The 63213-nt window shown below is 52.7% G+C and overlaps 1 protein-coding gene and 1 long non-coding RNA gene across 3 annotated transcripts; one reads left to right on the top strand and one right to left on the bottom strand.

Moving 5' to 3' along the window:
* Window positions 1-6947: 6947 nt before the first annotated feature.
* SLC2A1 (solute carrier family 2 member 1) lies at window positions 6948-35681 on the bottom strand. Its single transcript, NM_001159326.1, has 10 exons — window positions 35664-35681; window positions 23241-23336; window positions 11905-12065; window positions 11526-11766; window positions 10715-10877; window positions 10437-10624; window positions 10135-10239; window positions 9594-9695; window positions 8424-8627; window positions 6948-8036 (listed from the first exon to the last, which is right to left on the bottom strand). The coding sequence occupies exons 1-10, from the start codon at window positions 35679-35681 to the stop codon at window positions 7836-7838; spliced, it is 1479 nt and encodes a 492-aa protein (NP_001152798.1). The 3' UTR covers window positions 6948-7835.
* Window positions 23801-28986, top strand: LOC119868456. 2 transcript variants are annotated; one of them, XR_005370050.1, is made up of 4 exons: window positions 23801-24231; window positions 24587-24696; window positions 26506-26953; window positions 27624-28986. It is a non-coding gene; the product is annotated as an uncharacterized LOC119868456 (long non-coding RNA). The 2 variants fall into 2 exon arrangements; XR_005370051.1 differs by lacking the exon at window positions 26506-26953.
* Window positions 35682-63213: the final 27532 nt, after the last annotated feature.

The raw sequence follows: 63213 nt of genomic DNA, 5'->3' as shown, positions 1-63213 counted from the left end.
AAGTGTTCAAAGAAAAAAAAAACTGCCAACCAGGATCTACATGTGACAAAAATGTCTTTCAAAGGGGAAGGAGAAATTAAGATATTCTCTGATAAACAAAAGCTGAAGGAATTTGTGACCACTAGATCTGATCTGCAAGAAATGCTCAAGGGAGTCCTGCGAGGTGGAATTGACACCAAACAGTAACTGAAGCCATATGCAGAAATAGAAAACTCAATAAAGGAGCATCTGGGTGGTTCAGTGGTTAAGTGTCTACCTTGGGCTCAGGTCCTGATTCTGGGGTCCTGGGATCAAGTCCCGCATTGGGCTGCCCACAGGGAGCCTGCTTCTCCCTCTGCCTATTATCTCTGTGTCTCTCATGAATAACAAATAAAAGGTTTAAAAAAGAAAACTCAATAAAAGTAAATACATGGTAATTACAAAAGCTAGCGTTATTGTAACAGTGGTTTGTGACTGCATTAAGGAGGGCACTCGATGTAATGAGCACTGGGTGTTATACACAATTGATAAATCGCTAAATTCTACCCCTGGAACTAATAATACGGTATATGTTAACTGAATTTAAATTAAAAAAATTTTTTAAGAACGTGCATGTGCCTAGAAGTGTATTCATAAGGCTAAATAAATAATAATAAATTTTGTAAAGGATTTTATTTATTTATTCGTGAGAGACACACAGAGAGAGAGAGAGGCAGAGACACAGGCAGAGGGAGAAGCAGGCTCCATGCAGGGAGCCTGACATGGGACTTGATCCCGGGTCTCCAGGATCAGGCCCTGGGCTGAAGGTGGTGCTAAACCACTGAGCCACCCGGGCTGCCCAATAATAATAAATTTAAAGAAAAAAACTAATCATTGGTTTAAAAGCTGGTGTTATTATAACTTTGGTTTATTACTCCAAATTTTGTTTTTAACATAATTTAAGATGCTGAAGAATCTTGAAAAATTATTAGTTTATAGTTTATGTTTTGGGGCACACAATGTATAAAGATGTAATTTTCTGCCATCAACAACCAAAAGCGGTGGGGAGAGAATTACAAAGGAACAGAGTTTCTGTATCTTATTAAAGTTAGACTGTTATAAATTCAAATTAGAATTTAACATCCTAAACTTTAGGATGTTAAATGCAATCCCCATGGTAACCACAAAGAAAATAGCTACAGAATATAAACAAAAGGAAAAGAGAAAGGAATTTAAACATTTTACTACAAATGAAATCAACTAAACACAAAAGAAGACAGTAAAGCAGGAAACAAGAGCCAAAAAAAAAAAAAAAAGCTATGGGGCATATAGAAAACAAATAGCAGGGATCCCTGGGTGGTGCAGCGGTTTGGCGCCTGCCTTTGGCCCAGGGCACGATCCTGGAGACCCGGGATCAAATCCCACGTCGGGCTCCCGGTGCATGGAGCCTGCTTCTCCCTCTGCCTGGGTCTCTGTCTCTCTCTCTCTCTCTGTGACTGTCATAAATAAATAAAAATTAAAAAAATAAAATATTTTAAAAAAAGAAAACAAATAGCAAAACAATAGAAGTAAGTCCCTCCTTCTTGATAATTACTTTACATGTCAATGGGTTAAATTCTCCAATTAAAAGACAGACTGGCAGAATGAATAAAAACATTTGATCCAACTAGATGCTTCTACCAAAGACTCACTTTAGATCCAAAGACACAAATAGATTGAAAGTGAAAGACAGAAAAAGATATTCCACACAAATAGTAACCAAAGGTGAGTAAATATTACTCTCCTAGTATCAGACAAAATAGACTTTAAAGCAAAAAAATTTACAGATTACTAGGGGATATTAGCAAGAGGGAAGGGTGTAAGAAAAAGCAAGCCAGCAAGTACAAAACCTTAAATGGCAGGTTAAGTATTCCTTCTGCAATGTGTAGTCTCCAAGGCTATCCAGCAGGGAGGACTGGTAATCTCAGATCTGAGTGACAAGAACTGAAATGGGAAGACTCTGGAGGAAGTGGACTTGGTTGAAGAGGTATTTCAGTTTACTCAGAGAACAATAAATCTTTTCCCATAAATGACTTGACTTGAAATATACCCTATAGAGGTGCCTCTGAAGATATATCTCAAAGAGTTAGATGTGATTTTTGAAAGTATAAAATGAAAGGCTAAAGCTTGCCTAAGCTCCAGCACCTATTGCCCAACGAATAAAAGAACAACCTTATAGATTTTTGACCTGGTTGCTTTTTTTTTTTTTTAATTTTTATTTATTTATGATAGTCACACACAGAGAGAGAGAGAGAGACAGAGACACAGGCAGAGGGAGAAGCAGGCTCCACGCAGGGAGCCCGACGTGGGATTCGATCCTGAGTCTCCAGGATCGTGCCCTGGGCCAAAGGCAGGCGCCAAACCACTGCGCCACCCAGGGATCCCGACCTGGTTGCTTTTGATCTAAGTGGTTTTTAAGAAAGCCAGCATAAGTTGGCTATATAATCATCATCATCATCATCATCATCATCATCATCATCATGTAACCATTTAGTGAGCACTTGCTGTGAGCCAGGCACCATTAGTCTCTTCTCATCCAACATTCACAACACTGTGATGGTACATGTTCAGTTATTATCCTATTTTCATAGATTAAAAAAAGAAAAACCGAGTCACAGAGTCATATGCAGCATTACTTCAATTAAAGTTCTATGCTTCCTATTTCCAAGGCCTGTTCTCAGCCCCACATTTCACATACACAAGCAGTTGCACTTGGTGGAGAGCATAGAGCACCGCCCTCCCCACTCCAATGATGGGCTGACAAGAAAAGAACTGCTTGACCCCTTTATGTCTCAATTTGTTCAGCAATAAATAGAAATAAAAACTGCCTCTTTGTTGAGCAGAGGGATGGGAGATAAGACCAGTTTTTCCTCTTGATTAGATTTCAAAGGAGGCAGCTCAACCATGACAGAATGGGAGGCTGGTTAAGAGAGTGTAGAGAGCATAGTTCTGTTAGCAGCCCAAGGACAGTTGCCTCATCTTGACAAGGGGCATAATAATAATAGTATCTACCCCCTCGGGTGTTTCTAAAGATCCAACGTATTAATCGATGTCATAGATTTAGAACAGTGGTTGACAAATAGTACTCATTATCTAAACACCAGCTGCTATTGGTATTAAAGATAGAAAGTAGGCCACCAGGGATCATTGTGGCCATAAATATATGTAACCTCCAAGCAGAGAGAGGAGAGAAGCCCACGCTCACTTTGGCTTCCTCTCAGCTGGCATTCAGTTTGGAGGATTAGTTAACCAACAGAAAGCAGAACTCAAAGAGATGACCCGGGTGGAGAAAAAAAGGGTTGGGAAATAAAAGTTCTTATTTTTTATTATGTATCTGGTCAAGCAGTACATGAAGAGTATACCACTTGGCCTTGCCTAATCCTCGAAGATCTCTGGGGTAAATATTCTTACCTGTGTCCCTTGTCTTAGCTCTCACTCCCACCTCTGTAAAAAGATAATAAAAAGTGATGGGACTTTGTGTCTGGGCAATATGCCCCCAGAGCCTGTACTTCTAACCCCTATCCTCGGTGCGTGGGGGGGACTGAAACATACTAAGTTATATCACAATCTGCACTAAGGTGTATGGAAATAAATGATAAGCCCCAAATACTTTGATATGCCTTGTTTAAAATTTGATTTTAAATCTAATCTTGGGACGCCTGAGTGGCTCAGTGCTTGAGTGTCTGTCTTTGGCCCAGGACGTGATCCTGGAGACCCGGGATCTAGTCCCGCATTGGGCTCCCTGCATGGAGCCTACTTCTCCCTCTGTCTGTGTCTCTGCCTCTCTCTCTGTGTCTCTCATGAATAAATTAAATCTTAAAAAAATAATAAATCTACTCTTGATGATACTTCTAATAACTTGAAGTATCTCAAGTATCAGTGACACTTCATGAGAAACTTTGAGTGCAGCCTGTTGGCACAAGCTCTTTTGAAATATAAAACACTAAAACAATCTATCCTCTGCTTAGAAAGGAAAGTGGTGAGAGAATATTTACCTGCCAGTTTTTATACAGTTTAGGTTAAATCTATCCTTATTCTTTATACTTATTTCTATCATAGAGAGCAATTGAATTCTGAAGACCCCTGACTAGGAAAGGCAATGAAATTCTTGGAACAGTCAGAGGTTTTTTTCATAATTATCTTTCATGGGTTGTTGTAACCTTACAACTGTATTTTATTATAGAAAACTATCTGTGTTGAAATGTGGAAGGTCATTCTGGGATGCCAGGGACAGGGTCACCAAATGGAGTGTTGGAATGGCCCCAGTGAAGAGTTCTCTCCGAAGCAATCTATTCTCTCTGAACCCCTGAGAGGCTGAGGTTATCAGCACAACAGCCACTAGTTGGCAGCAGCGTCCCAAGGAGCAGCTTCCCCCAGGGCAACGATGGCATAGATCACCTGGTGGAAAACAAGAGTATAGATGGCAGGGGGTGATCTGAGCGGACGAGACCCAAAGGCCCACAGGGGAAGGAGTATGCGGAGGTCAGAGGACAGCGTGATCAGTGCCTAGAGGATGGTTGGGGTGAGGTGGGGGCAGTGGTGATGAGCAGCGACGAGGCTGCTTCTGGGCGCGAGACACTGATCCTGAACGGCCTTGAATTTCTGGCCTAAGGAAGCTAGACCTTATCCCAGGGGAAATGCGGACCCAGGCAAGGTGTTAAGTAGGAGAGAGACATGACCAGAGGTGCATTTTGGAGAGATGTGCAGGGGTGCGTGGCTGACTCGGTGATCGTGGGGTTGTGGGTTCAAGCCCCACACTGGTTATAGAGATTCCTTAAAAATAAACCTTAAAAAAAAAAAAAAAGATTTGCAGTGTGGAGAGTAAGGGGAGACAGAGAGGAGAGGGAACAGCGAGGACGTGCTGCCGTGATGCCGGGAGAGGATGAGGGCCAGCAAGCGCCGTGGGGGGAACGGGTCAGATCGTTAAAAATGCTGTTTTAACAGAAGGGAATGCATGTTCGTTCCCTCTTATTACGTGCACATGCCGAATTGTTGGATTTTCCGCCCAGAACTGCACGGGAGGAACTCGAGATCGTGGACTTCCACGGGGTCCCTCCGCAGCCCCCGCCCAGAGTCTGCGGGGGGACCGGGCCCGCGGGGAGGGCGGGCTGCGCCTGCGCAGTTGGCGGAGCACAGGGAGGCCGCGGCGGGCGCCCCACCCGGGCCCAGGGGCAGCAGATGGAGCATCTCTCAGAGCGCCGGCGAGCTTAGCGAAGCCCGGGAGAGGACGGCGGCCGGGGGCAGCCTCGTTGCCTCCTTGCCCCTTTCCGTCGGGAGCCGTACGCTCACCCCCAGGGCGACCGCGACCCCCGCGCCGACCCAGCGCCCGCGCGCCTCCCGCGTGCGGCCCCGGCGGCCAGGCTCTGATTGGTGGAGGCCCGGGCCCCGCCCCCTCGCCAGCCAGCAGCGCGGCTGATTGGCGGAGCCGCCGCGGAGTCCCGCCCCCTTCCTGCAAGGCGGGCGGGTCCGGGAGCCGGTCCGGGAGCCCCGCCGCTGGGGCCTGCGGGGCCGCTGGGGCCTGCGGGGCGGCGGGGCGGCGCGGCGGAGCGGGACTCGGAAGCTGCGCCTCCCGGAGCATTGTGGGCCGCGGCCGGGGCGGACCCGGGCTCCCGGCGGCCGCGCGCGCCGCGCACCGGGCGAGGAGGGGCGAGGCCGGGGCGGGAGGGACCCGGGGCCGCGCGGGGCGGGGGCTCGTGGGCGCGGGCGCCGCCGCATCCTGGAGCTCCGGCCTCCGTGCGCCCCGCGGGAACGGCTCCGGGCTCTCCTCTCTGCATTGCCCCTCCAGGGCCCCTCGAAGCTGACAAAAAGGATGCGTCCGGGGGAAGCTTCCTCCGCCTCCCCGAACCCGGCCCGCCTCCGGCCCTCAGGCAAAGCCGAAGAACCCCTTTCTGAGCCACGCCCCCGCGTTCGTGAGACGGGGATGGAGGACTGAGACCTTTGTACTGATGGCAAGAGGCAGAGGCACTTCGTTTACCAGGTGCCCGTTGCGCCGTCTCCCTCCCACGACCACGCTTCGTGCCAAGGAAATTTTACAGCTTTGCCTGAGGGCAGGTATGAGGGCTTCTCCAGGCAAACCCCCGGCCCGGATTCTCTCAGCTGAACCTCTAGGGACAAATCGCCCTGGTCCCATCATTCCATCAACTGTTTGCCGAGTGCCTGCTGTGTGCCAATCCCGCCTTTCATGCCAGAGACGCAGATGAACCCAATGGACTTCTTTCCATGAAGTTGGTTAGAGGGAGAACCGAGGAGTTGTCGGTACAGGGTGGAAGGGCACAGTGCCCGAGGAAAGGAACAGGTGAACCCCTTGAGGTTCTCGGGTGGGAAAGGGGGTCAGAAGTCTTAGAAGAGGCCACAGGGGCCTATCAGCTGGAGGGGGCATGCCAAGTGAAATGGATGGGGGAAGGCCGCTTGACCCTGTTCACTGGGCCCACTGGGGGGAGGGGGTGCTGGTAGGAGGGGTCAGGTATGGGGTACGGGTTGTGTAGTGTTGTTAAAATAGGGGTTCTAGCATGGCTTGCTGGGAGATTTCAGGCCTCTCCGCGCCTGTCAAATGCAGATAGAGCACAGACCACACATTCAAGATAATGCATATCAAGGCCTGAGCACGAAGGTTGGCACTTAACTTCATTTTTGAATACCAGTTATCATGTGAAATAGAAATGCCTCGAGTGCCAGGATATTTTGATTTTCTCTGAATAAGGGGGACCATACAGATTTTTAAGCAATAAGGGTCTCCCATCCAAGTACTAAGCAGGCCGGACCCTGCTTAGCTTTTGGAGATCAGATGAGGTCAGGTGCATTCAGGGTGGTGTGGCCCTGGACTAAGCAGCAGAGGGTGCTGATCAGAAGTGCTTGGAAGCTCAAGTCACAAAACCCAGAGTCACTGTAGCAGGTGCTCCTCTCCCATCCAAATCTCCCTACCCTTAAAGCACAAGCATTTCAAAACCGTGTTTCTAAAAACCAGCCATTTATATCTGTTTAGGTAAGTTACAGAAGGAGTAAGGTGGTGTATTTACAAGTTGGTTTGTCCAGATATACTATAACTTAGTGTCTGTATTTAATATTGACAACCAAAAATATATATAAATATCTTCCATCTATACACAGCAGGGCAGGAGTGTCCATGTCTTCTTGAGCAGTGAATTCTCAGCCTCCCATGGCCCTCCTCTCATGGTGATCGTCTGGCCCTCAGTGCAAAGGAGACTAGAAGCTGGTAGCCCAGTCTGGCCCTTCCCCTTTCCTCCCTGCACTCCAGTGCTCTCAACTGGTCTCAGGCAAGGCAAAATTACTTTGAGTGGTTGGGCAGGAAGAGATGGATAAGGGCGAACCCTAATGGAGCCTGACCCTCAGGGTAGGAAGATCCAGGCCTCAGAAGAGAGTGGCCACAGCTACCTCTTGGGGTAGAAGCAGCATAGTTCATAGTTCGATTAGTGTGTCCTTGGTCATAGGTCCAGCCCTACAGATTAGCGTGGTGAAGAAGGCAAGTGTCTAGGCAGGACTTGGTCCCCACCTTCAGGTACTGAGCCATTCGGGGTGAAGTCTGGGGTGTAGATACAGGGGACTCTGGCTGATAAAAAAATAATAACAAAATCAGTAATAAAAAAATTATAAAACTTGTTGCTTGTCTGCATAGATCTGAGCAACAGTCTTGTTTTTGTTAAAATCCTGGAGCCATAGAAGTCCTGAATACTCTTCTGGACATCATTGTTGGCTGAACAAAGGAGCCCCAGGCCCAGCTCTGCTGAAATCTGTCAGTTTGGAAATCGCATCCAGCTGCCTGTGCTCCGAGAGATCCTTGGAGCTGCTGGGAGCAGGCCAGGCTGGTGGTGTGGGGCGCCTCACACTTGGGAATCGGCCCCCAGGGGGTGGAAGAGCTCCTCGGGTGTCTTGTCACTTTGACTGGCTCCCCCCTGCCGGAAACCGGAAGCAATCTCATCAAAGGTCCGGCCTTTGGTCTCAGGAACTTTGAAGTAGGTGAAGATGAAGAACAGAACCAGGAGCACGGTGAAGATGATGAAGACGTACGGACCACACAGTTGCTGAAAGACACACATACACTTGGTTGGAGTACTGACCCTACAGCCTGGCTGTAGAACGTTGGCCTGTAGGACTTGGGGCCTTTGATCTGAAAAAGGGAACAGCTACCCACAACCCAGGAATGCTAGAATGACTCAATGAGCCTGCCTGCACCTGGCCTGTAATGGGCTCCTGGGAGCAGGGTCCCCCTGCAGAACAGAAGGGAGACCATTCAAAGCTAAGGAAAGAACCCTGGAATTGTGGTCAGCATTTTTAGCTGTGGTCTGGGCTCCTGAACCTCAGTTTCCTCCTCCACAGGACTCTAATGAGAAGAGCTAGGAGAGCACTTTGCACAACAGTGCGGGGTCCTGCGTGGAAGAACCGTAAGCATGGAGACTGGGGGTTCTCACCTCTACATACTGGAAGCACATGCCCACAATGAAATTTGAGGTCCAGTTGGAGAAGCCAGCAACAGCAATGGCAGCTGGGCGAGGACCCTGGCTGAAGAGTTCAGCCACAATGAACCATGGGATGGGGCCAGGGCCCACTTCAAAGAAGGCCACAAAGCCAAAGATGGCCACGATGCTGAGATACGACATCCAGGGCAGTTGTTCCTGTTGAGGACAAGAGAGGGGTGGAAAGTTAGATTAGGCTGTGATAGATGCACCAAGGAACAGGGCTGAGAGCTCTGGGCTGGGAGCAGGAGGCCTGGGGCTGATCCTGATCGGCCACGTGACTCAGGTACCCTCCACTGGGTCCTGCTTTCCTCACCTGAACGAAGCTCTAAGTCCTGTAGGACTAAGTGTGAGCTCGAGCATTCCCTCTGGGAATGGTAACCTGCTGTGCATGTGGAAGGTGCTAAGGTCCCTGCGGTCCCCGGCTCTGGATGCAGAGCTGTCTGCCTGAAGCCGAATCATGTGGAAGAGCTTTGCTGGGGGCAGGTGTTAAAAATGACCATACTGTTGGCTTCCTTGACCAGAGGATGGACAAATGAGCGTTCGTGCCTGGAAAGTGGGTGGCACACGGTTCCCACAGAGGTTAGAGCCACAGGCTTGAGGTCGGCTCCTGGCTCTGTCCTCTATCTGCTGCGTTCCTAACCTCACTGGGCCTACGTTTCCTCACTTGCATAATGGGATACTAACTGGACTACACGGGGCAGTGGTGGGTGCCGAGAGATGGCATGCTTCCATGACTTGGGGAAGTGGGTCCTACTTTCTAGGGCTGTTCGGAAGATGAACGAAGGCCCAGGAGGAAGACCCTGAAAGGCTTTCCCGGCAGAGCAATTCCTGGGGAGAGGGACTTGGGTCCTGGGCCAGAGGTGCTGTGGTGAGAAAGCACCCACCGGGGAGGAGCCCGTGGGAGACCAGAGGGGAGTGGGTGGAAGGGGATGGCCTCGGGGGCTGGAAGGTGAGCCCTGAGCCCGGAGAGGGGAGGAGGAGAGGGCAGCCCCCCCCCCCTCCCCACCCCGGGCTCTGGATGCCACCAGCCGCGCTGGGGCAGACACAGTCAGTGTGGGACCGGGAACTCTCGTGGGCGCCCCCCAGCCCCGCTGCCCGCCCCCGTCCGGCGCCGTAACCCACCAGCAGCGCCAGCGCGATGGTCATGAGCACGGCACAGCCCGCCATGCCAGCCAGGCCTATGAGGTGCAGGGTCCGCCGGCCGGCGCGTTCCACCACGAACAGCTGTGGGCAGAGACCGTGTTGGTGACCCCGCCGCACCCAGAGGCTCGCCCCAGGTGTTGGCAAAGCCACACGGCGCTGCAGACACCCAGGAAGACGGTACTGCCTCCCCCCGGGGCTCGGCCGAGGGACCACGTGGGACCCGAGGGGCAAAGAGCTGGCTCCAAGCAGCAGGACGGGGTGACGGCGGGGCCCACCCAGAGCCGGACAGGGCGCATCCCGGCTGCCACTCCGGGTGAGCCGCTGCGCTTCCGTGAGCGTCAGCGCCCCACGCGGTTTCACTGAGTAAGGAGCGTGACCCGAGGATGAGAGGAGCCGGCACTTAGGAGAAACCCGACACCCGCCTGGCTCACAGCACACGCTGCCACTGGGTCCACTGGGTCGCGAGGCCCTGGGCTCCCTGCGCCGCAGCGGACCGGAGGTGGGGCCCGGGCAGACTCACCGACACCACGGTGAAGGCCGTGTTCACGATGCCGGAGCCGATGGTGGCATACACGGGCTGCTGCACCCCCGCCTTCTCGAAGATGCTTGTGGAGTAATAGAAGACCTAGGGCACGGAGAGGCTGTTGGGGCTCGGCCAGGGCCGCGGCCCTTGTCCTGCCTCTGTCCCCACAGGACACGGGGTGGGTCACAGACACAGGGCCCGCCGCACCGGGCCAGGGATGGCTGTCCTCGGGCAGGGCTGGTCTGTCTCGGCCAGGACCTGGGCCGCGGGGCCGGAAGGGGCGGCTGAGGGGCACTCACAGCATTGATGCCCGACAGCTGCTGGGACAGCTGCAGCACCACGGCGATGAGGATGGGCTGGCGGTAGGCGGGCGAGCGGAACAGCTCCAGGATGGTGACCTTCTTCTCCCGCATCATCTGCCGACTCTCCTCCTTCATCTCCTGCAGGTCGCGGGTCACGTCCGCCGTCCCGCGCAGCTTCTTCAGCACTGGGGGGACCGGAGGAAAGGTGGGGGTGGCTCAGAGCCAGAAGGAGGCCGGGGCCGGGGATGGGGAGGAGGGCAGGGCCCTGCCCGTACCACTCTTGGCCCGGTTCTCCTCATTGCGGTTGATGAGCAGGAAGCGGGGGCTCTCGGGGCACAAGGGCAGCAGGACGCACTGCAGCAGGGCTGGGATGAAGATGACGCTCAGCAGCAAGGGCCACAGGTCCTCGTTGCCCATGATGGAGTCCAGGCCGAACACCTGGGGGAAGCAGGGGTGTGGGAGGTGGCCCGAGCACCCCTGCCCTGGCCCCCGCCGCTGGCTCCCCCTCTGGCCTCCGCCTGCTGTGCCGTGGGCTGCTGCTTTAGAGCAAGCACCCAACTGTTGGGGCGCTGCCGGGAAGCTTCGCTTCTCTGTGCCTTGGGTCCCTCATCTGCCACCCGGGGAAAGCACCAGCGGGAGGACAAGTGGCACGGCTACAGATGTGGCAGCAGTCACAGGGCATGGGAGCTCTGGGGATGGGGGGGGACAGCCTCCTGGAGAGAACGCAGTGTCCAGGTCAAGGCATCGAGGCTGGAGGCAGGAGAGCCTGGCATGTGAGGCACCTGTGGGCTCCCCTGGGGCTGGATCCCAGGGAAAGGACAAGACACAGGGATGAGGCGGTGGGACGAGAGGGGTCAAGTCATCTGGACTTGGCTCTTCCACCAGGGAGGCCCCAGGGGCACTGAGCGGCACAGTGCTCTCCGGGACCCGGGCCTCCTAGCGTGTGTGCCATGAGGCTGCCCCTCGCTGGGCTGTGGAGGGCTGGGTGAGAATTCTAGTCAGGGCATCATCTGGACACAGACACGAGAGCCACTGAAGCGGTGGGGTGCGGGCAGTGCCGAGCAAAGAGACCCCACCCCAGCTCACCTGGGCAATGAGGATGCCAACAACGATGCCCAGCTGGTGCAGGGTGCCCAGGGCCCCGCGAAGGGCCGTAGGGGACACCTCCCCCACGTACATGGGCACGAAGCCTGTGGTCAAGCCACAGTACACACCAATGATGAAGCGGCCCAGGATCAGCATCTCAAAGGACTTGGCCAGTTTCGAGAAGCCCATGAGCACAGAGGACACGAAGGCCAGCAGGTTCATCATCAGCATGGAGTTCCGCCTGGGGGTGGGGGTCACAGGTCAGGTGGGTGCCTGGATCTCCCCAGATTCCCAGGGGCTAGGTCACAGGCAACACCCCGAACGGGCAGGGAAGTCTCTCCCCCCCTCCCTGGCCAGGGCCAGGACCCCTTCTGCTCACCGGCCAAAGCGGTTCACAAAAAGGCCCACAGAGAAGGAGCCGATCATGCCTCCTACAGAGAAGATGGCTACAGAGAGGGACCACAGCGTGGTGAGCGTGGTGGGGGAGATGCTCTCCTGATAGCGGTGGATCCATGTCTGGTTGTAGAACTCCTCAATCACCTACAGGGGGAGAAGCAGCCCGCTGAGCGAGGTGTCGGGCCCCCCACTCACTGCATGTCCTTGAGCCAAGCCCCTGCCTGTTGTGGGCCTCAGTTTCCCCAGGTGAGAAACCAGGGGCTGGGCTCCATCTCGAGGAGTGGTGCGGGCTGTCATGCTTCCCCAGGTGTGGCTCCCGGGGCCCTGTGGTGTCACATGTCCCACAGAACTTGCTGGGGAGGCCAGCAAATGGCCAACGGTGGACGGTCAGGCCCAGGGCAGGAAGATGTTCAGGAGAAAGTGCTTCCCCCCACTTGGCCCCTTTCTCTTCAAGATGCCTGAGGCCCTAGGCTCCTGCCACCTGGGCACTCTCCCCAACCCCCCCTGCTGGGGAGGAAATACAGCTGGCCAGCTGGCTCCAGATGCTTGGGGACAAAGGGAAAGGCAGGCTCGCTGACTTCACCCTCACCCTCGGCCCGGTGTGACCACCTTGCGCTCCAGCCGGGCTCCCCAGCCTCTCCTAACTGCTCCCTGAGCGCCAGGCCCAGCTGCTCGTGGGGGTTCACCCTGAAGGACCCATGGCCTCCTCCCCCCTGCCAGGTGCCCAGCTGGGAGGGATGGGGAAGGCTAAGGACAAGGAAGCAGTTCCAGGAACTGGAAGCACCTGCCCCAGGCGCCTGCCCACCAGCCCTGCCCCACACAAGGGGGGCTGGGCCTGATCCACCGGTTCTGCCCGAGAACACTCACCCTACTCTCAGGCGACACCGACACACACCCAGGGCCACAGGACTGGACTGACCCACCCAGCTGCCCGCAGCGCTGGGCATGGGCCCAACATGCCCAGAAACAGCTTCCTGTGTACACGCACCGTCATACACATACTCGTGCTCAGTCTGAATGCTCTGGCTCCCGCCGGTCACAAACCTGACTGGCCCTCTTCCCTTCAACCACTGACAGCTCCACCTCGGCTCCTTGTGCCCCCAGCCCACCGCCAGCACCCCTTACATGACCTCCTCCACTGCTTCTGGAACCCCCAATCGTCCCAAGCTCCAGGGGTCTGACGGAAGGCGGTGGGTAGCCACAATTGCCAAGGGGGAAACCGAGGCCCTCAGTCCCAGAAATGCTCACGGTTGTGATGGGTCCTTGGCCTCTGTTTCCTGCCCTGCTGCCACGGTCTATCCCAGGTCTGCAGACACCCGACAGGAGGCCAGGCTCCAGGGGTTAGGATGGGTTGACATGGGTGTGGGGAGGGGAGGGAGGTGGCCCTAATTATCTACTTATGGGTCCCGAGAAGCCAGACAGCGCAGGGGTGAGGAACCTAGACAACTCTGCCACTGCGACTGAGGGCAAATCATGTCATCTGGGACGGCGACAGTAGCAGGATGCATGTCATAGTGCTGTAAGGGATTAATGAGACAGAGAGTGCTTGCACAGTGCCCAGCATCGTCACCGAGTCAAGGGACGGTTCTGGAACCAACCCAAGGGCAGTGCAGACCACTGACCAAGCCCTACCAACCCTGCAGCCCCTAATTAAAAATCAAGGCTTGGGCCAGAGATCAGCCCCCATGTCCCCACCTGCCCCCATCTCTACCCCAGCTCTAGGGCTCGTTTCCACACTATCCATGGTTACTTGGCCCAGAGCGCCCAACCGGCCACCTTACCATGCTGAAACCTTTTGAGATCCAGCTCAAAGGGTCCCAGAAGTCTGAGGGCAGGGAGCCTACTGGATTCACACGGGGGCCTATCCTGATGAGTGGATGGAAGGGTCAATGAGGAGAGGGCCTTACTTAGGCTCTCCTCCTGGGAGCCCCTGCTTCCGCTGGGGGCAGAAAGGCAGATTTTAACAAAACAAAACAAAGTGCTTCTGTTCTTCAAGGGATAGAACCAACCTCAGAGAAGGACTGGTTGGGAGAAGTAATGCTCCATTTATCAGGATCTGCAGAGAACAAGCTGTCCTGGACAAGGGGACGGTCCAGATAAATGACACTCGCCCCACTGAGGACCCATCATCGGGGTGGAAATCTCTCTCCCTTCTGCCGATCTCACTCTGCTGCCCTTGGGGCTCTCTACAGGGGCAGGGAGAGGTATTTGTCCCAGATAGTCTTTAATTTTTGCCTCCTGTAGTTCTCAGGGTCTCCCTGTGCGCCCCCGTGGTTCAGATGCTATCTCAAGAGAACTCTCCACGTATCATTCTGATTTTTGCCAAGTCGTCTGCTAATGGAATTGCCTGAACTGCGTGCAAAGAGTCAACAAGTGCTGAGTAAGGCCTTACTACCTAAGTGAGCTACAACATGTGAGGCTGAGCTTTCAGGTCTTTAACCCTCTTCTTGAGGCTGGCTGGAGATGTTGAGGCAGCCAACAAGAGGACCACATTCCCGGGGGCTCTCCAGCCCCGGTTAAGGGTGCGCTGGTGGTAACAAGTCAGAAGGACCAAGCCTTGTCCAGAGCTAGCTCAGGGGCTCATGAGCAACCCTGCTACTCAGACCACTTTATGGGGGTGGGTGAGGGTAGGGAGCCAGCCCCTTTTGCCTTCCCTGTGGCCTCAGGCTCGTCCTTTCCACCCCGCAGCAGCCCTTCCTGGCCAGGCTGAGGCTGTGCTGGGGCTTCCTGCCTTTTGATCTGACACCTGACATTTCTGGGAAGAAGCTAGGCTTGGTTTTCCATTTCTGCTGCTGGTGTGGGAACATTGTGTCCTCTCGCTGCCGGGGGTCTATGCCCCACATGGGGCTGAGCTGGCCCTTGGCCCGGGAAAGGCGGCAAGTCCCTGAACAATCAGAAGAATCCTCCATGGGGAGGAGTTCTGGGGTCACCTTCCACCACTGGCTGACCTCCCCATCCATCCCAGCCGCAGCTGAGTGCCCTTACCTGAAAAAGAGCCTATTCCCTCAAAAGGAGCCCACAGACCCAGTCCCACCACAGGGTCACCGGCAGCCTCCATGAGCCTGGCTTGTGCTCCCGAAAGCTCGCTCCTCACCTGCTCCTCACAAGCCTGGGAGACACGCTCGCTCCTGCCGCCACCCCCACGCAGTCAATCACCAGGTCCCGCCAATTCTCCCTCTGGATCTGTCCTAGTCTCTACCCACGCAACACCTGCCCTAGGCCTCACCTGGATTCTGCCCCTGACGCCTCCCATCTGCTTCCCAGGACTCAATTACTCCCCATCAGGGCACCAAAGGCCTGCACGCACAGGCGCCAGGCTTGGCCATCCACCTGCCATCTCTGCTCCCTACCCCCCATCTCCCCAGCAATGATGGCAATTTTTAATTCACTAATATCTGGACCAACCAAAAAACACAGGGGCTCAAGGACTTTTTTGGGAACAAATATTAGTTTAAAAATGCACTAGGCCACATCAAAGATTTCTACTGGGGACACATAAGGAGAGGCCATCCCAACCCTGCCTATGACAGTCTCAGAAAAATTAGGGGGTAGATCCTTCTATGGCCTTAAAACCAGACAGGTCTGCCCAAGCATCCTACCCCTGCCAGCTCACAAAGGCAATCCTCAAACAGCAGCCAGGGTGCAAGCTGCCCAGTCTCCCCTCGTTAACCCCAGATGCCCACTTGGAGACCCCGTGGGGGGTGGCATGGCGAAGTGAGCTGCTCTGGGCAGCTGAGGCCCTTGCACAGGCGCTCCCAGTGAACAGCTCCTCCTCAGCCTGGGGCTCTCCTGGGGGTGGCAAGCTTGCATCACATCTGACTCCCTGGGAATCCCCTCACTTCCTGCCCCGTAACTGTAGAAGGACCACATGCATGCGTGTCTGCAGAGGAAGTTCGGACTTCCTCTGTGTCTGGGCAGTGTCTGCAGTCAGCCCTGGGCATGAGCCAGAGTCCGCGGCCCGCACATGGAATAAGCTGTTCCGCACGCTACCCCTGTTCTCTCCAGCAGAGAAGTGCCATCTTCAGGGGAGCACGAGGCACAGACAAGGGTCCCCATTTTTTTTTTAGTTTTTTTTTAAATTAATTAATTAATTTATTTATGATAGTCACAGAAGAGAGAGAGAGAGAGGCAGAGACACAGGCAGAGGGAGAAGCAGGCTCCATGCACCGGGAGCCCAACGTGGGATTCGATCCTGGGTCTCCAGGATTGCGCCCTGGGCCAAAGGCAGGCGCTAAACCTCTGTGCCACCCAGGGATCCCAAGGGTCCCCATTTTTAAAGTGCCCAGAGACAAATTATCCTGAGGGATTCACAGTGCCAGAAAGAACCTCAAGAACTAGGGGCCCACCTCCAGGAGTGTGTCCTCAGACCCTGCCTGGCACAGAAACCCCAGCAGCCTACAGAGCCCCAGGGCGCAGACTTCAGCTCAGGGAAGAAAACCCTTCTAGGTTTGAGGATGAGATTGCCCACCTCACAGGTAGTGAGTTCCCTGTCAGCAGGAAGCATACAAGCCAAAGTTTAGAGCAGAGATTGCCAAGCATTGTATGTAAAAGGCTAGACAGACGGGCAGCCCGGGTGGCTCAGCGGTTTAGAGCTGCCTTCGGCCCAGGGTGTGATCCTGGAGACCCGGGATCGAGTCCCGCGTCGGGCTCCCTGCATGGAGCCTGCTTCTCCCTCTGCCTGTGTCTCTGCCTCTCTGTGTCTCTCATGAATAAATAAATAAAATCTTTTTTAAAAAATTGAATTGTTTATAAATAAATAAATAAAGGGCTAGATGGAAAGCATCAGGTAGGGTCTGCTAACTACGTACGGCCACAGGTGCAGACTTTTCTCCACCTGTCCCCCCAACCCTTTATTTTTTTTTAATTTTTTAAAATTTTTATTTATTTATGATAGTCACACAGAGAGAGAGAGAGAGAGAGAGGCAGAGACACAGGCAGAGGGAGAAGCAGGCTCCATGCACCGGGAGCCCGACGTGGGATTTGATCCCGGGTCTCCAGGATCGCGCCCTGAGCCAAAGGCAGGCGCTAAACCGCTGTGCCACCCAGGGATCCCCCCTCAACCCTTTAAAAATGTAAAAACCATTCTTAGCGCATGGGCTGTACAAAAACAGCTGCTGGCTGGATTTGGCCTCCCTGCCAAATTCTTGATCTAGAATTCTAGATTACTGCCAAGAGAAGGGGTATGCTTTGGAACCTCTGGCTGGTCGCAACATCCTTCCCCGTAGATTCCCCTCTCCACCCCACAGTCTTCTAGATCATCCTGTGAGCCGGAGAGTTAGAGCTCGCTCTCCAGCCCCTGCGCTCTCATCTAGGATGTTACTGGGGGGTGAGAGGGTTAGAGCCACCTCAGCTCTGAGCCCCAGTTAGGAAGAGGAAAGGGCCAGCATGCCCAGCTGGGTGCCTCAGCCTGGCCCTGGCTTCCTAGGCCCTGTGTTCCCCTCCCCCGCAGCTAGCCTCCCTCAGTCCAGAGTTTCTGTCTCCACAGCAACCCTCGGTCACACCCCAGGGTCAGCTGGGAGTCGAGAGCAGATGCTACAGGTGGGGCTGGACAGATAGCCCCACCTGCTAGGTCCCCTGGGGCCCCTCTCTGGGGCCTGGAAGAGGCCCAGGCAGCGGGCTGGAGCCAGGAGCTGGGCCCCGACCCCACAGCAGAGGTTCTGACCACCCACACTGCTGCTCTGGAAGGGCCCCGACACGGCCTCTCTCTAAACCCAGGCCAGGCCTTCGCTCTGGCCTCCTCCCTGGTCCCTGACCTCCAGAGCCTCCCCTGCCGGCAGACGGATCTTCGAGTCCCTGTGTGGTCCCCTCACAGCCTTTCCTGGCTCCCCACTGCCCTCCTCGCACTCCCACCGACCCCCCCCCCCCCCCCCCCCGTACCACCCAGGCACCCCACACCTCCGCTTGGGCTGCTTCTCTGCCTTCTCCCCGACGAGCTGGCTGTTCCTCACCTTGCAGAGAGCACACCCATACCCCTCTGAACCCACCCTCCCCCTTCTCTCCTGCAGTGGTGCTCAACCCGGGGCCATCTGGCCCTGCAGGGGACACCAGGCTGTGTGGGGGGATGTTTTTGCTGGTCACACTGGCGGGAATGCTGCTGAACATCCTACCACGTGGGACAGCCTCCCACAACACCAAAGAACTATCTGGCCCCAAACGTCAATGTGGAGAAAACCCCCACTCTGTGGGCCAGGTACCTTCTCCCTCCCTGTTTTCTGCTCCTGCAGGGCCTATCCACACCCCGTCCATGCTTCCATCCATGTTGGACAGCTTATTTCAAAGGAACATGTGCTCCCTCGGGACTAAATTTCAACATTGGGGGCGTCTGATTCATCTGTGTCACTGGGTCCCAGCACAGGGCTGGGGGTAGAAAACCATGAATCTGAGGGGCTGAAGCGATGATATAGCTGTGACAAGCTGTGATGGTGTAAGAGATTGTGCAACTGTGTGTGGGAAACCGTTGAGAGGTCTGTACATGACTGAGCTTGACTTGGCCTGGAAGTCAGAGCAAGAGCGACCAGCTGGGTAGCAGTTGTAGGTGTGTGAAAGGTGTTTGGGGACCCATCCGGCCCTAGTATAAAACCTCCATTCCTGCTATGGTGGTCCAGACTCCCTGGACTCACATCCCAGACCTGCTGCTTACCAGCTGTGTGTCCTTGCTTTACTTGTTTAACCTCTCTGTGCCCCACTTCCTTAAAAAACAGGGATTATAGTGCCTCCCTAATGAGGTTAGTAAAAAAGAAACAACTGAATTGATTTCTGAAGCACTGAGAACAAGGCCTGGCTCACACAGTAAGCTCTAAGGATTTGTATTAGTGGAAGTGAGGGAACGGGAGAGGGGAGGGACCCAGAACTTTCTGGATCTTGACAGAGATAAGGAAAGGGAGAGACTGCCTGGAGCCCAGAGCCTGGAGGACCTGGAGGACGGAGCCACCCTAATGGGCAGAGAGCGCTGTGATGGGAGGTCTTGCCTCTAGTCCTTTGACTTACAGGCTGGGTCACCCAGGGCAGATCTCGTCTGCTCTCCAGGCCAAGTTCCTTCTTTGTCAAACAAGGAGGGCTGAGCCAGTGCACCATCAGGCCCCTTCCAGCCCCAGCCCCGGTTTCTGAGGATGCCTTATTCTGAGACATGCCTGACACTGTCCCTTGGCCAGGATCTCATGGTTTCTAAATGGCCTTTAGTCATCTCTGTCGGCAACTCAGCCATTTGAGGAAGGGAGAGGCAGTTCTCTCCACCCAGTATGGTGGTCAGGATGCTCTGTGGCTGGGCTTCCCTCCTCCCCAGGAGACAGGAGGCCTGGCAAGGGCGTCACAGGGATGTGGTCATCACTCCAGGGGGAGGCCTGGAGGCCACCTGGAGCTCAACCTCTCACTTTCCAGGTAACCTCACCAGCCTGAGCTTCCTCTTGAGAAGGCAAGATAACCCAGCCCCACCCACCGTGTGGGGCTGCCGTGAGGACGGAATTTATGGGAAGGTGCTTTGTAAACATTTAAGATAATGTTATGATTAATTAACCACTTCCAGGAGGAAGCCCTTTGGGGCTTGTTTTATGGAGGAGCCCCAGCCTCTGGCATCCTCCCCATTGGTGCCGCACAGGCTCCTTCAGGGAGCAGGCTGGGAGCAGGCCGACTGGAGCAGCCCAGGGCCCCTCTTAGGCCCCCAGGGGCAGTCGGGCAACGCTCCCTGCCACCACACGGCAGCACGGTGGTCCCCACTGCCTGGGCCACCTGCCTCTCCTCTCCTGATGGGCGAGTCCCCTTCAGGGGCTACCCGGCTGCCAACTCCTCCTTGAAGGGCCATGTCCCGCCCCCCAGGCCCGTGGCAGCCTGCCGTCCTCTGGGCTCTGGAGGCACCCGGAAACCCTGCATTAATTAACTGCACTCTGGCTCTTCCGGTGGTGGGGGGGGGGGGGGTCCCCGCCCCCTCGAGTCTTCGGAGGCTGGAGGTTAGGGCCGGGCCGGGTGGGGCCCAGCTCAGACCGTGTGTCACCCTCTACCCCTCCTGACTGTCTGGGACAGAGCCTGGCGCAGCCCTTGTCCTTGTCGAGTGAAAGTGTCAGCAGGCCTGAGTCACCGAGGGCGGCCCCGGCAGGCCCTGCTGCCGCCTCCTACTATTGCATCACCTGATCCCCTCTCACAGGTTAGGTTTATCAGGTCCTCGAATCCACTCCGCTTGCTCCAGTGGGCAGGGCTGGGGCAGGGCTGGGGCAGGGCTGGGGCAGGGCTGGGGCAGGGCGTGCGGTGCGAGAGTGCAAGGTGCAGGTGTCAACACGGGGAGTGTGCGCTACGGGCTCTGCCGGCGGGCTCCCGACCTGAACCCGAGACAGCTGCCCCCAAATGCACCCGTAGACGTGGGGCCCTCAGTGACACCCCCCCACCCCTGTCCTCCTAAGCTGTTCCCCCTCCGCTGGCCTCCAATGGCCTCTGATTAGGGCCAGAGGCCCCAGGATGCAGGAACCTCCCGGTGCATTTGTCTACATCGGCAACTTAAGAAGTTTCTCAGTGGCTCCCAGCCAAATGCAGCCCCCCACCCTCACCCCGTGCCTCTGCTCCCCCAGCCCCTGCCTCCTGGGACCCCTCTCCATCTCCCCCCCACTCCCCCGCAGATTCCTTACAGCACATTTAAAACACAAAATCACATATGAAAAAGCATCCCGGGTGTACCACCCCTCCCACCACCACCCTCTTTTCTTCTCCACCAAGGCTCTTGGAAGGGTCGTCCCGGCTCTTTCCCATCCCCCCCTCCATCCTCCAGGGGCTGCAAGGAGGTTTCTACCCACGTGGCTCCTCCCACTCAAACTTTGGTCACCAACGGGGCACCATCCGGTGTCTGGCATTGGGCAACACGGGGCTGACTTGTCCAGGTCACCTTCTGGGAAACTTGAGAGCACTCCTCACCCTACTGCTTGACTCTTCTCCTTTTATCCCAGTCTCTCTAGGACACCCCCCTCTCCTGCTATTTGGTACCAGTGACCAACTCCCGGTTTCCCCCCAGCTGACTCAGCTGACCACCCACCCAAGAAACAAGGCCCCATGTCCAGGTGTTCCCTGCAATCTCCAACTGTGGCCCATCAGTTCTGGAGTGTCCCAACTGCGCCTGTCAGCTCCTCCTATACCTGCTCCCCCTCCAGGCCCCGCACCACCCAGGCCAGAAACCTAGAAGCCACATTTAAACCCCACTCTCGGCCTCACACTAAACTCATGACCAAATCCTGCCCACTCTTCCTGCTTGGTGTTTGTTTTCCCATCCCGATTCCAAAGCAGCTTTCTCACTATTTCCCTATCTCTCATTCCCCATCCTCAGATCCCTCCCACTGCCCAGATGCCCAGGTCCTTTCCCTAAAATGCAAATCTGATTATATCTGTCCTCTTCAATGAGTCCCTATTGTCCTCGGTCTGAAGTCCATCCTCCCAGCTGGGCCCACCCAGTGCCCACGCGCCTGTCCTCACGGGGCCTTGCCGCGCCAGTGGCTGGTATTTTGTAGATGAAATCTACCCAACAAGTCCCTTTGTAAGTCAGCCTTGGGTTTACCTTGTTGGCGGCCCCAGACCTCTTCCTCCTCCCGCCCATCCTACCCTGGACACACCAGTCTCTCTCCTCTGCCTACCCAACTCCGTTCTGTTTCTGGAAAACACTTCTACCCAGATCTTGGAGTCCTCATTCTGTCATTAACTCACTAGGCGATCACAGTTGAGACCTCACTTAATCCAGGAGCTCTTGACTTTGGCCACACTCTAGAATTGACTGGGGCGTGTTAAACATCCGATGCCCAAACAGCATCCCAGATCAAACACATCAGACTCGGGAGCATCCAGGGGGGTGCACTCAAGCGCAGAACCCAACTTCCCTCTCAGGCCGTGCAGAATTTCCATCTGTATGATTCCCAAAAGGAGCCAGCTCCGAGGCACACACCTTGGCAGGAGCTGTTCAAAATACTCAGCTAAAGCAGGGCTTGGGGCTGTTCCCAGTGCGGGCGCCATCTCACACAAGTCTGGAAAAGTCCCGTCACCTCCGCTGCAGCTGAGCATGACTCAGCAGGCCAGGCCTTCCTGGTGACCTGCTCCCGGGCATCAGGCGTGGCCCCCCACAGCCACCCTCCGCCTGTTTGGAGGAGGACCAGCTCTGAATCCTGACACTGCCCAGTTCCCCTGGACAGGCTGTCGGTTCTCGGGGGCCAGCCCCACTCACCTTCTGGCCTCACCCTCTGGACAACAGAACTGTCAACTGTCCTCCTGACAGTCTGGTCAGGAGGACAACCCTCCTGACCAGACTGTCCACTCTCCTTTCGTCCTCCCCAAGAAGGTACAGATTCTCAAACTGATAAGCAGCTGGTCAGGAAGACAGCCTGAGGTTGTACAGTCTGACTTCTGAATCCACCCTTCACTAGTTATGTGACCTTGAACCCGTTGGTTATTTCATCTGCCCAGGGCCTCAGTCTCTGGGTCCATAAAATGGAACTCACCACCCAACCTCATAGACATATGTGAAAGGCAGGTATAGGGAAGGGACTCCTTATGGTATCCTTCCCTGCCCTTTGACCTCCTTTCCTCTCCTCTCCTCCCTAAAGCAGGTGGGCTGAGCTGGGGGTGATCACGGGGGTCCCTCCCACCCTCGAGGGAACAAGTGGGAGGTGCCATGGGGAGAAGGAAGTGAGTACAGATCCCTACTACCTGTGTTTCCCCACGGTGAGACGCCACTTGTACTTGGGCCTGGCACAGGGTCTCTGGGGAAAGGAGGCTGTTTCCAAGTGGAACGGGATGCCGTACAAGGGGGGATGCTGCTTATGGATGGGTGTGAGCACAGGCTTGGGGACCTCCCCGCTGGGAGGGCTCCAATGCAGCCTGGGGTTGGATACCAGCTTCGTCCCTGCCTAGCTGGGTGATGCCGGGCAGGTCTCCTTTCTCTGGCCACTCTCCCGACCTGCGGGATGGGAACAGTGACTGTTGCCTGCCCGCCCGCCTACCTTGGAGAACATTGTGAGTAGCAAGTGAGGTAAGCCCCACGAAGCCCTCTGTAACCCTTGAGGGTCACATAAATGAAGCATCACCATAGCAAGCATAGCTTTGATGATTACAAATGTCTCTGTTGGGGTGGAGGTTGGTCAAGAGGACTTCGAAAGACCCCACCATTTTGCAGGCCCAACATTCCGAGGCTAAAACCAAGAGTTTTTGACCTGTTCAGAGCCAGAAAATTGGCTGGTGGGAACAGATGGTGAATTGATGTAAATGACGGACACCCAAGAGGCAGGGTGAGCATGTGGGGTGTGCAGCGCACAGCAAAGTAAGCTGGTGTTGACAAGCCAAGGAGGGCACAGCACTCACCTTCTGGGGGGCATTGATGACTCCAGTGTTGTAGCCAAACTGCAGGGAGCCGAGTACTGCCCCTCCCACAGCCAGCATGAGGCGGCCTGTCAGCTTCTGCAGAGGAAAAACACCACACTGTTACAGGTATGTCTGGGCGCAGGTGGCAAGGCAGGGCATGGGCTGGCAGGTTCCCTCGGTCAGATATCTTGCCTGACTCCTGGCACCATACCAGTCCTTTTCCCAGGAAACTCGGCCACTTCCTGACCTCAGATGCCCCACACCAGCCCCAGTGACTTCTAGACACTGGGCTGGCCGGACTCATTCCTGGGAAGAGAGGGGAATTAGGGTCTTCTCTAGAATTCTCTGCAGCCAGGTCTTGACCCTCTGTGGAGTCTCATTCCTCTGGTGGAGCTATGCCCAGGGTCCAGGTGGCTCCAGACTCTGTTTGGGAGGCCCAGGAATCAACTCCCCTATGCCGGGGGTGGGGGGGTGGGGAGGGACGATAAATTATGGAGGAGCAGCATAGGTAGGGGGGAGCACCCTGGATTTGGATTGGAAAGTGCTGGCTTCTGATTCCAGCCAACCTGCTACTAGTTCTGTGAATTCCAGCAGGCTACCCTTCCTCAATCCTGCTTGGATCCCCATTGGAGATGTGGTCTTGCCCTCTCCTCCCTCCATTCACAGGGCAGGAAACTGAGTCCTGAGAGGAGACAAGCCCCAGATTACTCAGGGCTCTGCAAAAAGCCAGGCTGGAGCTCAGGGCTCCTGGGTCCCCAACTCGTGCCTCTTGTGGCAACCATCCACAGACCATGAGCTTCCCAGGGTTATTTGGACACAGATGACATAACAGGCAGGAATGCGCTTTGGAAAAGTACATGACACCGGGCAAGTAAGAGTGCTGGGCCAACGTGCTACGATGGGCAAAGGGCTGGGGAAGAAGAAAGGTGGTGGCGCTCTGGCCCCTGGCAGCCTGGGACAAGAAGATCGCAGGCAGGGAAGAGGCCGGCAGGTAGGAGAGCCCTGGGTGAGTAGGGTGCCTTGCTGGAGAAAGGGAGAGGACTTTTCTGCCTTTCAACATGAAGAAGCCAAGAGATGTGACATGAGGTCCCTAACTGATTGTGAGAGAATCAAACTGGGGAGGCAGAGAGGGGGTGAGCGCCAAAGCAGGACTGGTGCTCACCATTGATCGTGTGCGCCACACCGGGCTGGGTGCTAGAGGGGACGGTCAGGAGAACCAAGCCACAGGCTTTGGCCTCAGTTTCCCCACAGAACCCAGAAGCAGCCCTGACTTCAAGATCCTCATAGATAGCACCGCGTTTATGGCGAATCAGACAGGTTCCTAGTACCGTCTTTTCATTTTCTAGAAGCTGTCAGGCCAATGATTGTGAAAGCCAAGGTTCTCCCATCAGAGACTGAGAAAGAGGAAGAGGCTCCGGCTAGCCTGAGTGCACGAGCAGAGTCTGTTCTTCACCAGGTGTGTGCTGGGACGGTCTCTCCCCACCGGGCCACCTGGCCCCTTCCTGGCCCAACTGCGGACATTCATCCTAGGCCAGGGCTTTCCTCGTGGTGGGCTGCACTCCCTTTGGTTCCCATCCTTCCCATCTCCCTTCTCTTAGCTCTCCAGGCAGCCTCCAGACCCAGGCTGTCGGCCCTGTGTGGGTGGGGAGCACGGGACAGATGTCCTCTGTGGGCCCCAGCCCAGCAAACTCACAGGGTGACCACTGAGATGAAGGGAGAGGCTGTCACAAGGCGCAGAGGGTCAAGGGAGGAGGGCTGAAGAGTGGCATTGAAGGCCCCCAAGGTGAGGCACACGTCTTCGCTCCCACGGGGTTGTCCAAAGTGTGGGATCAGTGGAGAGCCAGACAGATTTCTCTAGTTCACATTAGAATAAATATAAATAGGATTTCATAAAGTGTGGCATGGCTTTATGATAGGATACAGAAAAAAGAAAGCTCTTTACCTATTGATTTGGGACACTTCCCAAGATACATTAAGTAAAAAGCTAGCTTCACAGTAGGGTGCATTGCCTGCTTAAAAAAAAAAAAAGGAAGAAGAAGAAAAGGCTGAGGGTGGGGGGTGAGGCCGACCATACCTATCTACCTGCTTAAAATGACGCCCAAGAAGGGTAACGTGGCCCCTTGGGGGATCTGGATGGCAGAAGCTGGATGAAGAGACTTTACTTTTACACCCTTCCGCATGTTTTTGAATTTTGAACCATGTGAGTGGGTCGTGTACTCAAAACATTTTCTTTATGAGCCCCTTGGTTTCATATTACTTAGAACAAAGCATTTAGATAAAAATATAAGTGAAAAGTAATACAGATGACGCGTGGATCTCTAAGAGCCATGCCGGTGGCACAGGAACTGTTTCCAGTGTGGCTCTGATGTTCCCGGGGTGTCTGGGCCTCCGAAGTTGCTCTCGGGGCTCCGCTGAGCAGCTGCGGCCTCTGGCAGTGGGGGCTCCCGGAAGCCAAGGACAGACCCTTGGGCTGGTGCAGGTCAAGGTCACACTGTGCTTTAGAAAACCCGCCTACCCACGCCCTGGTTACATCCAGAGCCACCTGGGCTGGCTGCTGCACCAGGACTCACGAAGACTCAGTGACCCGGGTTCCAGGCCCTGGATGAAGCAGGCCTGCATCCTGACCCTTCATCAGGATGGGGTGGGGGCCTCCCCCGTGGTCGGAGTTCCAACACCAAGGTGGGAGAAGGTGTGGTGGGAGCCCTGGAGGGAGAGACTTCTAATTTTGCCTGAGGACAATCAAAGATAGGTTTCCAGGAGGTGACATTGGACTTGGGGCGTGAAGGACGTGCAGAGAGTCGGCCAAGTGGGGAAGCAGTGGCAAGACTGCATTCCAGGTAGACAGAACAGTACGTGCAGGGGAAGGAAGAGGGGCCTGACTCCGCTGGCTCAAACAGGGAGCGTTCAGTGTGGCTGGGTGTCAGGGCAGGGGGGGTGCCCACCGCAGCCCCTGGGCAGGCACGCCCCCCACCACACCCAGCTTGATGTGGGAAGAAAGCCGGAGAGAACCGATGCCCTTCACTTGGGAGCTGGGATACCTGGAGGTCTCTGGGCTCAGTTTTCTGACGTAGGAAATGGGGGATCAGAATTCCTTCTCCCTAAAGACTTGCTGTCAAGACATGATAGAGCCTGGCAGGGTTCCCCTGACAAGATGAATCAGGGAAGGATGGGAAGCCACTCTCCCCAGGGCCACCTCAGCGCATCTGCCCCCACCAGCTCTCTGCCTGCAACTGAAGGGCCCTGATGAAATCCATTCATTTCACAGGTTTCCTTCGGGGCCAAGCTGATGGACTACTTGGTGGCGACCTAGAGAAGGGGAACAATTGTGGAGTCTGGAATCTGTGACTCCCAGGATGCCGCCCCGGTCACCCATCTGTGACCACCCTAGGGCTGAGGCTACCTTCTAGAACATCCTACCCTCTTCCGGGGTTTTCTTGTGGTGTCCTCTGCAGTCTCCAGCTCGGGCTTCTAGCAGTTGAGAATACCCACCTGCTGTTCACCCACCAGTTGGGGAATTCCCGCCAAGAGTGGGACCTGGGTCCTACCCAGCCCTGCGGCCAGAGTGCCCAGGGTAGGGGGCATAGTACAGAACATTTGTAAAACAAACCACTTCTGGATTTCGCTTTCAGGCAAAACAGGCTCCATGTGTATCCATTTTGCCAGAGCCGTGCTCATCCTAAGAGATTTTACCTTGGCCATTTATCGAACCCCTGGTGGGTACTAGAACATCATCTCTGAAGGCAGACACAGGCTAACAGGAACTCCCAACTCCTGGGTGAAATGAGGCAGACCCAAGTTCAAATCCTGACTCTCTTAGGAGTGCCACAGAGCTGAGTTCAGCAAACGCCCAGGCTCAGGGTGTGGCACAGAGGAGGACGTCACACCCCCACCCCCATCAGCCCTATCCCAAGGCGAGGGGCCTCCCCTTCCCGGGAAGCCACTGATGAGGTGTCAGCCTCAGGACCTCTCCTCCCACACACCGGGATGCCAGATGGCACCGGCCGTGTCACATAACTTGCTAAGCACTGTGGCCTTTTGACCCATGCCCATGTGCCCTTCCCAGCACAGTGCTCCAGCCCTGGGCTTGGCCTACAGTAGGCCCTTGGTCAATATTGGCAGAAGGAGGGCATGTGGCTACTGCCATTCAGAGGCAGGGCATTCCTTGCTAGAGGAAGGCCCAGGTGTTGGCACAATCCAGATGTTGCTCCCATCCTATCCGCTTCCCACAGCTTCCCTCATGGTTTCCTGATGTGCACAGAGGCACACGACATGGCCTTCCTAACTGCCTGGTCCCCAGTTCTAAGGAGGACAGGAGGGGGTGAGGCAGGGGAGTAGAATCCATAACAGCTCTCTTTTCATTTCTTTTGTGTACGTTTTTCTTAGGATCTCATTGGAACAAAATTCTGGACAAAGAAAAGAAAAGAAAAGAAGCCTAAGGAATTGCAGAATTGCTGTAACAGTCTCGTGTGACAGATGGGGACCTCAGGTCAGAGGGCAAACTCCCAGAATAGTCAGCAAACAAAAGCCAGGGCTGGAACTTGAGTCCTTTCGATTGCTTGACTGACAGTTTACCCTCCGACCTCTTCCATCCTGCCAAGTCTTTTCAAAAAGAAGAGTGATGGGTTACCCCTCCAAAGCCTAACCTTCAGGTGACCTCAGGCACTGGCTTCTCTGGAGGCCATCTCCTCAGAGCTCTCCCCATGATGTCAGGACTTCTGCATGGCTGAGCCTCCCCTGCACCCCACGGTGGCCCTGGGGGCAGAAGGTACTCATCAATCTTAAAAGCAGAGAGGAGAGGAGGGAGCTGCTGCATTTATCAGTACCTGCAGCACCAGTGAGGCACCAGGCACCATGCCAGGGTCTGCTTCCACATCTTGGTTTAACCACCATGAACAGGTGCTGGGGGAGACACTGCTCCCACTTCACAGACGAGAAAACGGGAGGCTGGAGAGGAAAAGGTGGATAACCAGAAGGTCCTTGGCTTCTGTGACGCTTCCGGTAGGAGGTCTCTGACACCAAGTCCTATGCCCTTCCTGCCCATCCTCCCCCTTGCTTCTGGGCACTGGCCCCTGAAGGAAACAAGGCTTCTACCCTGTGCTTTCTATGTAGGTCAAATTCTATCCTAGCAACCTTTGGGGCCTTGCCCTGTCCGAGCCAGGATAGCCCAGGCCAAAGCTCAGAAACCTCTGGTCACTTGGGTGGATTTTGCTCTAAGCCTCAGTTGGCAAACTATGGCCTGTTGGCCAAATCCAGCCTGCCAGCTAAGAATGGGTTAACATGTTTAAGTGGCTGGAAAAAGGGGGAAAAAAAAAAGACTAATATTTTGTGTGATGTGAAAAGGATATTAAACTCTTTCAGTGACCACTAATAACATATTATTGGAACACAGTCACACTCACTGATTTATATATTGTTTATAGCTGCTTTTGTGCTACAATGGCACAGGGACTGCATGGGCCACGGAGCAGAAAAGGTTTGTCAGCTTCTACTTGAAGCCGTAGGTCCTTGGAACTGCTATGTGCAAACCTAGCACAAGAACCGCACAGGATTTTCCGAGCCTTCCACGTCATACCAGAGCATCTTCTCTAAGTAACCAAAAAGGTGTTTGTCCTAAAACGGGATGTTAGGGGATCCCTGGGTGGCTCAGTGGTTTAGCGCCTGCCTTCAGCCCAGGGTGTGATCCTGAAGTCCCAGGATCAACATCCTGGCTCCCTGCATGGAGCCTGCTCCTCCCTCTACCTGTGTCTCTGCCTCTCTGTGTGTGTCTCTTATGAATAAATAAAATCTTAAAAAACAAAAAACAAAAAAAACAGGATGTTAAAAGCAACAAAGTGGTTCCCTGGGGGACTGTGTGCATGGGCCTTGGGCAGGTCCCGACATCTGAAAAGGTGGACACCCCTGATAGGTACCCATCCCAATGGTGAGATGGGCACCAAATCGACCTGATGAGTTAATTTGGTCAGAACATGGGAATATGCAGAGGTCCCTGTTGGTGGACAAGTCCCAGCTCCCCTCACTTGTGTGACCTTCAAAAAGCCCAATCCCTCCAGACTTCTTTTTCTCCACAAGAGAAGTTTCCTAATAATACATTACTAAGGAAAAAAAAAAAAAAAAAAACATTACTAAGGAAAGATAATACCTGAATGCTTGTTCCCTACACTATTCTAGTCAACGAGCATTCGGCAATAAACCAAACCAAACCCTGCCTTCATGAAACTTGATATTTTAGTTGGGGGTGGGAAGACAGAAAATAAAAACCTAAAAGACATCAGGTGGCGAGTGGTATGAAGAAAGAAAGTGCTGTATCTTAATCACAGTGGGACATGCCTGTAACGGAATATTATGCAGCTGTTGGAAAGAATGCAGCACATCTGTATGTCTCCGATATGAAGCGAGTGCCAGGGTAGATTGCTAAGGGGAAAAGCAAGGTGAAAAACAATGTGTAGGATGTACATTTTGTGTAAGGAAGGAGGAGAAAATGAACTTGTATAATGGCACTTGGCTTGTATGTGCAGAGTAGATACAACTGTAAACACTGACCTGTCACCCACCTAGGGGTGGGTGAACAGGATAGGGTGTGTGGGGCACAAAGAACCATGTAGAAAGCGCGATCCAGTTATAGGCACCCACATTCACCTGCCCAAAAAGAGGTCTGTTGAGGAGAAATGCCAAACCATTACAACTGGGAGAAGACGTTTACTCTTACTTGGTATGCTTCTCTATAGTTGACTCTATCACTTCCAAACATCTACGACCTGACCAGAGAGATAAGATTATCACCCCCACGGCAGTGGAAACAAGCTTCAACAGGATGTGTGGCTTCCCTGAGGTCAAATGGTAGAGCTGTTTCTGAGGCCTGAGGCCGGCTCTGGGCTAGGCAACCTGGGGGACACATCCTGTCCAGCAGAGGCCTCGGTGGCCAAAGCTTCCATAAGCTGGCTCTGGCAAGAGGTCTCTCCCCTTCCGGGATGCCAAGGCCCCTGGGAGGCCAAAGCCAGCAAAGGGTTGGTGCTGAGGTCTTAGAGAGGGTGAACTCTGCCCTCGGGGATCCCTGGGTGGCTCAGTGGTTTGGCCCCTGCCTTTGGCCCAGGGTGTGATCCTGGAGTCCTGAGATTGAGTCCCACGTCAGGCTCCTGGCATGGAGCCTGCTTCTTCTCCCTCTGCCCGTGTCTCTGCCTGTGTGTGTGTGTCTCATAAATAAATAAAATCTTAAAAACACACACACACACACACACACACACACAAAACTCTGCCCTTGTTCTACCCTGAGTACAGGACGAGGAGCCCTGCTCAGTTAACTACAAAATCCCAACGTTTATGCATTGGCTACTGCCTCCCTGGCTTGGTGGCTGGGGACAGAGCTTCAGCCTCACTGCACCCCTCCCACGGAGGGAGGTAACAATCAGAGGTTTGTTTTGGAGGCCAGGCTTGACCTGCCAGCCTGGTCACAGCCTCTCTGGGCCCAGGAGGCCAATGAGGAGCAGCACTCTCAGCCTCCACCATCCTGGGGCTGCCCGTTACCGAACTGAGTGGCTTTGTGACCTGCGTGCCCAGGAGCGGGGCAGGAGAAGGGTGAGGCTGCAGGTCCCAACCCAATGCTGTACACTTCCCCCTTTGTTCCGGGCTTCCCCGGCTCTGCCAACTCTGGGGGAGGGGGAACTGGATGCCTGTACCCTCAGAGCCAGAGGAGAGCTCTAGGCCCTGCCACCCCGTGACCAGCAGGCGCTGGGTATAGCTGAGCTCCCTGAAGTCACAAGCTGATTACGGGGGATTTGGGACTGACCCAGCAGCGGGGCAAGTAGGCTTGGGTCCCCGAATGGCTCAGCATGGGACAAGGATCGTAATGGAGATGTTTACACTGCCTGTGCACCCAAACCAGCCATAGAAAGGGTCTTCCCACATAAATAGCCACCACTTTGAGTTGGGGAACTTGGCGGGTCTCACCATACCTTGCCACGGGGGAGCAGGCGTCCAGCTCTACAGCTCTGAGGAAAGCCACTTGCCCAAGGTCATGTTTTGTTTCCATTCACAAAGGATTTCAGTTGTCAAGTTATGTCTAATCCAACCTTTAAATTCCTACTGCACCCAGGAGCTTGGAAAGTCCTAGAGTGCAGGAATTCCTGCTCATTTGGGGTGAGTGGAGGGTGGCACACTGGACAAGGATTTGGAAAACAGTGTCTTTTTAAAACACTCTGGAACACCTCAAATTCTTTGTAACAGCCTTATCTTGGACAAGTTTCTTTCCTTCGTGGGCCTCAGTTGCTCCATCTGTCCAATGGAAGGCTAGGCCATGCACTAGAAAGTCTTTTCCTGGGGATCCCTGGGTGGCGGAACGGTTTGGCGCCTGCCTTTGGCCCAGGGCGCGATCCTGGAGACCTGGGATCGAATCCCACATCGGGCTCCCGGTGCATGGAGCCTGCTTCTCCCTCTGCCTGTGTCTCTGCGCCTCTCTCTCTCTCTCTGTGACTATCATAAATAAATAAAAATTAAAAAAAAAAAAAAAAAAGAAAGTCTTTTCCTGCTCCCACTTTCCTTTACCCTCTTATGTCATCCTAGAAAGGCTGGCAGCACGTTTTGCAGTAGGAGGCTCAGTGTGTGACCTTGGGAAAGTCATTTTTCACCAGACAGTGATGTCACCACGGCTTGTATCTCCCTCACAGGGGAGGCAGGGCAGCCACATTAGCTGACCCATCTCTGGGCCCGGACTCCCACCCAGGTGCTACCTCTGCAAACAAGCCTCCCAACAAACTTCTGCTGCAGAGGAGTTAGCCAGTGGGATCTTTAGCAACCACGCCTCAAGGCCTGGGCATCCCGGGGCTCCCCAAAAGCTCACATTGTCAGAATGCCAGACTTCTGGATAGAGGCCACAACCCAGGTGGGACCCAGGTAAGTGCAGTGAGTCGTGGGAGTCCAAAGAAGAAAGGAATATTTATGGAGCGTCTGTGGGGACAGACACATTTTTGTCTGAATCCTTACACTCTAATAATGAAAATGACATCACTCTGCAGATGAGGCAACTAAAGTAAACTGGAATTCAAAACCACATCCACAGGACTTCAAAAGTCTATGTTTTGGAGCGTGTAGGAGGCTCAGTCGGTGAGGCGTCTGCCTTCAGCTCAGGTCATGATCCTGGGGTCCTGGGATCCAGCCCCCCATCAGCTCCCTGCTCCCCTGGGAGCCTCTCCTTCTCACTCTGCCATTTCTTCCTGCTTCTTTCTGCGCAATCCCCCCCCCCCCAACTGCATCCCTATGTCAAATAAATAAATAAATAAAATATTTTTTAAAAGTGTATGCTCTTCATACCACTGAGGGGCTGAGGAGCTCTGCAGATTTCTGATTTCTCTTTTATCTGGAAGGCAGAGGCCCCACAGAGGCCCAGGGCACCACAAGGGACCAGCAAGGAACTCTACACAAAGGGCTGGGGAGATGTCCTCGCCTGCTGCCCAGGAGGGGGCATGCGTGAACTTCTGGCTGGGAGAGGAGGCATGCAACCTGTCCCCCATTTCCTATTCAGTTAAACTTAGTGTGATGTGCAGAGAAAAGGACAGAACGCAGGGAAGTCAGTGGAGTCTATTCTCAGGGCTAGGAGGTGAAGGGGAGCACAGCAGAAAGAACTTCAGGGCGCCCTGCTGGCTCAGTTGGTAAAGCATGCGGCTGTTGGTCTCAGGGTTGCGAGTCTGAGCCCCAAGGTAGGCATAGAGACTACTTAAAAATTAAAAACAAAAACAAAACCCACTTTAAAAGAGAGGGAAAGAACTTCATTGTCAGACACCTGCTTGAAAGACCCGGGTAAGGGAGGTAACCTCTCCAGGCCTGGGTCTACATCCTGTACAAAAGGGCTGTACTTGCTGATCAAACCGGCAGCCTCCAAAGAGAGAGGCTTTATTCCAGAATATATACTAGTGACCCAGAGAGGGTTTAGCCATTAAAAAAAAAAGAAAAAAAAAAGTGTTTTTTTAAAACCATAACTGTTATCTGCGTCTTTTTACGTTTCTTTTTTTTTTTTTTTAAGATTTTATTTATTTATCCATGACAGACATAGGGAGATGCAGAGAGAGAGGCAGAGACACAAGTAGAGGGAGAAGCAGGCTCCACGCAGGGAGGGACGTCGGTCCCAGGTTTCTAGGATCACGCCCTGGGCTGAAGGCGGTGCTAAACCACTGAGCTACCCGGGCTGCCCCATTTCTATCTTAAGTAGGCATATAATCTACTAGTATAACAGTGTATATATGTGAATTTATTAATACAGATAAACCACTAAAGCAGGATGTGCTCCAAAGTTATTTACTGATGGGCAGGCGGTCCAAGCTTGGAGTATTGCTTGAAAACACCTACCGGCTACAGGCATTTAGAACCAACTCATACAAGAGCAGCCTTAGAATTTAGGCAAATTCTCTGATCAGCCCAAAATTCAAGAAAGGGTGTGGTGAGACGGGCCAGCGGAGACTGAGAGCCCTTTTTCATCGGCCTGGGTTCAAATCCAGCCCTGCTTAGAGCTGTGGGACTTCAGGAAAGTCACCTCTCTTCTCTGAGCTCCAGGCGTGTGAGCCAGTAGGGCTCCTTACAGAGGGTCAGTGTGACACAGTGGCATTTTAGCCAGAAGTCTAGTAAACTGTTAAGTGGTTACTGATTTTTCTCCTACACTTTTCTGTCTCTGCTCAGAATATTCTTATCCACTCCACAAAAAAAAAAAAACAAACCAGGTCCTGCGGAGCAAGACAGTTCTGACTCTTGAGGAAGTAAAAGAGAAAAGTCCTTCTCTTTCATAAAGAAACTGAGGCCCAGAGAAGTTAAGTGGCCTGCGAGAGCCCCGAGATAAAACAGTAAATATGTGGACTCCAGGGTCTCAAGCCCTTATCAGTAGCTGGAGTCACTTGTTTGATTTTTATTTCGTTATATCCATATGCCAGGATAAAGGTTCACCCAGGACTGTTGGGGTTGGGGGCGGGGGAGGGGGGATGCTCGGGGTCTCATTTCTTTTTTTTATTTTATTTTTTTTATTTTTATTTATTTTATGATAGTCACAGAGAGAGAGAGAGAGAGGCAGAGACACAGGCAGAGGGAGAAGCAGGCTCCATGCACCGGGAGCCCGACGTGGGATTCGATCCCGGGTCTCCAGGATCGCGCCCTGGGCCAAAGGCAGGCGCCAAACCGCTGCGCCGCCCAGGGATCCCTCGGGGTCTCATTTCAAGGCCAAGGGCCAGGGTGGGGTGAAACAAGTTGTGTGAATTCAACAGGTACGAAGGAGCCTTTCCCGGCGGAGAGGGCAGCCGGGCCTCAGGCAGGCGCGCTCGGCCCAGGCGAGACCCCAGGGACCCCTCGCAGTCCCGCTGGACCCCTGGGCAGCCCGCGGGAGCGCAGTTCTAACCCGCACCCCGGGTTTAAAAAAGGTGGCGGTGGGGGTGGGGAGGGGACATCCTTGTGCCTCCCCTGCCAAAGGACCTGAGAAAATTCAGGAGGGGGCGCTTCAAAAAAAAAAAAAAAGTCATTTTAAAAGATTGTATGCAAGGGGTTCGAGAGGGTAAGAGACAATGCCCCGCACGCATTTGAGGGGATCCGTAAGTATTTGCTGAAAAGGAACCGTTCTGAGAGTCACAAAGCTCGCCAGCGCGACACGCGTGTCTAAGAGGAAGAAAGAGATCCTATCCGGGCAGCTGCTTGCCCCCAGGGGACGAGACCGCGTCGGAACCCCGGGCCGCCGACCCCCGGCGCGCGCACCTCCCGCTGGGGCTCCTGCTGGGCCCCCGGCCGGGCCCCCGGGGCCGGTGGGTGCGCTCTCGGCCCGGCCACCTCCGAGCACCTCTCCCCGCTCTGGGGCCTGCGCCACGCAAAGGGGGCCCCGGCGGCCCCGGCGGCCCCGGCATCCCGGCCGCAGGAGCCCCCCGCGCTTCGGGCCCTCGCGGGGCGGGCGCCCGGAGCGCGCGAGGCCGGTCCCCCGCCCAGCTGCAGGCCGCGCGCGGAGCGGGTGGGGGCGGGTCCTGCCGCCTCCGCGCGCCGGGGCCGGGGCCGGGGCCGGGGCCGGGCCGGGGGCTCGGCCGGCTCAGCCAATGGGCGCCGCGCTCGCGCCCCCTCCCCCGCCCCGGGAGGAGCCGGCGCGGGGCCTCGGCCGGGGCGGTCGTGAGCGACGTGCCGCGCCCGGGCCCCCGGTGCCCCGGCCTGCCCCGGCCTCCCCCGGCCTGCCCCGGCCGCGTGGACCGCGCGGCGCCCCGGAAGGAAGCCGGAGAGGCAGTGCGGGCGCCGAGGACGCACGCGGAGCCCCGCGCCCCGCACCCGCGCCCCCCGCCCGGCAGAGCGCGGCGCTCCAGGCCGGCGCCGGGGGCGGGGGCGGGGGGCGGGGGCGCTCGGAGGCCGGCGGCCGGGGGCGGCGGGTCGGCGCCGGTGTGCGGGCGGGGCGGGGCGGGGCGGGCCGGGCGCGCCACTCACCTTGCTGCCGGGCTCCATGGCCGCGCTGCGCCGGAGGCTCCGCGAGCGCCGGGTGCGCGGGCGGCGACGGGCGGGCGGGCGGGCTGCGCGCTCCGGCTCCGGCTCCGGCTCCGGCTCCGCTCCCCGGGGCTCCCGCCGCGAACCGGACGCGGTCGCTCGGCCTCCCGCTCCCTGGCGAGCTCGCTCCCGAGACCCGGGGCCCGCGACCTGCGCGCCAGCCGGGGCTGCCTCCAGCTCCTCGCCCGCAGCGCCGCGAGGGAGTTTATAGGCCCCCGGCCATTGGCTGGCGGGCGGCGAGTGGGGGGCGTGGGGGCCGGGCCGGGGGCGGGGCCCGGGGCACGTCCGGGGCGGGGCGCGGCGGGGCGGGGGCTGCGCGGCGCGGCGGGGCGGGCGCCGGGGACCCTGGGGCGCCCCGGGGCGGGGAGGCGCGCCCGCTGGGTGACGCGGCGCCGGGGAGCGCACCTCTCTGAGCCTCGGCGACCTCCTGCAAAATGGTGGAGCCGTAGGGAGGGCTCTGGAGTCCCCCCTCCGCCGCCGGAGGACCTCGGGGAAGCGCAGGACCGTCCTCGGACCGCCGCCAGGCTCCTCAGGAAGCTTAAGCGAGTTAACGTTTCTGAAGTGCGTGGGGCGGCATCTGTTTCGTTGTAAGCAGTAGGTCCGGATCTGTCGGACCAGCGACAGGAGGTCTCGCTCCGCGACTTTCTCCTAAGCCCTCTCCACCCCCGACATTCCTGTTTGCAAGCCAAGCCTTGCTTTAGCACGGGCTGGGCCCTCTGCCGGAAAATCATACCCACCTCCTCCCTGGGCTCTCCTGTCACCACCGCCTTGGTGAAATCTTCTCTAGCCCTGACAGTACATGCGAACCCGTGGCGACAGGTGAGTGCTGAGAACACATGGGTCCTTGGGTCTGAGCCAGTTCTATAGAGTACACCGGGTCCTAGCACCATCCTAGGCAACCTGCTGGCCTTTGAGCCGGTTTCATTAAAGGTAAAACGGAATCAATACCACCTCCAAGCTTCATGTGCTGTCATGAGAGAATTTCTAGAAAGTTGATGCAGTTCTCAGCACTTGCTGACACACAGGAAGTCCTTTTTTTTTTTTTTTTTTTTAATGGTGGTGGTAACATTTCACCTTATTTCCTCTCCTAAACCCAAGTCTTACTTGAGACAGGGCAAAGGGAAAGACCCCCCTGTCCAAAGTCCTGAGGTCAGGCTGAGTGTCCCCCTTTCCCTGTGGAGACGGACAGGGAGGGGTTACTTCTGGTTGGAAAGGAGGAGGCTGAGCTGACCACATGACTGCTGGACTCATCTGTCCAGACTGGGTGTCCAGTGCTGCCAAGGGGGCACCCGGGCTGGGCATGGAGCAGCCCAAGGACAGGGAGCAAGAGCCTTCCAGGCACACCGCTGCCCACAGCTTCTATTTCTCTGGTCTCCCAGCTGCTCAGCCTGCAAAGTGTGGGGGTTCCTCTTGCCACCACAAGCCTCCACCCCAGTACCAGTACCAGTACCCCAGTACCACAAAGTCCTGCTGCTTTCACTCCACGTACCCCTCCCCCCCATCCTCCCTCCCTCCCTGCTGTTTGCAGGGCCTCCACTCCTCTGCTCTCACCTCCTCTAGTCCTAACCAGCACTATCAGGCTCATATGTCTGATGCTGCTTGAGAGGGAGCAGGCCCTGGCTTAGTTCACGAGCTCTCCTGCCTGACCTCTCCCGTTGAGCATTTTCTTGTTTCTACCTTTGCTCGGATTGTTTCTGAGCCACCCTCAGTGTGCCACAGTGCTTCTGATGGCACAGAGGACCTCTGGAATGGGGCTTCTGGAAAGGGTCCCAGAGTCCCCCAGGAAAGAAGCTTTATCTTCTTTACCCTTTGGTGTTTCTCAGTGAGCTCCTGGTCCTGTCTTCCCCCAGATGGAGCCCCCCAAGGATGGCTTCTGTGGGGGAGACACATGGGTGGAAGGAGTGAACGCAGGCAGTAATGAATGATCCTATGAGGAGCTAGCCTGCCTGTTTCTGCCAACACTTGAAGTCTTTCCCTAAGTACCTTTCTGGTTTTGCCACTTTCCTGCTCAGAGTCTCCATAGCTCCCTGTTTCCAGGCATATTGTGTAGGCCTCCTCTCAGCTGGGGGTATGTCTCATTCAGCCCACCGGTCACACTCACCACCAGGCTCCCTTTCCTTCTCTAGGCCAGCCCTGTGTGGGTCACTTCCCCAGGGTCAGAGGCATGTGAGTCTGTTGCTAGCCTGGGGAGCCCCCGAACTGGAAAGGATGCCAGAGGGGAAATGGGCAGCAATAATACCAAGTGGAGTGTGCAGGGATGAGCATGTGTACAGGAGAAGAACTTGTGCCATAGAGGAAGGCGAGGGGGTAGAGAGAGCTTCAGAGAAGATAGGGGACATGCAGAGCAGGGTGTGGAAGGCTGAATACCAGGCCGACCATAGGGAAGGCCATTTTCGGCAGAGGGAAGAACATGCACAAAAGCAGCAGACAGGGGATCCCTGGGTAGCTCAGCGGCTTAACCCCTGCCTTTGGCCCAGGGCATGGAGCCTGCTTGTGTCTCTGCCTCTCTCTCTCTCTCTCTCTCTGTCTCTCATGAAGAAATAAATAAAATCTTTAAAAAACAACAACAACAACAACAAACATCACTGAGCAAATCCCTTCTCTCTGAGCCTCAAGACTCATATCTGTAAAATGGGTTTAATGATTCCCTCTTGGGCAGGCCTGAGGAAAAATGGATGTGTATAGAAGTTTATCCCAATAAACAGTGCTAATTCATTTTTTTAATTGTATTTATTTATTCATGAGACACACAGAGAGAGCCAGAGACACAGGCAGAGGCAGAGGCAGGCTCCCAGAGGGGAGCCCGATGTGGGACTCCATCCCAGGACCCCCGAGATCATGGCCCAAGCCAAAGGCAGAAGCTTAATCTCTGAGCCACCCAGGTGCCCCAACAGTACTAATACATGATGTCCCATCCAATCCCCTTCCCCTGGCGAGGGTAGCGAGGGTAGCACTAGAAGACAAAGCAGAGTGGCTAGAAACACAGCGTTGCTCTTGCCGAACCTCACCCTACCCGCCCAAACAGACCCCCATTATCTGCTTGAAATTCCATTTCTTCTCTCTCTATAAAAATTTCATGACCTGCTAGAGGCTATAGTTTTGAGGTAAATTCATGAGAAGCTATTATTAACACTGGATCCGAGGTTAGATTCGCAGGCGGGCTAGTTTATTTTTTGGGTGGCTGAGTCCTGGGAAACAGAATGTAAGTCCAACCAGAGAGGGAACACCCGAGAAAGCCTAAATGGCATCTGAGCCTGGAAGGCTGGAAGCTGAGGGGAGCAGAGCGCATGAGGTAATGCCTGGAGCCTGGCAGGAAGGTGCAGCTGAGCCACAGAACCGCAGAGCCCCACTAAGCAGCCCCAGGGGAGGCTGTGCAGGGAGGTGGCAGAGACAGGGGATGAAGTTAGGGGGAATCTGGGCAAAAGAAGCTGAAGAGGTGAGGTCCTAAAGGCCCTCAATTGCCAGTTTATAGGAGTTAGGACTTCTTTCAGGGGTAAGTGGGAAGCCATGGAGGGTTTCTGAGCAGGGGAGGGGCCTGAGGAAATCGAAGCCTCCCCTTGAGCCTCCCCTGCTCTGAAGCTCTGAAGAAGGCTGCAGAGTTTGTGGGAGTCCTGGGGCTCAGCTTGCAAGGACCGAGGGCCCCCCCACTCCCCCTCCACCCCAAGCTGTGCTCACACTGGCAGCTTTGTTCCCTGGAGGCTGCCTTTAGCCCTGGAAGGAACTCGCACTTTTTCTGGGTCCCATTCCAAGCAGTTCCAGGCCTCGCCAGCCAGCCAGCCAGCCGGAGGAAGGGCTCTGGGACTGAGGGGCGGTGCCAGGTGGCCGGCGGCGCTGGGTGCTGGGGTGCGTGCCTGGGAGCACGCACGTGGGCTCGGGCGGCCTGCGCGGGGCGGAGGGCGGAAGGCACCCGGGAAGAGGGTTTTCTTTCTTTCTTTCTTTTTTTTTTTTTTCCTTTTCATTTTGCCTTTAAAGGCAAGCGTCCCAGAGAAAAAAGCTTTGCTGAGTCAGCCGCCGCTGCTGCCTCTGATGCAAGGTGGGGGCTGGCCTGGGATGGGACTGGGGAGCCCCTAAACCTCTGGCTGTTGTGCAACTCAGATCCTCCCAGGCTGCAGATAAACGCGATGCTGGACTCCAGGAGGGCCCGACGGGCCAAGCTGGACGGTGGTGTGTGTTTTAATATTTTCATTCTGATTCGCACACCTGTTCAAACCACCTGCTCTCAAAGAACTTTTCAGAACTTCATCCTTTCTGTGCCCTTCCCCAGGGCTCTGCAAGCGTGCTCGTCGGGGCTGCCACCAGCTCGCTGATACTGGGGGCACACGGGGAACATGCCCCTGCCCCATTCTCTCCTGAGCACCAGGCTTCTTGTACAGCTGCCTCCAGGTCAGCCCTTTGAACGGCCCACAGGTACCTGACACTCACCTTATTTAAATCTAAACGCTGATCGCCCGGGTGGCTCAGTGGTTTGAGCGTCTGCCTTTGGCTCAGGTCCTGATCCCCCCGTCCTGAGATCGAGTCCTGCAGGGAGCCTGTTTCTCCCTCTGCTTATGTCTCTGCCTCTCTCTCTGAGTCTCTCATGAATAAATAAATAAAATCTTAAAAAAAAAAAGTTGGGAATCCCTGGGTGGCTCAGCAGTTTAGTGCCTGCCTTCGGTCCAGGGTGTGATCCTGGAGTCCCGGGATCAAGTCCCACGTTGGCTCCCTGCATGAAGCCTGCTTTTCCCTCTGCCTGTGTCTCTGCCTCTCTCTCTCAGTCTGTGTCTCTCATGAATAAATAAATAAAATAAATTTAAAAAGTTTAAAAAATGCATCTTTCCCTCCCTCCTAGTCCCCACCCCAGAGATGGCTCCTTCATCCACCAAATTGGCCCAGCCAGAGACCTAGCATCTTCCTTGGCTCTTCTCCTCCCCTCATCCCCTATATCCAGTCAGTCCTGCAGACTCTATTCTTACAAAATAGCACTGGGCTTGACCCTCTTCTTCATCCCCACTGGTCCCGAGCCAGCACAATCTAGGACCCCTGTGTATCCTGTTCCTACCTGCCACCACACCGGTCTCTCTAAAACACCCAGCCACCTCATCCTTTCTTTAACCATCTTTCCGGGCACAACGTGGTTATATCTCACAGACGTCATGGGGAGTAAAGCTGTATGCAAAAGACTGTGATTTCATGTGTACAAAGGTCAAACCGGGTAAAACTTACCTCCGGGTAAAACTTACCTCTGGGATTAGAAGTCTGGATAATAGTTACCCTTGGAGTGAAGGCAGTGACCATGAGCGGGGCTGATACCAAGGCTGGGATGAGGGAAAGGCAGGATCAACGTTACTGATGTTTTCCTTTTGCCCTGAGCTTTCATTCGACTCATTGTGGCGCTACGACTAATCCTTTATTTAAAATTTTGATGTTTTGACACGGTGGGTTATTTTTTTTTTAAGATTTTATTTATTTTTTCATGAGCGACACAGAGGCAGAGATACAGGCAGAGGGAGAAGTAGGCCCCGTGCAGGGAGCCCTGTGCGGGACTGCATCCCAGGACCCCAGGATCACGCCCTGGGCCGAAGGCAGAGGTGGTTACAACCGCGGAGCCACCCAGGCGTCTCATGTCATTGTGGGTTTTTTTAATTAATTTTGATTTTTAAAAAAATATCACACTGACTCATTATCTTGATGACTGAGCATTGGAAACACCCCTTTAAAATTTTACTGTGGAGGTGAGTGCCTCATTTGCCATAGCCTCCTCCTTGCTCTGCTGGTGATGTTTTGTCGTCGGGGTATTGGTTACATGGTATGTTCAGTTTGTGAAAAATCATCGAGCTGTACGCATCCAATTTTTGCACTTTTTTCTGTATGCACATTGTGCCTCAATTACGATTCCTTTTTTTTAATTTAAAAAATCCAACTCTTTCCATGGTTCCAAGGGAATGTCTGCCATCCACTTCCTCTAGCATCTGCAGCACCAAGAAGAGTACCTGGCACAAACTGGGACTCCGTACATATTTGTTGGATGAATGAATACAGTATCGTCCCAGTTAATTTAATTCCCATAAGAACTTGATGAGATGAATGTTTTTCTCTCCCATGTTCTTAAATGGACAACAGAGATTCAGGAAGTGAAGTAATTTGCCCAGGATCAGAGAGTGGGTGGTAGGTAGTGAACAGGTAGTAAGTGTCAGTTATAGCACCTCGATGAAAAAAATAAACGAGCCAAAACCTTGACAAGCACTACTTGTTGAGATACCTGGCCCAGCACCAGCTCAAGCATCGGACCTGGGTCTGGCTCTTATCTCTTAGATTACAATTATTTGTGCCTTATCTTTCCCCAGATAATAACCTCTTTGGGGCAGGGGCTCTGGCACTCCTGTCTTCCCTCTGACCAGCTGGTTACTTAGCACAAGGAAAAGGTTCTACATGTTTTTAACAAACAGGGCACCTGAGTGGCTCAGCGGTTGAGTGTCTGCTTTCGGCTCAGAGCATGATCCCAGGTACTGGGATCGAGTCCCACGTCGGGCTCCCTGCATGGAGCCTGCTTCTACCTCTGCCTGTGTCTCTGCCTCTCTCTCTGTGTGTCTCTCATGAATAAATAAATAAATAAAAATCTTTAAAAAATGTTTAACAAACAAATGAAGCAAAGAATGAGCGACTGAGGGGTCTGTCGTAATATGTGGTGTAGAGCACAGGCATTGGAGAGAGATCTGCTAGCTGTGTGGCTCTGGACATATTACTAAGGCTTTCTGAGTCTCCATTTCCCCAACTGTAAAATAAGAATATCAGTACTTACCTCAAAAATTTATTGAGAATAGGAAGTGAGGACGTGGTTGTCAGGTGACTGGCATATTTTAAATACCTGAGGGATGCCTGGGTGGCTCAGTTAGTTAAGGTTTGCCTTTCATGATCCTGGGGTCCTGGGATCAAGCCCCAAGTCGAGCTCCTTGCTTGGCAGGGCACCTGCTTCTCCTCCCTTTGTCTGCCGCTCACCCTGCTTGTGCGCTCTCTCTCTCTCTCTCTCTAATAAATAAATAAAATCTTAAAAAAAAAAAGAAAATAGATACTCAAAAATGGTAAATATGATTATTATAACCTGCATTTTATATTCGCAAAACCTGATTTATTTCATTCCACGGTGGGTGGAATCAACCTGTTTCAGTTTCATGTGTTGCTTTCTGGGGGTTAGGGGTTGAGGGGGTGTCTCTGGAGTTGGAAGGAGGGGACCTGATGCAGCCCCCAGGGCTTTCTTCCTCAAGACTACAGAGAGGGAGGGTGCTGGAATAGTCCGGAAGTTGGCTTTATGGCCCAGCTCCACCCTGCTGGTGGTGCTGTCTTTGCCAAGTTGCCCTCTTCCTGGGAGCTTCTATTTTCTCTCTGTAAGATAGAGCTCAGAACAATCTTGACCCTGTGGGGCTCTGGGGAGGGTTCAGTGGCTTGACCCTGGGCCTGGGGCCCAGTAGAATCTCCATTAAGGTTGAAACTGAGGAATTCATCTGACACCCTAAGGTAGGAACAGCAAGGAGCCCGGAGGGTCTCAGCGACCCTGAGAAGTCCCAAGGGCTAATGGGAAAAATAAATAAATAGCTTGACTGGTCTCTGTTATGTTCATAGAAACTTATTTCTCCTGAGAAGTGAAATAACAATGTCCTTTATGCTGATGCAACTTTTAAGTATGCCAAATGCCTTCCCACTCCTCATTCCTTTGCTCCTCACACCTTGTGCTGAGGGCAAGACTAGATTTATTCACACGGCCATGGGGCGGTTGACGAGACCCAAGCATGCAGAAGTTAAAGCCACTTGCTTGAGGTCACACCGAAGGAGGAGTTTGGTAGCAAATGGAAGGTAGGAAACCCAGACCTCTTAACTGCTGGATGCCACCAAGCAGCAGTCTGGATCCAGAAGTAGCACATAGCTCATGCCCCAAACGAGGGGCCTTGAGACCCAGCAGGTGTCACGCTGTGCTCACCCCCCTCCCCCAGCCCCCACCTGGATGCCACCTGGCAGTCACACGCACATTCATCACGGAGCTGCTGGCTGACTCACACCATTTATACCAGAGCTGACTCACATTTTAGAAGAGGGAGAGTGAAAACCAGTCGAGAGCCCAGAGAAGCCCTCCCTTCTGCCTTGAGGCTTGAGATTAATGCCCCAATCCGTGGCAGTTTAGCTCTAAAGAAGGGAAAAGTGCTGTGGGCTGGCTGGAGATGGGGATCTCTGCACTCAGAGGCGGGTGGTGGCTCTGCTGCAGGCAGGTCTGCTGGGTGACTTCAGAAAAGTCACTGTCCCTTTCGAAGCCTCGGCCTCTCCCTTTTGTAATGAAGGGGTTGTTAACACATACCTTTGTCATCAGAAGTCATGCGTATGGACAGCTTGCTGTGTGCCAGGCACATGGCTAAGTGGTTGGCAGGGAATTATCTTCTTTAATTCTTCTAACCAATCCCAGATGTACAGATGCCAGCCCCTTTTCCAAGGAGGGCAACTGAGGCATAGTTCCAGAGGGTCATATCCCAGTTGACCTGCAAGTAAGCAAAGTGGCAGGTCTGAGAACTGAACCCAGTCTGTCCCTAGAACTCTCATAAACTGCTCTACGTCTACTCCATTTATCTCGCTAGACCTCATTTTTCTCATTTAAAAAAAAATGCGGTAAAGTATACATAACCTAAAATTTGCCATTTTAACCATTTGTAAGTGTATAGTTCAATGGCATTTAGTCCATTCACACTGTTGAGCAACCATTACCACCCTCCATCTTTGGAATTTTTTCACCTTTTGCAGGTAAAATGCCATACCCATTGAATAGAACTCCCCATCCCCACCCCCCAGGGCGACCACCTTTTTACTTTAATTAATTTAATGAATTACATTTAATTAATTTTAATGAATTTGACTGCTCTAGGTACCTCACAGAAACTTTCCTCATCTTTAAAACTATGATAATAAGAGTCCAGAGTTACTTGATGCTTCTCTCAGTAGGGCAGTTGGCTCTGACTTGGATGTAAATTCCGGTTTTTTCATTCAACCGCTTGAGCTCCCAGGCACGTTGCTTAACCTCTCTGCTGACTCCCATTTCCACTCCCCTAAAATTGGCCTAATGAGCCCTACGTTGTGGGGCTGTTGGGAGAATCACAGGAGACAATGGATGAAGGCGTTTGGCAAGTCCAACACCACTCCAGAGCTTGTCATGTGTACTTTCTTCCTGGAATGCTGGGACGGGGACCCTGGCCTAGATTTATAGGTGAAAGAGCTGGAAAGATACTCAGATTGTACATTTCAACCTATTTACAGATGGGAAGACTGAGGGCCAGAGAGGTAGAAATGACTTGTCCAAAGTCGCACATGGAACACTATGCATCTGTGTGCATCTATGCCCTGGGCACAGTGCTCTGCATAAGGCAGGTGCCTAACAGATGTTTGCTGCTGAGGCTGGAAGGCAGAGACCATGGCATAGAGAGGGGGCCTTGACTGCTCGGCTACGGAGCCCTCCTCTAGGGCAGCTTGCATTCCATCCTGTGTACCTGGGTTGTTTTGTTTTTTAAAAGATTTTATTTATTTATTTGGGGGGGAGAGAGAGAGAGCACAAGCAAGGGGAGGGGTAGAGGGAGAGGTAGAAGGAGGGCTCAATCCCGGGACCCTGAGGTCATGACCTGAGCCAAAGGCAGATGCTTAACCAACTGAGCCACCCGGGTGCCCCTGTGTACCCAGTTTTGTAAAGTGCCTGGCTGATAAAGCCTCTGCATACAGAAGGGACTGGAGCAATATTCTTCTATCTTGGGTGGTTCTTTTTACTGGTTCCCAGAGGCCCAGTCTTGTGGGGGAGAGTCCCTTCTTTCTTACACCCTTAGAGTAATAATTGTTAGGAATTTTGGGGTGCAAGTATAAATATATTAAAGCCAACTTCAGCCAGCAAAGGAGAATTTATGAAAGGCTACAGAGGTGCCTCCCAAACCAGGGACAGAAAGGCCACTGGGTGCTGACAAAGCTCTGCACTCAGCGAGGAGGCTGCCACCAGGACCTTCGGTGTCACTCATCCTTGCTTTATTCCTCTTTCTCTGCCCAGACAGGCATGTCTCCACTTGGCAGATTATGCCATCGCACGATGCCAGGACATACATAGGACCATCTTGGTGACCCTCAGGCTGACTTGACTATCTCTGGGTCCTGATTCTAAGTTTGTAGATGAGAGATCAGCCCAGTGTGTGTGCGATGTTCATCTTGGGACCAACTGGCTGTGGTCAGGTGATTGGGTCATAGAGCACATACCAGGTTGGCAGGGCTCACCTCTGCATGGGGGTGGGGCAGAGGAAGGTGTGTGATCCCAATGGAGGCATGAAGGCTGACGCATGCATGCATTACAAATGTTGTTGAATGGAGATATATACATTCATGGGCATGGATAGAAAGCCCAGATAGTTTCGAATGAAAAAACAGGTTACAGAACAGCATGTTTATATTTTTCTTTTTTTGAAAAAAAAATTTTTTTAATTTTTTAATTTTGATTTTTTAAAAAGATTGTATTTATTTATTCATGAGAGACAGAGAGAGAGGCAGAGACACAGGCAGAGGGAGAAGCAGGCTCCCTGCAGGGAGCCCAAGGCAGAACTCAATCCCAGGACCCCAGGGTCATGACCTGAGCCAAAGGCAGACAGACACTCAACCATTGAGCCACCCAGGTGCCCCTCTTTTTTTCTAAAGATTGTATTTATTCATTTGAGAGAGAGAGAGAGAGAGAGAGCCATTCAGGCGCCCCATCACATTTTTCAAAGTAAAGATGCATATGTAATGTAATTGAATCTCTGTACATACATGCTAAATGTTAATCGAAATTATGGGTAGCAGAGTTAGGGGTAATTTTTTTTTTCATCTTTTGTAATGTCTGCATCTTTCTGATTTCTTTCTAAAGAATGAGTATCGGGGCAGCCCGGGTGGCTCAGCGGTTTAGCGCCGCCATCAGCCCAGGACGTGATCCTGGAGACCCAGGATCAAGTCCCATGTTGGGCTCCCTGCGTGGAGCCTGCTTCTCCCTCTGCCTGTGTCTCTGCCTCTCTCTCTCTCTCTCTCTCTCTCTGTGTGTCTTGTGAATAAATCTTTAAAAAAAAAAAAGAATGAGTATCGGTTGAGTAATGATAAAACAACTCTTACAGGGCTGCAGTGTGGTGTGCTAAGACATGTATCAGCTTATTCAATGAGTATTAAGCACCTAGCACGGGATGGTGTTTGTGTAAGCCACACAATGACTGGCCAACAGTAGAGGCTCGATAATCAGGAGCAGGCGAGGCTCTGCCTTCAGGTGGCTCACAGGGCTCTGGGTGCTCAGACACAGGTGCCTCTGCTTTAGTGCTCTACATACATTCTGAAAATCTGGGAAATGAGAACACTGGGGTGTTTCAACTATCTATTGCCGTGGAATGGAATAACTACTCCAAATTTAGTGGCTTTCAACAGCAATGATGTATTATTTCTCATGATTTTGTAGATTTGGCAATTCTGTTCCCCAGAGTGAAGCTGAATTTACTCATGTAGTGGCATTCAGCGGGATGGCCGGCCGGGGCCATCCTCTGCACATGGTGTCACATCCTCCTCTGTCTCAAGCCTTGGAGCCTGGGCTTCCTTTTTATAATTTTTTTAAAAAGATATTAGTTATTTATTCATAAGAGACACACAGAGAGAAGCAGAGACACAGGCAGAGGGAGAAGCAGGCTCTCCATGCAGGGAGCCTGATGTGGGACTCGATCCCAGAACCCCAGGATCAAGCCCTGGGCTGAAGGCAGATGCTCAACCGCTGAGCCACCCAGGTGTCCTGAGCCTGGGCTTCCTTACAACACCAGGGCTGGGGCCAACAATAGAGTGTGTTCCAACAGGACAAACCCAACGTGGAAAAACTTATGAAGCCTGCTCGAATCAGTGCAAATCATCCTGAATATAACTTGCTTTGTCTACAAGTGGCCCTAATAAAATCAGAAGTGGCCCTAATAAAGTCAGTAGACACAAACCAGTGCGATGCAATGTGTTTCTGAGTCCACTGACTCAGGCTGTTATAGGGAACACAGTGCTGACAGCTGAACTCCTGGCAGTGGAGATGAGGTCACTGCGTCCTCACCGGGCAGTTGATTGGGACAAGTCCTCTGCTTTCCAGTCCCGTGTCTGCAGGTCTTCCGGTAGTGACAGGGTACACCTGCCACATCTGCCACACCTGGCACACCTGCCACACCCATCTTGGGTCTGGCCCTTTCCCCTCTGACCCACTCTGGAGGGCCTGCTGATCTGGACCTGGTTGGCTATGACTAACTGAGAGTTATGAGGAGAGGCACATAAAGCTCCAGGACCCTGTGTCCTTGGCCTTAAACAGTCAGACCCATCCCTCATGGCCTCAATAACTCGTGATCTGGAGGACAGCTTCCTGGATGGTAGCAGAGGTCCCAGACTAGAGCCAGCCTGCTTTTTCCTAGTCGTGGAGCAAGCTTTGGAGGCTTTCTGAGCCTCAGTTTCTTCACCAGAACATGGGGGTAATAGAGCTTTCAGGATTAGGGACTTTCTCTAAGCCTAATACCTGTAACTCTCACAGAAGCCTCAAAGGTTGGAAGTACCCTACCCATTTTACAGATGAGGCAAAGTGAGGCCCAGGGAAGGGAAATAACTTGCCTGAGATCAGACAGCTAATAAGTAGCAGATCTGGAAACGTGAGCTCAGGCCAGCCTGGAGCCAAAGCCCAAGCAATCTCGTTTTTACAGGTTCCGTAAAGGATCGGGTGAGAAAAGGCCGGGCGCCAGAGCTCTGCCACACGGTGAAGAACATCTGCAATTGCAGTGCAATTTAGAAACCCTGCTGCCGCCCGGCTGGACTGGAACAGCCTTCTCAGTGGGTGGGCTGGCTGGGCTGGGGACCCGCCTTGGAGAGCCAAGTTTACCACTGGAGGTACATTACCGCTTTTTGGTCCAAGAAGGTACCTGACTTCACAGCTCTGATTCTACTTTGGTCTGCTCTCCCCTCCGGAGGAGGCAGGGCCCTTCACTTAGTGACCACTCCCCTTTCCACAGAGAGGTCTGGCCCTGGGCTATGCCCTTTACATGCACCTCCTAGGGCCGCTCTGCAGTCACTTCCCCCTGGGATCCCATTCCCTGGATGGGGTGCTGGGGGCAGGTTTCAGGCTGACTGGGAATCCTGCCCTCCTAACCAGGCCCAGGAGTGCAGTGCTCAGGGCTGGACCACCAGCAATTACGAAGCCTCTCATCCTGCCATCACCACAGCCTCTTCTCAGCCCTGGAGGACAACTGAAGCAAGGCTGCTGTCTGCCTTCCAGATGGGGAAACTGAGGCTTACTTCCTCCACTGCCCCAGACTGCTCAGTCCAGAATGCTGGATGGGGAAGGAACGGAGAAAGCTTGCCAGCGATGTAGGACTTCAAATGGCCCCAGCAAGGGCTGGACGTTCCTCCCATGGAACTCTGAGGTGGGGCAGGATGAGTAGGAGTGAGCTTAGAGGCCAGGCCAGTCCAGGAAGAGGAGAGGGCCGGTCTCTGGGGTTCCTGGGATGTGGAAGGGAGGCCGGAATGGGGCTTGGCTTGCCACTACAGACCAAAAGCTTGACAGGGGGGCCACGTGGGAGTATGGAGTTTAGGAATCAGGTGTCTGTGCTACTTAGGACAATGGCGAGTTTGGGCAAATATTTCCCTGAGCCTCGGATGTACAAGGGCTGAAGTGTGGTGGGTAAGACTGTGGTACCTGGAGCACTGCCTGGGTTAGATCCCGGCTCTACCATTTCCAGTGTGACTCAGGGCAAGGGCGTTTGCCTCTCTGGGCGTCAGTTGCCTCATCTGTATGATGGGCTTGATAATAACAGGACTTAACCTCACCTGGCTCCTGTGAGGATTTGAGGGCCTACCGGCCTATGTAGAGAGCTTCACACAGGCTTTTCACCTAATCGGTCTTTGCCACCATCATCATCATCATCATCATCATCATCATCATCATCATCACCATTTACCTCAAAGGACCAGGGCTGCTGGTGCACACGGTCTGGTGCAGGCATTATCAGATAGTGACTGAGCAGGGTGACAGGTCTTAGGAGGTGCTATGAAATTTATAGGAAGGAGATGAAAGTTTGGCCCGGCTGGGGAAGAAGAAGGGTGTGAAAGGCTTCCTGAGGAAGGAAGTGGCATTTTCTGGGCTTCAAAGGATGTATGGAAGTTCCCGGGTAGAGGAGCGGGGGCAGGTCAAGAGATGAGTTTGAGTGAAGGCTCTGGGTGGTGAGAGAGCCTGGGCCTGGCTGGGGACCACGGAGCTGTTTTGTTAGGCGATGTGTTTGGGACGAAGGGCAAGACATGAGGCTGCACGGGGCCGCTGGATCCACATGGCAAAGGACTCAGGACGCCTTGCCTGGAGGTTTTAAACTTGATCCAGTAGGTGGGGGAGTTTCTATGCCTGTCAGCAGAATCACTCAGGATACTTGAAAAGACACAGATTTTGTGGTCCCACCCGGCGATATTCTGAGCAGTAGGTCTCAGGTGGGACCCAGGAATCTCTCTGATTCAGGAAATTCTGATGCCTGACCAGGTATGGGAACCCCTGCTATGGAGAAGGGGTACCTCTCAGCAAGGATAGGCCTCATTGAGATACCAGTCTCAGGTCTCTAAGATTAGAGCAGAGAGCTTGAGAAGGTGGGGAGGTAGTACAAGAGATCCCTGACTCAGACCCCCCAGCCTCTTACCCTCTCCAACACAGTCTCACACTCTGATGGCCACATTTACCACCAGGCATGGACCCCATAGACACTACTCCCCTATAGCCCTCTGGCCCCAGACAGGACAACCTTCTTTCCATCCATCCATCCATCCATCCATCCATCCATCCATCTGACAGATTTTGAGCTCCTTCACCATGTGCCTGGCCTGGTATTGGGCACGGTGGTGAATATAGAAGACACTCCACGCCTGCCTACAAAACTTTCCATCAGTTCAGCCTCCCTAAGCTGGCTGAGCACAGAGCGGAGCGCTTTGTCATCAGGAATGTGGCTAAGTACAAGAGAACTAGGACAGGAAAACCACCTGGGGGGCTCAGACAGAGACAGCAGCAGAGCCTAGAGGCCCAGCCTCCAGACCCCAGGGTTTCCTGGTTCCCCCTGTCCCATAGGCCCAACCTCCTCCCCACTATGGCTCAGACCTTGCCTGTCCAGCAATTGGGGTCCTCCTCATGGTGCCCCTGCTGGGACGGTTGTGGTGCCCGGGGGAAGGGTGCTCTGTGCACCCCCAGCTCACGAAGAAACCAACAGCCTTGGGTAAAGGCCTGAGCAACTCCCCTCAAGGGCTGGGTCAAGGAGCATTTCCTCACAGGGGTAGCAGAAATAACAAACACGAGGAAATGACAGGGATTCTGGGGATTTCAGAGCACGCAGCCTGGGTACAGGATGGCCCCATGCGGAGAGATGGGGTTAAAACCTTGCTGCAGCAACTTCCTCCCCTCCCCCGTGCAGCCATCTCCTCTATCTTCATGCTTCTATTCTGTTCTTTTGGTTCCTCACCATCCCTTGCCCGCTCCAACCCCACCCACGCCGTCACCACTGTGGCTGCTGCCAGGTCACTGTCCCGCTCACTCACTCGGTCATTCATTCATTTCTTCCTTCATTCATTCAACATGTACATACCATATACTGGACTCTGAGGATGAAGCGATCTGCAAAATATGGCCTCATGTAACTCCCAGCTGGTGGGTAAACAACCAACGGTTGAACTCTAATACAATGTGACTGTTGCCACTGTGAAGGGTTTCTTTATTCTTTCTTTCTTTCTTTCTTTCTTTCTTTCTTTCTTTCTTTCTTTCTTTCTTTCTTTTTTTTTTGTAAGACTTTATTTTTAAGTAATCTCTACCCTCAACGTGGGGCTTGAACTCACAACCGCAAGATCAAGAGTCATATGCTCTTACAGACTGAGCCTGCCAGGCACCCTGCCCCTGTGAGGTTTTGCACAGGGTGCCAAGAACCCAGGGAGGAACCAAGAGAAGGCTGATTCTTAATGAAGAAATAGGAACTTGAAAAGAGCCTACCAAGCAGTGAGAACAGCAAGTCTGAAGGCAGTGAAAGATGGTTTGCAATGGCTAGAGCACAGGGAAGGCTCAAGGGACAGAGGGAGTGGAGGCTGGAGAGGTGAGAGGCACAGTCCACGAAGGGCCTTGAATGCTAGGCTAAGGAACTAGAACTTTCTTTTTTTTTTTTTTTTTTTAAGATTTTTTATTTATTTATTCATGGCAGACACACACGGGGGGGGGGGGGGGGAGCAGAGACACAGGCAGAGGGAGAAGCAGGCTCCATGCAGGGAACCTGACGTGGGACTCGATCCCGGTCTCCAGGATCACGTCCTGGGCTGAAGGCGGCGCTAAACCGCTGGGCCACAGGGGCTGCCCAGAACTAGAACTTTCTATCCTAGGAAATGGGAAGCCATTGTAGGTTTGTGAGCAGAGGAGGGACGTGGTCAGATTTGCATCTCAGAATGACGACATGTGGAAGCTGGTTTGAGGGGATGGGCTGGAGAAGGAGAGGCCCAGACAAGCAGCCAGAAGAGGACCAGATATATGGTCCAGGTGGGAGAAGCCAAGACCTAACCAGAGCAGGGACAGGTAGGTGGGTCAACAGGTGTGCGCTCCTCTGGGCATAAGAACCAAGGTGAGCATGGGACAGACAGGCTGCAGAGCTGGCCCCACTCAGGGCAGCTGGGCATGTCCAGGGCTTGAGGGCCAAGATAGGTTGAGGCATGCAGGAACTCTAGGAACTCTTGGGCTTTGGGCTCAAGGTCAACATATGCAACTGGGTCTGCGTCTAGAGACTTGGGAGGTCCACAGCAGGACTCCGGTGTACATGCCGGAATCAGGGCAAGGTCCAGCCCTGGGAAAGAGTTCCCATGAACCAGGCAAGGTGTCACCTGGGGATCACTCCCTGATCCTGAAGGGAGAGGCCACAAGGCAAAGAGCAGAGACTCCTGGCTCTAGTACCTTTATGTCATGAACCACCTCCCTTCTATAGCCACCTATAAAGATGGGCTGTAGGGGCACCTGGGGCTATTTTCTTATGCTGGGACCCCTTCAGATGAGGCTCCCCTCAGACTTCTCATATTGACTAATTACCATCTGCCCCTAATCTGGACACCCAAAGTCTACACCGGGTTTGTCCTGCCCCTGGCTCCGAGCTCTTGCAAGGATGAACTCTGGCATGGCTCCACCTGCCAAGTGCACTTGGAATGTCACATTTACTGCCAGGAAGTTTCTTGTAAAGATACACACTTATATTATAATCCATCAATCCCACTGGTAGGTATTTACCCAAGACATACAAAAGTATTTATGTGTACCCAAAGTCTTGTATGTAAAAGCTCGTGTAACAACTCTAGGTAGTAGCCAAAGACTGGAAACAATCCACATGTTCACTGGAGAAACTAATTGTGATCTATCCATACAATGGGTATGAAAAAGCATGAGCTAGCTTTTAATACATGCAACAACATGGACAAATCTCAAAACAAGTTGAATGAAAGAAGCCAGAAAAAAGAGAGAGAGAGAGAGTACATGATGTATATGATTCCATTTACATGAAATTCTAGGAAAGCAAACTAATCTATGTTGACAGAAAGGAGGCAGCCACATGGTAATCTGTGATGGAGGGTGGTGGAGGGATGAGTAGGAGGATCACCAAGGGGAATAAGGACCTTTTGGTGGTGATAGATATGTGCATTATCTTGGTGGTGGTGGTGGTGATGATTTCAAGTGTGTGTACATTTGTCAAAACTTGTCAGATTGTATAATTTAAACATGTGCCATTTATTGTATGTCGATTATACCTCAATAAACTGTTTTACAAATCCAATGCCAGTTATGTACAGTCACAGCCACTCTGGCCTTTACAAGGCATCCCTCCCCTTGTCCTCCTCCTAACAGCCAGGGCACATCGAAAGGTCAGTGTGCACCAAACACTGTGTGCTCAGTACTTGTACTACATAGGTGAAGCGTTCATTTAACCCTCACCGTAGCCTCACAAGGTGGTGAGGTGGCGAGGTGGCGCTGTCACTATAGTCTCTGGCGAAACTGAATCCTGCAGAGGTTAAATCACTCCTCCCACCCTGCCAGGAAAGGCCTTCTGACGCCCCCCACCCCACCAGCATTTATTCCTAACCTAATCCAAAGTGTTCTGATGTGTTCTTATGGTTATGCAAACATTGTGATGTTGGTGGAAAACTAAACTGAAACTTTTAAATTGCTTTCAATCAATCCCTGCATATCATAAACATTCTAGCACATCCAGTGATATTTATTTTTCCATAATTTTGTCCGTAGGAAGACGATATTGTTACTACCATCATTCAATAACGTGTATAAAAATGTGTTCCCTCTCCCCTAACCTTATGTATTTACGAGGTCATACTCTCTCCTGTGTAAAGAACACCACGAAGAATAGCTTTTAGGTAGGTGATTTTTTGTTTTCAGGCAAAGGCCTGAAAAGTGGAATGCAAGGCACTATGTGTTACACTTCTCCTCCTTATCCTGCCCCCAAAACCCACGACTCAACCTTTTCACTGCTCAGTCTGAGCTGGAGCCTTTTGGGAGCTCGAATCCAGACCCTGACATCCTGGTGACAGTTGTCATTTTTGATCGCCACACACCCGTTACTCCCTACATCTGCAGGAAATAGCTCCCTCCCCAGCACTAAGAATAGGTTCCTTTTTTTTTTTTTTAAGATTTTATTTATTTACTTGACAGAGAGCAGAAGCAGGGGGAGCAGCAGAGGGAGAGGGAGAAGCAGGCTCTCTGCTGAACAGGGAGCCCGATGAGGGGCTCCATCCCAGGACCCCAGGATCATGAGCTGAGCCGAAGGCAGACCCTTAACCAACTGAGCCACCCAGGCACCCCCCTGAATAGGTTCTGGTTGGTTTTAGCCAGTCCATATATCGACAGCTGTTGTCCCAGCTTGGCCCCAAACCAAATCAGAGCCAGTGAAAATCAGGAGACTTCTCTGGCATTCCTGAGAAGTGGCTTCTCTTCTCCATGGGTGCTACTAGGGAGACTCTCCTTTATGGGACAGTAGAGGGAAGCACAGGGAGTCTTTTAGCAGAATGGTGGTTGGTGGTTTGAAGGATGCTGTAGAGGTCAGGGCAGAGAGAGAGAGAGCAAGCAACCCCCTCCCCATCCTTCATGATGTTGTTTGAACCACCTGAAACCAACTAACAGCTTCCTTCTGCTTAAATCAGTTTTCATTCATTCATTTAAATGAACAATACATACTCACCGCTCACTATGCGTCAGACACACATGTAGGAGAAGCATCAATTAGGTTTTCCGTGACCATAATCCTAAATTTAATCTTAACCTAATCCTTAGTTATAAACTACGACCCTGATCTCTTTCTGATGAGGAGCTTTCAGTGGCAAGAAGCAAAGGATGAAGAGGCATTAGTGTGAGAATATGTATGGTGCACTAAGTGAAATCCCAGGAATATTCTACCCCCCCCCCAAGAATATTCTTAAGAAGATCCTACCGCACTGGGCCTCAGGAGGTCCAGATACAGGCAGGCCCCTAAAGATAGGGGACAGTGGCTAAATGTCGACAATCACAACAAAGAGATCCTGAAATGATTTATTCTCTGGACAAAATGTGATTCCTTTATAGATCTTTAATAACAATCTGCACTGGACAAATGTGATAACTCATATATATTATACTGGACAAAAACAGTAAACTCTTTCAAGTGTATAGTATTAGAACTTTCAAATTTAAAAGTTTTGCTAATGAACGTTTTAAGTCCCTTGCCCCTTCTTGGCTAACCTTCCGAAGGTCTCATTTTCCGACCCCAGTGCTATGAAGCCCCTGCTCCACTGTTGACCACAAGGTCAGTCTTGGAGGTGGCCTTATGTATATAAAGAAGCCTGTATTTCTAAAAAATAGGTTTTATGGGCAGCCTGGTGGCTCAGTGGTTTAGCGCCGCCTTCAGCCCAGGGCCTGACCCTGGGGACCCGGGATCGAGTTCCGCATCTGGCTCCCTGCATGGAGCCTGCTTCTCCCTCTGCCTGTGTCTCTGCCTCTCTCTCTGTGTCTCTCATGAATGGATACATAAAATCTTTTAAAAAGAAAAAAAAAAGGTTTTATTTGAACATCATTTACACACAATAAATTTCTCCAATTTCAAGTGCAAAATATCAATCTTGGGGTGCCTGGATGGCTCAAATGGGTAAGCATCTGCCTTTGGCCCTGGTTGTGATCTCAGGGTCCTGGGATCAAGCCCCATGTTGGAGCTCCCTGCTCACCCATCTGTACCTTGCCTTTTGCTTTTTTAATGAGAAATCCTAACCTGTTCAAGCCAGTGGCTGAAAAAAGAAATGAAAGCAAGTGGGTTAGAAGTGAGCAAAATGAAGTGAAACAAAGTTGGATGGTAGTTGAGTTGTTGAGTTAGTGTTGAGATGTGAAAGTTAAAGCCTGTGCACACTCCTGGTGCTGGTGGTCCTAGAGGTTCTTAGTATTGGAAGGAGAGACCACAGAGGCGTCTGAGTGGCTCTGTCGGTTAAACAAACGTCTGCCTTCAGCTCAGGTCATAATCTCAGGGTCCTGGGATGGAGCCCAGCATTGGGCTCTATGCTCAGCGGGGAGCCTGCTTCTCCCTCTCCCTCTGCCGCTCCCCTTGCTTGTGCTTTCTCTCTCTGTTAAATAAATAATAATAATAATAAAACGGTATCGTTATAGGGGCATCTGGATAGCTTAGTCTGTTATAAGTCCGACTCTGGATCTCAGCTCAGGTCTTTTTTTTTTTTTTTAAAGATTTATTTATTTAATTTATTTATTTATGAGAGAGAGAGAGAGAGAGAGAGAGAGAGGCAGAGACACAGGCAGAGGAAGAAACAGGCTCCATGCCGGGAGCCCGACACGGGACTCCACCCCGGGACTCCAGGATCGCGCCCCGGGCCAAAGGCAGGCGCGAAACGGCTGAGCTACCCAGGGATCCCCTCAGCTCAGGTCTTGATCTCAGGGTTGTGAGTTCTAGCTCCATATTAGGCTCCATGCTGGGAGTGGAGCCTACTTAAAAAAAAAAGACATCATCATGAGTCTGCTCCTCCCTCTCCCTCTGCCTTTCCCTTCCACTCGTGCTCTCTCTCAAATGAATAAATAAATCTTAAAAAAATACATAATCTTGACAAATGTACACATATAACCCATATATTATAATATATAAAAATATTAATTTATTTATAATAAATAAAGATTTATTATCTTATTATCTTATAATCCCTACATCTGCATACATGTATCTGTATATCCCTACTTATTATATTATATATAATATTTAATATTATTATTAATATTATATTATTAGATTATTCATATATCTATACCTTGATATATTGAGGTAGAGAGCATTTCTATCACCCTGAAAGTTCCCTGTGCCCCTTTGAAGTCAGTCCTTTCCCCCAATTCCTAGTGTCTGGCAACTACTGATCTACTTTCTGTCACTATAATTTTGAATTTCCTGGAGTTTCTTATAAATGGAATCATACAATATGCATCATTTTGTGTCTAACTTCTTCGACCTGGCATAATGACTTTTAAATTCATCCATATTCTTGGGGATCCCTGGGTGGCTCAGCGGTTTGGCGCCTGCCTTTGGCCCGGGGCACGATCCCGGAGTCCAGGGATCGAGTCCCACGTCGGGCTCCTGTGGAGCCCGCTTCTCCCTCTGCCTGTGTCTCTGCCTCTCTCTCCTCTCTCTATGACATCATGAATAAATAATAAAAAAAAATAAAAAAAATTCATCCATATTCTTATGTACATATTACAATTGTAGTGTTTTTTTTTTTTATTGGTGAGTAAATTCTATTATGTGGGTATACTACAGACTTTTAACCTATTTACCAGTTAATTGGCATTCGGGTTCCTTTCAGCTTTTGGCTATTGTGAATAAAGTCACTATGAACATTCACTTACAAGTCTTTCGGGAAATATCTCTTAGGAAATATCCCTTGTGTAAAGACTTAAGAATGGGATGGTGTGGGTGTAATGTAAGTGTATACTTATCTTTATAATTTCCAAACTGTTTTTCAAAGTTGTACCAATTTACATTTCCACCAGCAGTGGAGGCGGGGTGGGGGCGTCTAGCTGTCCTCATGTGGTCAAATTTTTTATTATTGGTCATCCATATGGATGTGTAATGGCATTTCGCTGTGGTTTCTCTAATGACTAATGATGTTGAGTATCCATTTGTGTGCTTATTGGCCATCTATGTATCTTCTTTGTTGAGGTGTCTGATCAAATATTTTGTCCATTAAAATAATTGATTGCCTTTCTACTTTGAGTTGTCAGAACTCTCTATATTCTGGCTAAAAGTCCATTATCTGATGCATGTTTTGGAGATGCTTTCACCCATCTGTACCTTGCCCTTTGCTTTTTTAATGATGTCTTTTTTTTTTTTTTTTTTTTTTTTTAAGTAGGCTCCACTCCCAGCATGGAGCCTAACATGGAGCTAGAACTCACAACCCTGAGATCAAGACCTGAGCTGAGGGGATCCCTGGGTGGCTCAGCCGTTTCGTGCCTGCCTTTGGCCCGGGGCGCGATCCTGGAGTCCCGGGGTGGAGTCCCGTGTCGGGCTCCCGGCATGGAGCCTGATTCTTTCTCTGCCTGTGTCTCTGCCTCTCTCTCTCATAAATAAATAAATTAAATAAATAAATCTTTAAAAAAAAAAAAAAAAGACCTGAGCTGAGATCCAGAGTCGGACTTATAACAGACTAAGCTATCCAGATGCCCCTATAACGATACCGTTTTATTATTATTATTATTTATTTAACAGAGAGAGAAAGCACAAGCAAGGGGAGCGGCAGAGGGAGAGGGAGAAGCAGGCTTCCCGCTGAGCATAGAGCCCAATGCTGGGCTCCATCCCAGGACCCTGAGATTATGACCTGAGCTGAAGGCAGACGTTTGTTTAACCGACAGAGCCACTCAGACGCCTCTGTGGTCTCTCCTTCCAATACTAAGAACCTCTAGGACCACCAGCACCAGGAGTGTGCACAGGCTTTAACTTTCACATCTCAACACTAACTCAACAACTCAACTACCATCCAACTTTGTTTCACTTCATTTTGCTCACTTCTAACCCACTTGCTTTCATTTCTTTTTTCAGCCACTAGCTTGAACAGGTTGGAATTTCTGGACTTCTCCCAACTGTGACTCCTTTGCCTCCATCTTCCTACGATGTTTCCCAGTGTTTCCTACTTCAAATTCCCAAGTGTGACCATCTGATTTGGCCTATCTCATCTTTTCCCTCCATGTCATTGGTTGCCAGGCAGCCCTCTGGTAGGTCCCCCTTCTTCCTTCTGGTTGGTTCCATTTATAGGGTCAAAGTTCCACAGTCTAAGTGTATCCGCTTGGGCTGTAAGATTGGGGACTGAGTGATGGCCTTGAAAGGAGTGTGGTGGGATGTCTGGGTGGCTCAGTTGGTTAAATGTTTGCCTTCAGTTCAGGTCCTAGATTGAGCCCTGTGGTGGGCTCTCTGCTCAACAGGGAGCCTGCTTCTCCCTCTTCCTCTGCCTGCTTGTACGTGTGTGTGCTCTCTCTTTCTGTTAAATAAATAAATAAATAAATAAATAAATAAAATCTGGAAAAGAAAAGAAAAAAGAAAAGGAGTGTGGTATGGTGGGTCCTGTGATGCAATGGACACCTCTCATATAGACCTCCAACCCTAGGCCCTACCTCCTCATAAAACTTGAGTCACTCTGTGATCTGAACACTGCTCATCCAATACATGAGAGAAATCCAAACCTCATTTATAGAATTTTTATGCTCAGCATTCATTATCTTCATCCTTCCTCTCAAGTCCTCCCACCCCTTTCCTTGTTCATTCACAGTCAGAACTAAAAGGCTCAGGAAAAGCATGTGCTCCAATCTATGAATCTGGCAGCTGAACAAACTGTGGCCCAGCGAGCTAAAGTGAAGTTGCCCAAGTTCATATAGGGGCAAAATTATAGTATGGGCCTCCTGATTTTCCCAAGTTCCTCCCCCCCCCCCCCAACTAACCAGTATTTGACCCCTGCAGGCATGCCCACCTCCCACTCCCACTGGGGTCTTGATGGGGCCAGAAACTATCAGTACAGTGCAACAGAGGCAGATAGGGCCAGGGAGCAGGTGGCAGCTAGGACTCAGTCTACCTTGTGGGTGGCAGGTGTCCCACCCCACCCAGGATTAGGCTTTGGGGCTTAGTGAATGCCTGGGTCTCTAGGTCAGATATTGGCCGGGAGATGACAAGTCCAGAGGCAGGGGACTGGCTGAGTTGGAGCTAGAACCAAGAGACCTATATTGGTTTCCTGCTGCTACCATAACAAATTACCATAAACTAGAGAGCTTGAAACAATAGAATGCATTTATTCATAGTTCCAGAGGCCAGAAACCTGAAAGCAAGGCACCAACAGGGCTTCAGTCCCCTCTGAGACTATTCCCTGTCTCTTCCAGCTTCTGGTGGCTGCAGGGTATTCCTTGGCTTGTGGCCACATCACTCCAGTCTCTGCCTCCAACTTCATGCTTCCTTCTCCTCTCTGTATGTATGTCTTCTCCTCTTTCTGTCCCTCTGATTCTCTCTTATAAGGTCACTCATGATGACATTTAAGGCCCCTGGTAATTCAGGAGAAGCTCATCTTCTCAAAATCCTTAGCTTCGGGGTGCCTGGGTGGCTCAGTCTGTTAAGTTGGAACTCTTGATTTCAGCTCAGGTCATGACCTGGGTTGTGAGATTGAGCCTTGTGTAGGGCTCTGCCCTGGGTATAGAGCCTAAGATTTTCTCTCTCTCTCTTTCCCTCTGTCCTCCACTTCTTTAAAGAAAAAAAAAATCCTTAGCTTAATCACATCTTTTGCCATATAAAGTAACATTCATAAGTTCCAGGGATTTGACGTGGGTATCATTTGCGGCACTGCTTTCAGCTCACCACAGGCCTCACAATCGTCTTCCAAAGGCCTCTGAGCTGGAGGATGGAGTGGCAGGCCAGGGTTCTTCCCTTATTCCTCCTGGGAATAGAGGAAAACCTGGAGATAGCCAAGAGGGGGAACAGTTATGGCCCTCCTACTCATTAGACACTACATTAGCTTGGGCCGCCATAACAAAATACCACAGACCAGGTAGCTTAAACAACAGAACTTTATTTTCTCCCAGTTTGGGAGGCTGGGAGTCTGAGGCCAGGGTGCCAGTGTAGCTGGGTTTTGGGTGAGAGCTCTCTCCCCGGCTTGTAGACGGCTGCCTTCTCCCTGTGTCACCATATAGTCTGTCTTCCATGTACACATAGGGGGAGGAGAGAGGGGGGAGAGAGCGAGGGAGCAAGCCAGAGCTCAACCTCTCTGGTGTCTCTTCTTACAAGGACACTAATTCTGTCAAATCAGGATCCCACCCTCATGACCTTATCTAATCTTAATTACTTCTTTCAAGGCTCCATCTCCATCCCTAAATTCCAGCATACTAGGGGTTCAGGCTTCAACATATGAAATTGCAGGGAGGTGTGTGTGTGTGTGTGTGTGTGTGTGTGTGTGTGTGTGTGATACAGTCAGACCACAACAGACGGTTATGCCCATGTTTTTAGCAAATCATCTCAAGTAGGGATGAATTATATGACAGGTGAGGATACTGAGGCTCATAGATCAAATAACTTGTCCTATTAACTCACCCAGCTAATGAGTGTCAGAGTCGAGATTCAAAGCCAGGTTGGCCTGACTCTGAACCCACACTGCTTCCACTGCCCCAGGCTCTGCTGCAACTCCAGTTTAAGGCCCCACTGGGCCATGCACACACTGCAGCGCTGCTTCTGCTTCCACCTGCAGCACAAACTCAAGAGTTCACTGTCTCTTTCCGAGCAGCATCCCCCCATTCAGCCCTCAAGAACCCAGATACACTTATAGCTCTCAGGCGTCTTGAAGAAGGTAGTCAGGGGGTGCACGTGCTGGGCTTCCCTGGGTCTGCACTTGCTGGAGCCCCATGTGGAGGTGGGAGGGGGGAGGGTCTGATGAGAATGACCTGGGGAGGGGAGCCTTCTGTTGAGGTCCAAGCACCACAACCTCCCTTGAGGATCTCTGGCAGTTTCTTTCACATTCTGGGCCTCAATTTCTTCATCTGTCCAATGGAGGATTCAGTTCATTCATGAGATCTGAGTCCTGAAGCTCTGCGACTTAAAATACTATTGTCACTATCAAAGCCATCTGGTTAACAAAATGCTTACACTCATCACTTCCCCTTCGGTGAACATTTACTCCCACCGCCATGGGCTTGCCTGTGTGTCAGGCAGTGATGTGTAATAGAGGGCATGGGGAGGTAGCAGAGACCCAATTCCTGCCCTCCGAGGATGGCTAGTGCAGGTAAAAAGTCAGGTAGGAAGGTATGTAGTGTGAACAAAGCCCCTGAGGGGAGGTTGCTGAGGGGGAGGGACTCAGAGGGAGAAGAAGAGCTGCCTGTGACCCCACATTCAGTAAAGCAAAGACGGCATTTTTGTCTCCATTTTACAGTTAAGGAAACTAAGGCTCAGAGAGAGAGAGAGAAAGAAATGACTGCTAAGGCCACACAGCTGGGAAGTGGCCAGGCCCGCCTTCACGTCAGATCCTTGTCTTCTGGCAGTTTGCTCTAACACTGCTGGGGACACTGGGATGAGGACAGGAAGGAATCTGACCCAGGCACTGCAGATGCCTGTGAAAAGTTCTGACTGGGGCAACGGACAGCCAACACATCCAGCTCCAGATATTCAGAGAGCACAACTTGGCCACCTGTGGATGTCAGGCCATGGCCCCAGGAGTGGAAGGGAGAATCCAAGTGTTTCCCAGGAGCTGTAGCCTGCTGGGGTGATGACACCCACCAGGGTCAGGGCAGTGACAACCCACGAAAAGTCTCCACCTGCTGAGGGTTTTCGACCCAAATACACCCATGGCCTCGGACATTCATTCAGTCATCCCCATTTTCATCCACTCCTTTGTTCTTTCATTCTGTCACCACATGGTATTGAGAGCCACCTGTGTATCTAGCCCTGCGTCTGTTTGGGAGTCTTCCCTCCCTCTTGGGTCACCAATCCCCAGGCCTCTGCCCCTGCATTCCTGTGTGGGCCTTTGTGTCTGTAATTGTTGCTCAGTGCCTGGAGCCGGCAGGGCAGGGGCCTGGTCTCCTGCCTTTCTGGTTGATCTAAGGGAGATGGACCAGGCCAGCTGACCTCTCTGAAGCTTCTCTCTGCTGCTCCCAGAGCTCCCTCTCCAAGGACTGGGGATGCTACGCCAGGTTGCAAGCGGGAGATATTTGTAAACACCAGGGCCCCACTCCCTGGGCCTGCAGATTAGGTCCAGAGCAGAAGGGCAGAGTGGAGGGGCCAGATCACGGGGCTCAGCCCTGTGAGCCACCCTACTGATAAGGCGGAGGCAACTACCACACCTCCCCCCAAATGGTAGGGGCCCAGCCTTCCGGCCTGCAGTTCTCCTGTAGTCCCGTGGCCTGCAAATCTATCCTGGGTGGTCCTCAGGCTTTGCCTTCAGCCGCTTTGATGGG

This window comes from Canis lupus, chromosome 15 (assembly GCF_011100685.1).
Source record: "Canis lupus familiaris isolate Mischka breed German Shepherd chromosome 15, alternate assembly UU_Cfam_GSD_1.0, whole genome shotgun sequence".
NCBI lineage: Eukaryota > Metazoa > Chordata > Mammalia > Carnivora > Canidae > Canis > Canis lupus.
Note: the sequence above shows the minus strand (reverse complement) of the source record. Positions and strands in the feature narration are given on the sequence as shown.

Excerpts from the sequence above, each read along its gene's own strand:
- SLC2A1 (NM_001159326.1), bottom strand. Across the intron at positions 12,066-23,240 it reads TCATCAATGCCCCCCAGAAG|GTGATTGAGGAGTTCTACAA; the intron begins GTGAGTGCTGTG and ends CTCCCCCTGTAG. Across the intron at positions 9,696-10,134 it reads CGGCCTTCACCGTGGTGTCG|CTGTTCGTGGTGGAACGCGC; the intron begins GTGAGTCTGCCC and ends CTCTGCCCACAG.